This window comes from Pipistrellus hanaki, assembly GCF_964339955.1.
Source record: "Pipistrellus hanaki genome assembly, chromosome: 5".
NCBI lineage: Eukaryota > Metazoa > Chordata > Mammalia > Chiroptera > Vespertilionidae > Pipistrellus > Pipistrellus hanaki.
Genome location: NC_140507.1, coordinates 36,585,838 through 36,657,926, shown reverse-complemented (window position 1 = coordinate 36,657,926; position 72,089 = coordinate 36,585,838). Strand labels below are relative to the sequence as shown.

General features: G+C 39.4%; 1 protein-coding gene across 1 annotated transcript; it reads left to right on the top strand.

The window, feature by feature from the left end:
• Positions 1–24,675: 24,675 nt before the first annotated feature.
• ANKRD50 (ankyrin repeat domain containing 50) lies at positions 24,676–52,755 on the top strand. The gene is made up of 5 exons (XM_084886332.1): positions 24,676–24,946; positions 26,618–27,487; positions 41,508–41,737; positions 44,626–48,176; positions 49,788–52,755. Exons 2-4 carry the CDS (start codon positions 26,943–26,945, stop codon positions 48,171–48,173), a joined length of 4,323 nt encoding a protein of 1,440 aa, XP_084742458.1. The 5' UTR covers positions 24,676–24,946; positions 26,618–26,942; the 3' UTR covers positions 48,174–48,176; positions 49,788–52,755.
• Positions 52,756–72,089: the final 19,334 nt, after the last annotated feature.

The following is a 72,089-nucleotide window of genomic DNA, read 5'->3' as shown; positions in this document are numbered from 1 at the left end:
TGTCTGAGAATGAGTTCCTTCACCCTCATAATGGTGGGTCCATTCTCAGTCTCTCTTTCTGTTCACCCCTGCCCCTTCCTCACAAACACACACCAATGACCTACTAAGGAGATAAATTTAAAATGCAAGAGAGAGACTTTTAAATCAATTTGCCCAGGGTTTATTAAACTTGACTAAAATAAGTATCACTTGAATGTAGGAGACTTGCAAAAGTCCAAATTCTGCACCTATAAACACAATCTTTATGGGAGGACACGGGAAACGTTTATTCTTAAGAAATACCATGCTTTTCCTTTTAGAAGGCAGAAAAGGAAAAAGCCCAAGTGATCCCTGAAAATAACTTTTAAAGAACAGCTTAAAAAACAGCAAGGCATGGATTGTACACTCCACTGCTATCAAAGGAACCAAGAATAATATTTATGTGTTGTCTTAAGCATATCAGTGAAGCAGGTTTACTATTCCAGAGAAAATGTCAGGTTTCCTGGGTCTCATACTTAATGACTTTGTGAAACTGTAGCTTCAAGGACCTGCTTTGTCTAAACTTTGAGAGGGAAATGTAATAGAAAGTTCAAGAAAAAGCAGGTCAATCTGGTATCAGTATTTATTTTACTTTCTTTGACACAAATTAATGCAGGAGAGAACATCCAATTTAAATCAGTGAAGCAATTAATGGAGTTTATTCTCACTATATGCATACCCTGTTTCCCCGAAAATAAGACAGTGTCTTATATTAATTTTTTCTCCCAAAGTTGCGCTAGGTCTTATTTTCAGGGGATGTCTTATCTTTCCATGCACTAGGTCTTATTTTCAGAGGATGTCTTATTTTCGGGGAAACGCGGTAGTTGAGCAGAAGTAGCTGTGCTTTGCAAGGTAATTTATAGTCAACATTTATGAAACACATATCAGATTTCTAAGATCTACCAGATCTTATGCTAATTTGAGAATAAAGAAGTGAATTTATAGTTTCCTTCAACAGAGCTCAACTATCTGATCTGAGAGCAGATTTATTTAAGAAAATTTTAATGTAAGATCATAATACATTTTAGCAAAATTATGTAAAACACTATACAGGATTATTAAGAGTCTAGATCAAAAATGACCAGATGACTGCTTCAGAAGAATGTTCAAGATAAAGAGAAGTCGCCCTAGCTTGTTTGGCTTAGTGGATAGAGTGCCAGCCTGCAGACTGAAGGGTCCAGGGTTCAATTCCAGGTACTGGGGCTCAATCCCCAGTAGGGGGTGTGTAGGAGGCAGACAATCAATGATTTTCTCATAACATTGATGTTTCTGTTTCCTCTCCCTTTCTCTCTGAATCAATAAAAATATATATTTTTAAAAGGTAAAGAGAAGCCCAGTTTAGTTTAAAAACCTAAATGCATAATTTAAAATAAAAGTTTGCAAATTCATTCAGTCTATTAGCATATTTGAATGGCATTGCTAATGAAAAAGTATAAAATCCTAAAGCCACAAAGGTTTTTGTTCTCCATTATGCAGGCAAATGGCTCTCCACTAGGGAGACAATATCTCTTAGTGACACTTTGTTCAGAGCAAACAGCACTCATTAAGCTAGTTGTTTAGCAGCCTTGTTGGCAATATAACTTAAAAAGCACCAGGATGGGTTATAGTGTGGACAATACATAATTTAATGCTTGTGAATTTATGCCGCTGTGCTCATTGCTGTTCTAAAATGTGTGTGTAATTAAGTATCTTTAATGCAGTTAGACATGATCATCTGTCCTCAGAGTAGAATCTTCCTAACTCTGTAAATCATCAACGCTACCTGAATCAGCTCATTAATCTAAACACTTGCAGCTCACCTATGTAAATTATACTTTTAGTCGGTTTTTAGCATACTTAGAACATGTCTATTTCATTAACCTAGACCAGTGTTTTTCAACCTTTTTTGGGCAAAGGCACACTTGTTTCATGAAAAAAATCACGAGGCACACCACCATTAGAAAATGTTAAAAAATTTAACTCTGTGCCTATATTGACTATATATAAAGTAATTCTCTTGAATAGGAATCAAATAAACACAAAGAAAGTATTTTATAATTACTTTATTATGAAATATTAAGTAAACAAAATAGTGAAAAATTATAAAATTCTTGTCTTGTCTGCACCTACGGCACACCAGGCAACATCTCGCGGCACACTAGTGTGCCGCGGAACAGCGGTTGAAAAACGCTGACCTAGACTATGAAAAATATGTTCTATACAACATATTGTTATTTCTTCCACATAATAAATCCTTTTTTACAGAATGCCTATGAATATTGGCTTTGCAGTTTCAGTGAGATAATTACATAGAATGCAATTGTTTCTTAATTAAAATTTATCCCCAACATCCATGCAATTTGTCAAATATTTTAACTTCTCTGACAGAGATTTCTAAACGGCTAATTTTTGCCTTTTTTTTTTTTTTTTTTTTAAGTTATCCAACATAGTTCCAAGTAGCCCTTATCGGTCACAGCTTCAGGAAACTCTCAGAATAACATTCCAAGAACTAATTTAAAAAAGCAGTGCCTTTTGGTGTATTTCAAAGATAAATCTGTGAAGAAACAAGAACACGGTAGAATGAGTAAGCGTTCTCCTGTTTGTATAACTCCCAATGTGTTAGCTAATCTTGTTTTAACAGTGACCAATCGTGGCGCTTTCACTGCTTCCTCTCAGAAACTAGGTCTATACCGCCATCTAAACTAAACGGTTTTGTAAATAGACAGCGAGTTGGAAATAATACGCAGGTTTCAAGCCAGAGGGCGTGTGGGCTCTGTGTCAATATGTGACTGCTGCAATACTCCAAATGGAGCAAGCTTGGGCAGCACTCCGCTTCACTGGCACACAATCTGGCCAAGGCTGCCTTCCAACGGCAAGTGGAGGATGTAGAGTGAAAAGATACAGATACTTGGGCAGAAGCGTATCACTGCTGGGAATAGATGACCAGAGGCAGGTTTCTGAACATGCTTACACCACTATAACTACACAGTGTTAATAAACATTTTCAGCAGAGAGCCACCGAAAACCCATGAGAATTCCTAGCTGATAGGAAGGTTCAGAGGAGAAAGAGGTGGGGCAGGAAGAGATGGTGGGACATTGGGAGATAACTAATAAACATTTTCATGGGTCTGTTGCCAAGTAATTTAGGAATTACTACTGCACTAACAAACTATTTTGGAAAATTTTGACATGAAATTCGTATTTATTTCTGAATTCTGAAGTTGAGTTGGCAAGAAAAGATTCAACTAAGAATTTTTTTTTTTACGTGCCTCAGGCATGAAACAGCTGAGGGTTCCAATATCCTCACATCTCTGCCATCCCTTTGCATTATCCACTTTCTAATGTTTCCAGTCCCATAATGTGCGAGATACCCTTACTGAAACAACTGCTTAACTCTTACCCGGAACTGTGTCTCTTTGTCGTCTGTCTAGCCTATAAAATTGTAGAAGCCATTAAAACCCAAAGCAACTAAAGCATATTGAAAGAATACAGATTTCAATAATGCAAGGCTAACCATGAAAATGGGAATATTACCCAAATTCATTAAACTAGGAACTGGCTGAGGTGACATAGCTGTGACCCAATTCCAATTCTCATCCCATGCTCAGGTCCATATACCAGAAGGCAACATATTCATGCCTCATGTCAAGAATCATTATAAATGTTTTTACATATCCCACTCTTTCGGTGATAGTTATCACCAATACCTCAGGGTCTTTTAGACAGCTCACGAATTCTAACACATTCCTGAAATGCAGAGTTATGCTTTTCACAATAGCATCAATGGGAACAGAAGCCAAGATAAGCAGTTCCGAAGCTGTCTTCCCATCAGTTGGATGAGCCTCTCAGCCTGAGGTTTCAGCCTCAGCTACTCCATCTGGCTCAGCAAGCCCCAGGCACCTGCTCTGGTGCTCCAAGCTTCACAACGTGAGGGCTGAACATCAGCACAGCCTACCACCTCACAGATGTCAAGATCACCCAAGGAATTCTTCATTCTGACCTTTTCAAAGTTGTCATTAATTTACACATTCAAAAAGTACTCCTTGAAGCATTTTGTAATAAATATTTTAGTCCATTTGTCATTGATTTATATCTTGCTCATTTCAAAAGGAATTTTAAGTGGAAAATAGTTTATCACTTTTTATTTCAATGACATATCTAATTTTATATCCTCTTCTTATGAGCTGGACATTCCCCTTCCTAATGTCTATTGTCCCCTCTTAGAGAAAAGGTCATACACATTTCTGTGTGGCTCACAGTGGTTCTCAGTGAGGAGCCCACCATTTTAATTTTATCCTTGGAAGAACTATAGAGAATTCCTCTTACCCTGCAGCCCTGGGTAGCAGAGAATTTCTAAATCTGTGTGGCTGACTAGAATGAAGCAGGGACACAAGGGACCAATAGCTTTGAAAAGCAGAAGCTCTGGGCTTGAGCTATTCTTCTGTGAATTCCACCCAATGATGTGGAGCATCTGACAAAAATTCTTCAATTCCCTCTTCTATAATTTATAGTGCTACACTTGTATTTAAATATAAATGTCCGTTATTATTTATTGAATACACACTTTTCACAGAGCTAACGATGTGGGAGATGATGTTCCTAGTATTTTACTTGTATAAAGTGCTCGCTGCCCCGGTAAATTCTATTAAGCAGGCAGCAACATCACCTCCACTTTACAAGTGAATAAATTAAGGTCCAAAGAGGATAGCTTGTGCAAGTCTACACAGTGTGTCAGTACTGAAACCAGGATTCTAATCCTAGCAGTCTAGCCATAGAGTTAATGGTACAAACATGTTTCTTTTTTTAAAAATATTTTTTTATTTTTTTATTTTTTATTTTTTTTACAGAGAGGAAAGGAGAGGGATAGAGAGTTAGAAACATCCACGAGAGAGAAACATCGATCAGGTGCCTCCTGCAACCAAGGTACATGCCCTTGACTGGAATCGAACCTGGGACCCTGGAGTCCACAGGCCAACACTCTATCCACTGAGCCAAACCAGTTAGGGCAACATGTTTCTCACTAAACATCCTAAGATACAACATTATCATAATAGTTTTCAGTCTAATTCCATAGGACTATTACTATTATATTAAGAGGAAAAGCTTATTCTGTAAAAAAGGAAAAGAGATACCACTCTAAGGAACCTAAGTCATATAATGTGGCTTTCTTTACTTTCCTAATTAAAATTTTGTCAACAATATCTTGAGGATTATAGTGCTACAAGGCAAACTGGACAAATCCCTCACTTCCTTGAAGCCTGTAATTGCCATTGTCACCCAGTCTCTTTGGACAAAAATCATAAAACCACTCCAATTGGATTCAAATCTAATCATCATGCTACCAAAATTTATATATCATTCAGTTAGTGGTATAGAAACCTAAAAGTCACCTTTCCACTATCAATATTTCATATTTTACTTAAAAAGACAATCACATATCATTTACCTTTTCAAGTGAACAAGGACATGCCAATAAACCTTTATAAAACACTCACCATGTGCCAATCATTCTGCTAGGGAATGGGAATGCTGAGATGAATAAGGGAGTACCTGGCCTCTGAAAATATGTATACACAAGACAGAAAAAATAAAACCTGATATAGATTTCAGAAACCTTTAAAGGTAAGCCAAGGTTTATTTTTTTGTTGAGTTTATTTGACTTATAAGTATAGTATGCAGAGCTTAATATATTTTTAATGATAAAATAAACACAAGAACTTATTTTAATTAAGGATGCAAATATATAAAGACTTTCTTTTAGGTTTTATATAAATTAAAATAAAAGGACTTGTAGATTTAGAGGTGAGGTTAAAGACACTTAGAAAAACAACTCCACTAACCAAGTTAACACATTGGAACAATTTATTCAAATGAAAATTCTAAATCATCCCATTTTAGGCTTTTATATGTTGAAAACAATGCATTTTTAAATGTTTTTGATAGATTTATGTTTTGATTTTGTGCTTCTTTAAACTCACCCATTATTCCTCAGTGTAACCACATCTCTAACACAGGAATAATGTAGTGATGTCATGGTAAGAACTGGAAAGACTTTCAAAACAGAGATAACAAACATGTTATCCTGTCTACCCATACATTCACCGATACAGAGTCAAACCTAGCAGGAGGAAAATTTTGGTTAACCTTGTGACCTCAGTCTGCAATGCTCACAGCTGGTTTCTACACAGCTTTACGCTCTCTTTGGGGAGTTTTTCCCTGATCACTTTCTAAAGCAGGCTCTTTACAGGTATTCTCTCACGTAACCCTATGCTTTCCTTGTCTAGTTCTTTATTAATTAGCTCAGGCTGCCATAACAAAGTACCAGAGCCTGCATGGCTTACACAGTTGAAATGTACTCTCACAGTCCTGGAGGCTGAACGCCTGAAATCGGGCTGCCAGCATGATCTAGTTTTGGTGAGAGCTTCCTTCCTGGTTCCCAGGGGGTTGTCTTTTCCCTGTGTCCTCACAGAATGAAGGAAGAGCTGTGGTGTCTCTTTCTCTTCTTGTAAGGACACCAGTCCTATCAGATTAGGGCCCCATCCTTATAACCTTCACTCTAATCACCTCCTGAAAGGCTTTATCTCTAATATAAGTGTGTGTGGGGGCGTTAAAACTTCAACATTGATGAATTTAAGGGGGGGCATTCATAGCACAAATTCAGTTAATAGTAAATACCACGGTTTGTTTTGTTGTTGTTTTTATTACCTAATAAGTTATTTATTTGATGTCATCCTCCCCAACTAAATTATAGGATGTAGGAATCGGGCACCACTGAGTGTCAGCACTCAGCATAACACCTGGTACAATATATTCTCATTGAATATATATATATATTTTAGAGAGAGAAGAAGGGAGGGGGATAGAGAAACAGAAACATCGAGCTCTAAACATGGGCATGTGCCCTGACCCAGAAACAAATCCATGACCTCTTGATTCATGGGTCGATGCTCGTTCACTGAGCCATACCAGCTGGGCCGCAGCTACATCTTAAGTATATACATGAGTTTCTATGGAATATGCTCATTACACGTTTTGGGGCACTGGGTAAATTAGTTTAAGAAAATAACAAAGACAACTAAAATATAAGACATAGTATATTCATCGTTCATTCTCCAGAGCTAGTTGCTATTACTAGTAATACTTACACTTTAAAACAAAGGCTCTATTAGCAAGAGACAAACAAGGACCCAGCAATTCTACGCTGGGTATTTAGCCAAAGAGACTCAAAACAATAAATCAAAAAGACATATACATCCATATATTTATTACAGCCTTATTTACAACAGTCAAGACATGGGAGCAATCTAAGTGCCTATCAAGAGATGAACGGATAAACAAGAAGTATTCCATATATATGATGGAATATGACTCAGCCATAAAAAAATAATGAAATTTTGCCATCTGCAACAACATGGGTGGACCTAGAGAGTTTCATGCTGAGTGAAACAAGTCAGACAGAGGGAGGCAAATGTGATATGATTTCACTCTTATATGTAATCTAAAACAAAAACAAACAAACAAACAAAAAACAACAACAAAGGATCAAGCAGAACAAAAACAAACTCATAAATTCAGAGAACGCTTTTGATGGTTGCCAGATGGGAAGGAGGTTGGGGGAACGGATTGAAAAAGGTGAAGGGATTAAGAAGTACAAAATTAGTAGTTAGAGAATAGTCATGGGGATACAAAGTACAGCATAGGGAACATAGTTAACTAGAGACCCACTCGGGGCAGGGGGGTAGGGTCCCTCAGCTTGGCCTGCGCCTTCTCACAGTCTGGGAACCCTACAGGGAGCAGGCCTAAGTTGGCAATCAGACATCTTAGTGCTGCTGTGGAGGCAGAAGTTCCCATCAGTCGTGAACCCCTGTGGGAGCACACTGACCACCAGGGAGCAGCTCCTGTGTTGAGTGTCTTCCCCCTGGTGGTCAGTGTGCATCACAGAAACCGGTTGTTCTGTCATTTGGTCATTTTACATATTAGCCTTTTATTATATAAGATAATATAATAATAATAATAATAATAATAATAATAATAAAAAGCTAATATGCAAATTGTCCCCTCAGGAGTTCTACCAACTGGGAATTTGACCGCTCACTATGATGTGCACTGACCACCAGGAGGCAGCATGGAAGGAAGGAAGGAAGGAAGGAAGGAAGGAAGGAAGGAAGGAAGGAAGGAAGGAAATAAGAAAGAAAGCAGGCAGGCCCTGATTAGCCCTAACCACTGGCCAAGTTTTGTGCACCAGGCTTCTAATAGAATAACTATGTATGGTGTCAGATAGGTATTAGATTTATTGGGGTGATCACTTAGTAATTTATATAATGTCCAATCACTGGTTTGTACACCTGAAATTAATATAATGTTGAATGTCAATTGCAATTAAAAAATAAAAAGTTATGTAAAGTCAAAAAGTAATTCCTATAAAGAGAAACATGGAAAATTAGCTGCACTGGTTAAATGGATATCTAAAAACAATTATCTTGGTCTATTTAGCCTCAGAACACAGAAATGATCTAAGCAGCATCTGGAGAGGAATTGTGGTGTCAATTACGTCCAGTATGAGTTTTAACAAAACACTCCTGTGTTTTATCTCCCCATTTTACTCTAAAATTTCAATCTAATGTATTTCAAAGTTTTATGGTCACCTTTTATTTAGTTCCACCAATACAATCAAGGCTACTTTTTTAAAATTTACCTCAAACGTCTCCATTACCTGCTCTGATAGAAATGTCTATTTTAAAGATTCTGAGACATCCAGATATAATGGCAGAAGCACTGAGCTTAATTGATATGAATTTTACCTTTAGTATTACCACATCTTATAAACTAGATCTGTTCCTTTAATTTTACCCTTTTTACTCATCTAAAAAATGAGGATAATAATACTTTGATAAAATTAAATGAGGAAATTAACATAAAGAGCTTTTCAACTACAAAGAACTTTACAAAGTTAGGCAATTATTGTCATTATTTTCACCAAAGTACTATGAATTAAGGCACTAGCGTAAAGGATTTATGTTCACAAAATTGCATGAAGCGTTAGTGGTGGAACTATTACTTCCCACTTTTAATATATTCTCCCATTATGACATTCCTGGCCTCTTGCTACTCTCTCACTCAATTTGCTTCAGGCAAATTGGGATCACTAATCAGATTGTTGCATTTAGAGAAAGAAATTTGGTACACATATTTTGGCCCCACCTTCCTCTTTTTTTGTAGTGAGTTCTGTAGAAAGTCGTGCATTTTCTTCTCTACTGCAGTAATTTTCAAGCCTTTTCATTTCATGGCACACATAAACTAATTACTAAAATTCTGTGGCAAACCAAAAACATATTTTGGGCTGACAAAAAAAAAAAATAGGTATGGCTTTGATTCATTCACACTGGACAGCTATTGTTGTGTTGGCTGTTGTCATATTTTTATTTTATTATCTATGAGAAAAGAGGTCAGGTATTGCATCATATATGCCACATCCATTGAAAATCACTGCTCTACTGTGTTCTCCCAGTGGCAAGTTCAGGGACGTACGGAGGAGGCCTGCCCCAGTTCAAGACAGCTAGTGACAGAAGGCTTGGTAGCCAGAACTCAAGGTGGTCATCAGTTATTTATGCACCTTAGTATTCTTGCCGTTGTGTAGTCCTATCCCACACTGAATGAATCTGTCTAACTTGTAAAACCAATAACATAATGCAGAAATGACACTGTGTAACTTTAGGGGCGAAGCCATGAAAGCAACCGTGACTTCTCTCCTGCATTTTCCTGGGTTACTCCCTCTGGGGGAGGCCACCTGGCAATGTCATAAAGACATTCAAATGGCCCAATGGAAAGGAACGGAGGCCCACTGCCAACAGCCAGCGTCTGCGCATCAGAGATATGGCTGAGCTCTCTTGGGAACAGATCCTCTAGGCTCAATCAGGCTTCCCACTGTAGCCCAAGCCAACATTTTGACTGCAACCTCCTCATAGGAGACCCTGAGCAAGCACCAGCCAGCTAAGCCACTTCTGAACTGCTCATGCTTAGAAAAGTGATAGAATAAGGGTTTATTGTTGCTTAAGCTGCAAGTCTTGAGATGTTTGCACAGCAATAGAGAATTAATGTAAGAGATGAAGTGCTCTTACATTTTATATCTGTTAGCAGATATAAACTATATTCTCCAATATCAGCTTGAAATATCAAGGGTGAAATTTTTCCTTCCAAGCACTGAATCTTTTCTGTTTATTGTCATTACCTCAGAACTTGAGCAGGAAAGATTTTTGTGTGTTTTTTTTTATTGTTGTTGTTGTTGTTGTTGTTGTTTTCTTTTTAAGCAGGAAATTTTGATATTAGTTATTGAGCCCTCTCAAACATCTAAATATGATGCCTTGCATTTTATCAGTTATCCATCTATTCAGCAAGCATTCTATTGAACATCTACTAAATTCCAAGTACAGTGCAAAAGCTGTGAATGCCAAAACATTTAGAACTTGAATATGAACTTCCACTGAATCTGAACTTTCCAGAGACTATTAAAAAGGGCAGAACTTCTGTACACTACTAAATAATATCATAGAGAGTCAACTTTTAATCAGTGGAGAATGAGGACAAGAAGAAATTTCAGGAAGTATAAAACTGATTTGCTATATTTAATTTAATTTAAGTTAACTCCTGTATGCATAGATAACATTGTATATGCCTGAAGAACAAAGCACAGTGCTGGAGTCAGACTGTCTCAGTTTCTGTCGTGGCTCTACCTTTTGGGACCTGTGTGACCTTGGCATCAAAGCCAAAAATGTTGAGCAGAGGAGTAATAAGATAACTTTTAATGTAATGTGGTTTTTTCCTTAATATTCATTTTTAGAAATATAATGCATTTATTATTATTTTGGAAAGATAGAGAGGGGAAATATTGATATTTTGTTCCATTTATTTATGCATTCGTTAGTTGAATTCTTATATGTGCCTTGACTGGGAATCAAACCTGCAACCTTGGTGTATCAGGATAACGCTCTAACCAGCAAAGCTACCCAGCCAGGACCCAAGAAAAAGAATTCTTCTAAATAAGTTAAATGTAGGTACAGTCATCACCCTTTACCTTTGTGGAATATGTTCCAAGACCCCCAGTGGATGGCTGGAGCCCTGGATAGTACTGAAGCATATATATATATATATATATATATATATATATATATATATATATATATACACACTATGTTTTTCCTGTACCAGTACATACAAACCTATGATAACGTTTAATTTATAAAGTAGGCACAGTAAAAGATTAACAACATAACTAATAATCAAATAACACAATTATAACAATATACTGTAATAACACTTATGTGAATATGGTTTCTCTCAGAGAATCTCGTATGATTGTACTCAACCTTCTTCTTGTGCCCATGTGAGACGAAAAAAAGCAAAACCCTCGCCCTGAATCTGGGCAGCCACCCCTCGCTTGCAGCAAAGGCTTGGGCTCACCTGAGTCAGGGCTCCCCGCTGACGCCTCTGCACAGGCAGGCTCATCGCTTTCAGGTGCAAAGCGTTGCAGTCCCGCGGAGCACGTCTTCCGTTCATGTCTCCCACCACAAACATAATGCCTTTGCCATTTTAACCAAGCGTGCGTCAGGCACTGTGGCCATGACTTTGGCAGTTTGCGGTGCAACAGCAAAACTATCATGAACTTCTTTTTCCTTAGTCGCAGTTTCATGAATAGAAGATTCGTTCATGCCATAGATCTTAGCAACTTCGGCATAGGACGTTTTTCCTTTCCTTGTCCGGTAGAAAACTTTTTACCTTTCGCTTAAAGCTTCCCCTGGGCGCATCTGAAGCCCAGCATCGCTGCTCTTACACCCTGGGCCATACTGCAGTAAAACAGGGGTCAGTTGGACACAAGCCTTGAGATCCCGACACAGCCAATTTGACAAGGTGGCTGCTGCGCGGCCCGCACCGGCGTGCACGGGAAAATCAGCCGGAGGCGCTGGAAAATGGGTGGGCCACGTCCCCGCAGGTGCTGCGAGGTTTCATCACGCTCCTCAGAAGGGCATGCGACTTAAAACCTGTCTTGTTTATTTCTGGAATATATATTCCATTTCATATTTTCAGACCATGGTTGAAGGCTAGTAACTGAGACTGCGGAAAGCAAAATTGATGCAGGGAGGGGCTACCGTAGTGGTTTTATGTGTATTTTCTCGTTTAGAAAAACTGCAGAGTAAATATTGATTTATAAATCCATTACCTTGGAGTAGGTAACATCTAATCCACCATATATATTACATATATATATATATATATATATATATATATATATATAATTACATATTACATTAGTAAATTATATATATACATTTACTTTAGCAAAAATTAAGACAATGAAGAAATTAGAGATAAATAAATTTTAATGGAAAATGAATTGGAGAGGTGACAAGATGGAAGAGCAGGAAAATAGGTGTTGGAGAAGGTAAGTTTCCCATAAGTGCAGAACGAAGCCAGCAGCAGCTAGATGGGCAGAGGAGCGGACTGGGAAAGAAGTTGCTGAGGAAAACGGGATGAGTCATGAGAAAGAGGTAGGGTGCTGAAGAAGAAAAGCCACCCACATCACAATTTTCCCCGGAGTTCACGCTGGATTTACTTTGATGCTTGAAAGCGTTGCCCGTAACAGCTGTAAAGTGTTAAAATTAATTAAAGCTTCAAGAGCTAATGGTTGTTTTTCAATACAATAGGGAAAGCTCCAGTTAGCTTCAGTGTCACGAGGAGAAAGAAGTTGATGAATCTTAAGAAATCTTTGGCAGAAAACTTGAAAAGTGTATTAATGCAGCTCAACAAACCATGACCATGAACAGCTTCTACAGAAACATCCCCACAAATACTGAGTATAATCTTGATTTTTATTATTTTAATATTTGAATGATATTTTTATTCTGATAATAATAAAAAGCTTACAATAAAAAATAGATGAATTTGACAAAACTCAATCACAGCATCCAGAAATATCACTGTTAACATTTTGATGTATATCTTACCAAATATATATATTTTTTGTATACAGAGTTGAAATCACACCATACAATTACATATCTCTATTTGCCATTTTGCAAATTAAGCAGAGCCCAAGTTTTATTTAAACCCTATAATACCATTTGATAGCACAGTATTTCATCATCTCAATATACTAAGCCTTAACCATTCCCTTATTCTCAACATTTAGGTTGCTTCCAATTTTTCACAATTATAAATTATACAACCTGATAATGAACATCTTTATGCCTGAATCTTTAACAAAATATAAAATTACCTCCTTGGACTAGATTTATGGACGTGTGATTATAAGATAAAAGGCTATGGCCCAGGCCAGGTAATTCAGTGGATTCCAGCATAGTCTGGTATGCTAATGTTTGGGTTTGATTCATGGTCAGGGCACATTCAAGAATCAACCAATAAATGCATAAGTAGGTGAAACAACAAATCAACCTCTTTCTCTTTCTCTTTCTCTTTCTATTCCTCTTTCTCTTCCTCTTTCTCTTTTTCTTTTTCTTTCTCTTTCTCGTTCTCTTTCTCTTCCCTCCCCCACTTCCACCTCCTCAATCTCTAAGTCAATAAATAAAGTTTTAAAAAAGAAAAGAAAGATAAAAGGCTATGGATATTTTTAAGCATTGTGATCCTTTATGCCAAAATGTTTCCCAAAAGAGGTGGATCATCTTACATGATCTCCTCCCAGCAGTGCAGGGGAGTAAATAAGCAGCATTATGATGTGAGTGAAACCAAGTTCAAAAAAGGAAAGACCAAAATCCAATTCACTGGCAAATTTTAGCCTCAAGGGAAAGGTCAGGAAAAGGGAGTGGAGCTTCACCTTTTACAAAAGGGTTATAGAAATAGAGCCTCCCAGGAATTCTTCCAGATGCAATGGAGAAGTTACCACTTTTTCCTCTGCTCACCAACCTGGGACTCCCTATTTTCACTCCTCTTAGGACAGAGGGCTGGTCAATGGCACCAGCCAGCCCCCCTGGGGACAGAGAGCCTCGCCCATTAAGTTCATCCCCCCAAAAGACGGTAGGAAGGGACCTTAAAGATCCTTCAATCCAACCCCTCACTTTATCAGATCAAAGGTTAGGAAAAATCATGGCAAATAAATACAAAAAAGGTCCTCCACATCATATGCCATCAGGGAAATTTAAATGAAAACAACAAAGAGATACCACTGTACATCTATTAGAATGGCCCAAGTCAGAAACACTGACAACACCAAATGCTGAGGAGGAAATGGAGCAACAGGAACTCTCATTCATTGCTGGTGGGGATGCAAAATGGCACAGACATTTTGGAAGATAGTTTAGTACTAAATTAAGCTTACTCTTAACATACAATCCATCAATCACACTCCTTGGTATTTACTCAAAGTAGTTGAAAACATATGGCCACATAAAAACCTTCACATAGATATTCATTGCAGCTTTATTCATATTTGCTAAAACTTGGAAGTAACTGAGAAGTTCTTCCAGAGTGAATGGATAAATAAACCGTGGCATATCAGACAATTAAATATTACTTAGCACTAAAAAATAAATGAGCAATCAGGCCATGAAAAGACATGGAGGAAACTTAAATGCATATCACTATGTGAAAAAAAGCCAAGCTAAAAAGGCTATCTTTATTATTTAAAAAAAAAAAAAATATATATATATATATATATATATATATATATATATATATATATATATATATTATTGATTTTTTTCCAGAGAGGAACGGAGAGGGATAGAGAACTAGAAACATCCGATGATATACCTGCAACCAATGTAAATGCCCTTGACTGGAATCGAACCTGGGACCTTTTAGTCCGCAGACCGACACTCCATCCATTGAGCCAAACCTATTTCGGCAACTGTCTGATTCTTTAAAAGGCAAAAATGTGCAGAAAGTAAAGGATTAGTGGTTGCCAAGGGTTTGGGAGGGGGTAATGAATATGTAGATAGGAGAGAATTTTTAGGTTAGTGAAACTGATCTATATATTGCTATGATAGATACATGTCATTATAATTTGTCCAGACTCATAGAATGTATCACACTCAGAATGAACCCTAACGTAAACTATGGATTTAGGGTAGGCAATGTTGATAATGGGGAGACTATGCATGTTGGAGGAAAGGATTTATGTGAACCTAAAATTGCTGTGAACCTAAAAGTGCTCTAAAATATAGTCTCTTAAAAATAAATTGAAATAAAGCAATAAATCAAATTGCTTACCTGAGACAGGGGTATTATTGCACAGAGGCACTATGATAGACCTTTTTAGGTAATGGTAATGTTTGTTCCATATTTTAATGGCGGTAATGCTTAAATGGGTATATAAATTTGTCAATGTGGTACAATTAAGACTTGTGCATTTTATAATATGCAAATTATACTTTGTTAAAGTTGATTTTTTAAAGTAAAAGATGTAATTGCCAAATGAAGAAAAATTTAATAGCCTTTATGAATACTTTGAGTAAGTAGTAATATATATTAAAAAAGTAGTATATAATAGACATAAAATAAAGTATAGGGGACTGGTTCAAACCATGTTGTCAATATAGTAACTCTCTTCATAGAAATAGTCAATATTACTCAAAATAAATAAGGACTGAGCCTTAGAAGGGGACTGTGCTAAAGGGAAGAATCCTGAAGCTTAAGAATCATAAGCTTCCATCTGGTATTTACATTTCTCATGAGTTGAAATTCTATAAAGTTATATCCTGTGATATATCTGGCTCATTCAGGTTTTTAATTAAAGTATGCTTATTCCCCATGTGCTTTATAATGAGAATAATTCCAAATAATGATATTAAGTTTCATTTTATTTGTAAATAAAATTGGGAGTTAAAGGCAGAGAGAAAGCAAAAGTTTGCTCAGTTAAATTTGCAGTGTTGTAGCCTAGGAAATAAAAGAAGTCAACGGGAACTGGTTTGTGATCTTTGTTTTTTCCCTTTTCCAAACACATTGCATCATTCATTTAACCCCATTACTAATCCTACTTAAAGTGTTTTCTTGATGTGATGTTCAAAGGATTTGGGGTTTCTCTTTTCTAATCTAGAGAATGAAAAATCTCTGACAATGATGTAACTGAAATATTCTCAGTGAAGTTCTAAAGTCTGATAAGATAAATGTAAGTGTTATTTCACACAACAAGATCATCCCAATGTGAAAACATTTCTCTAATAACATGGAAATTGCTTGCAGTAATGTGGGAGCAAGAGGAAATAAGAAAGCACAACCACCATTTTAACCTCTCTGGCCTTTTCTCCACTATGTATTCAAGTCAATTAAAAAAGGGAGCAAAAAGAAGTCTCAATGGCATATCTCTTGTAAACAAGTAAAATTAGCAATTGGAAACCAGGAAATGAGCCTCCCTAGGTTTAAGATGGGAAATGGTGTTTTATAACACAGACCTTGTTAAAAAAAAAAAAAAAAAAAAAAAAAAAGCTAAACTATATTGAATACAACTTGCAACAAAAAATAATTGATTGTATATCTGCATTTAGATCAGTTACCACTAAACTTTAAAGATAAAGTAAACCAGTGGTTCTCTTGGCAAAAGATGGTCATTTACATCATAGTCTTTGAAAATTCTCACCTACCTCACACTGTTTTCCACACTATCTTCCCTGGCTCCCCCAAAACAACCTAGATTACTGGAAAGTCCTGGTGCTGGGTTGATGACATTGATGTGTTTGGCACAGGTTTATCCTCTGTGCCAAACCTCTGTGCCAACGTTTGTTTCATTTTCCCCTTTTGCTTCCAAAAGCCACTATACGAATGGACACAGTGTGCTGGGATCAGAGAGAGATAAACTATGATAACCCTAGAGATGGCCCTCGATTTTTAGCACATTGGCACCAATCGTTTAAATGTTATTCTTACTGTAGACAGGCATCAATTAAAGAAATTAATTATAAAGAAAAATGGTTGACAACACTAATTGAAAAGTATGTCTGGCCTCGAATTGGGAGATAAGACTGTAGACATCAGAGCACCCTAGGAAGTTGCTTGCGCCAAGAGGAAGGAGAGTCATGAAGACCAAATGGGAACACATCATGTCTTTATCTTTGAGTGGCTATGCTGTTTATGATGACGTCACTTCAAAAGTGTTTTTAAATTTCAGTTGTATTTATAGTGTATGGATCATATTTAACATGTTTCTTTAGGAAACAAACATATGCTTGTTGATGGTGTAAGAAAATAGAGTTCAAATGCAAGAATAAGAAAATATTGAATTCCTGTTTTTCCTATTAAGTACACAAAAGTCAAAGAATTTCCGAAGGAAATCAAGAAAAGGTAACCAAGATTTCATTTAATGTTTTTAAAAGTGGCTGTAACTGAAATCACACTAGGCCTTGCTTACATTTTCTTATCCAGAGCCTGTCCTGTGAAGTGTAGCTTTCATTGTTTTATTTTCTAACCCACTGATTTAATTAAATGCATCTGCAAACTAAAGAGAACTTTAAAATTATAAATACACATAATGGGGAAACTCCAATGGTTCATCAAGCACTTTTTGCCATTTCCCCAACGCTGTGAGTTTATGAAAAGAAAACTATATCTGGGTGATTCATCTTCTAAAATTTCTTATTGAGAAATTATCTTTTCTTCTTTTTTCTTCCACAATAGAAATACACATTTCTTAAGATAGCATATTCTTTAGGAATGCACTCTGCAAAACTGTCACAAAAACTTCAGCACCATGGGAACCAGGTCACCAGAATAGTTCCTACAAGCTGTCCTTGCTGTCCTGAGTCCATTAGAATTATGAGATTTTAATTTTTCCTCAGTCAACATAGTTTACTGACTGAAAAACCTTTTGTTAGCTAAATGGGATTTTTAAAAAAAGAATAATTCTTTAAAACAACAACAACCCACTTTATTCATAGAATTAGCAGAGTGATATGCCCAGGAGGCTCTGCCCTGAGCAGGCCAGTCCTGGCCATGGTGTGCCACCATCTCCTGCAGGGGATAGTCTAGCAGGATGGAAACTTTATGCAGAGAAAATTACAAAGTAGTAATCAGAGATCCAGTATTAAATATCACAGAAGAAAAGCAGAATGTGAAATGAACTTACATTTAGCTAATGTGTGGAAATAAAGCTTATAATTTGATGATAGTAAGATGTATGGAGCTTGTTAATACTCTGAAATTACTTAAGAGTATCACTGGTCTATAAGGTGGGAACCACTAATAGGATATTGCCCAATTCAACGGTTGTGGTATAAAATATATTCATTTTTTATTGACTTTTAGTACTTCTTACTATTTGATATATTTTTTGTTAAGAACATAAATTTTGCATATCATACCAAGGACAGACACTTTTCATCCTTTCACTTTAACAGTTGCAGATTTTAAGGGCATTGGGATGAAAAAATGGAGTTACTCATTATTAAAAAAAAGCCAACTTATTTGTCCTCATCATTGAAAACAAACATAAATATGTTTCAAGGTGTCATATTTAGAAACTATAGAATGTTGTGTTGTTTTCTTAATTTAATGAAGTAGTACATTTAGGCAAAATTTAGCATTCTATGTGTGGTGTTAGTTACAAATTTTACTTTTTATTACTAAAGAAAATTGAAAGTCTGGCTTTATTATTGTTAATTTATAGTCATTATTTATGGCTATTTCTTTGCAGTGAACAAAGATAATGTTTTTTATATCCCAATAGATGATTTGGCAATTGAATATATGAGTTAAAATTTTAGAAATAAAGAGGTTCATATCCTATAATTCAAATTAATTTATTCCTCAATTCATTTCCACAAGAATTTATCATGTGCCTATTGAATGACTGTATGAAATACATTCTGCTATAGTGTTTTTAAAAATGTTATATTTTTATTGATTTCAGAGAGGAAGAGAGAGGGAGAGAGGGAGAGAGAAAAATATCAATGATCAGAGAGAATTATTGATTAGCTGCCTCCTGCACTGGGGATGGATCCCACAATCAGGGCATATGTCCTGACCCGGAACTGAACCATTACCCCCTGGTTCATAGGTCAATGCTCAAACACTGAGCTGTGTCAGCAGGCCTCCACCAGATTCTAAAGGCACACATTAAAAAAAAAAAAAAAAAAAAAAAAAAAAAAGTCTAAAGCAAAGTAGATAAACACAATGCAATTGTTTTAATGAGACATACACAGAAGAGCTCAGACTGCTGGAGGAATCAGAAGAGGTTTCACAAATAAACTTAAAGCTGAAATGTAAGAGTTTTTCTGGTGAGTTGAAGATGTGAGAGAAAAGAATTCTACAGAGAATACTTCTGCAGGCATGGAAGTATCAAGAGCTCAAATAATTGAGTGAATACAAAGCATACAAGGGGAAAAAGCCAAAAGATAACGTGGACTACCAGTTAGGTGCCCTAACAGGAAGAGCTATAAATATGTTAGGCTTAGCCAATTAAAAAAAAAAAAATTAACAGAGGAGCAAGATGTCAGCTTTTTGTGTTCCACAGACTATTTGGCAATAGTATGGGAGATGGAATGCATGAGGTTGAGGCTGAAGTAGGAAGACCGGGAGAAATGAGAATCTGAACTAAACAGTAACAATGAGAAGCAGAAGTGAGGACAGATATAAAAGATAAGGAGATGCCAAAACCAGTTTGGCTCTGTGGATGGAGCATCAGCCTGCGGACTCAAGGGTCCTAGGTTTGATTCCCGTCAAGGGCATGGACCTTGGTTGCCGGCACATCCCCAGTAGGGGGTGTGTAGGGGGTGTGCAGGAGGCGGCTGATCGATGTTTCTCTCTCATCACTGTTTTTAACTCTCTATCCCTCTCTTTTCCTCTCTGTAAAAAAATCAATAAAATATATTTTAAAAAAATAAATAAGATAAAACAGCATCCACTTATTATTTCACAATGTCTGCAAAACAGGAGTCCAGGCAGTCTCAAGTGGGTTTATGTATTCAAGGTTGAAATCAAGATGTCTACTGATTTGTGTTTTCATGAGGAATTCAAGGTCCTCTTCCAGGCTCTTTTTTTTTCTTTTTTTCTTTTGTAATGTGTTTTTATTGATTTCAGAGAGGAAAGAGGAGGAGAGAGAGAGAGAAAGAAACGTCCATAATGAGAGAGAATCATGGATTGGCTGCCTCCTGCATGCCCCACACTGGGGATTGAGCCTGCAACCTGGGCATGTGCCCTGGGTCAGGAATTGAACATGGGACCTTTCAGTTTGCAGGCTGATGTTCTATCTACTGAGCCAAACCGGCTAAGGCCAGGCTCATCCTGGTTCTTGGTGGAATTCAGTTCTCTGCAGTTATAGGAACTAAGATCCCCATTTCATCATCTGGGGTCACACTCAGCTCTTTGTGGCCACTATCCAACCCTTGCAAAGGCTCTCTCCATCTTCACAGTCCGCAATGGTGCATCAAATCCTTCAAACCGGAGTGTTTCATTTCAGTGTATAATTTGTGGACTTTGATTCTGATATAACCTCCCTACCATGAACTTTTCAAGAACTGTTTCTGCCTTGATCTGAGAGCATACACTGATTAACATATTTTCCTCTCTCCAGATTCTGGGTCTTGTTATCAAATGGCAGCACCTTGTTGCTCTCAAATTTCAGGAACCCTATGAGGGCTTCCTTTATGAGACCTGTGTACATATTTGAAAGTCTTGCTTTTATCTTATCAATGGCAGATTATAGACTGAAATGCCAGGCACGTACTTATATGGCATTTCTATCTTCTCTGAAAGCAAATAATAAATGTATATAAGCAAATACAAATAATAAAATAAAATAGTCTTTATTCATTTTAATTGGAATTTAGCCAAATTAAACTACCATTTGAAATGTGACCAAGTATCATAATACAATAAATATTCTATTAAATAGATATATATTTCGAGAAGATATTGCAGATGTCAGTTATTAAATGTGAAATTATTTTGAAAATGTTCATGTTGATGTACATTTTAATACACACTAGTTAATTTACTCATTTATTTATTAATAATTAACCAAACTAAGCAAAAACTCTACTTGACTTTCCTGTTCGAAGGAAAAATTCCTTCAACCACCAATGACTAAAGAAGGCAAAATTTTGTTTTTAAACTCTTTAAAATAATTTAATTAGAGATAGAATGATAGGCTAGTTAAAACCAGTACTTTCTTATAGAACTAGAAAAGAGAATATTGTCAAAGTCAAACAAATTATCAATCTCTGTGCAACTATGACATTCAAATTTTCTGAACCTTAACTCTTTAAGGTCCCATTATATTGAATAAAAACAAATTTTGATAAACACAGAACTGATACTGAGAAGAGTTTCAATGTAAATGGATATATATATATATATATATATATATATATCTGGACTTTATTCGTATTTATTCATGTTAAGTCACTCATTGAATTTAAGAGCTGTTTTTTTTTAATGGCTAATGGATTTTATTTTTTTAATTTATTTATTGATTAAGGTATTACATATGTGTCCTTATTCCCCCATTACCTTACACCTCCCACTCATGCCCTCACACCCCTGTTGTCTGTGTCCATTGATTAGGCTTATATGCATGTATATAAATCCTTTGATTGATCTCTCCCCCTTACCCCCACCCTCCCCTACCTTCCCTGAGGTTTGATGTTCTGATTGATGTTTCTCTGTCTCTGGATCTATTTTTGTTCATCAGTTTATGTTGTTCATTATATTCCACAAATGAGTGAGATCACGTGAGAAGCTGTTTCTTAATCTGGAGTTTTGTGGCATAGAAGGGCATTATTCCTTTATAATAACACAGATTATATATTCTTCCTTTTTTTTTTTTTCTGGTGGAAAGTTTAAATTATGTGTCAAATCCTAAAAAATTTCCATTTGTGGCACTTCAAAACATGACCGTAATATTTTGCGCCTCATTCCATCAAAGGTGGAGTTTATTTTGCCCCTTGAGTCTGGCCCGTCCTAGTGAACGGCTGTGACCTACAAACTTGGCAGAAGTGACGCTGGGTGAATTCCAGAACAAGGCCTCCAGAGGCTTTCAGATTCTGCTTGGCGCTCTGAGACCACTTTGCTGTGAAGCAGCCATGGGGAGAAGACACGTACACACATACACCGCCCTCTCTGCAGCCACCCTCCCCACCTGCTCGCTGCCCCCCCCCCCCCCCCCCCCCCCGCAAGCCAGCTGAATGCCAGTGCATGAGGGAGCCCAGGAGACCATCTGCAGCCGCCCAGTCAATCCCCACATTGTGAGAAATGGTAAGTCAGTTTTGTTTTCAGCCACTAAACTTTAGGTTATGATATATGATGTAGCAACAGATAACTGGCACACCAAAAGCCTTATGGCCCGCAAGAGGTTGATTTAGAGGTAAAAAACAAGTTTAACTTCCAATACTACCGAGCCTTTTTTGGCAAATATGCTAGGAAAGACTTTTTGTCAACATTTTAATGATGTTTTCTTCTACTACTAAGTCAAAATGTGGTAATATTGATTTTCAAAAAAAAAAAATTTTTGATTATGAGTTTCGGACTTTAAAAAATATTTTTAAATTAATTTTTGTTTAATGTTTAATTGATTTTACTAAAGATTTTGTTCTGTTTGTATCAAGTCAACATGTCCAGGATCATTTTTTCAACACAAGTTATACTCAGTTTCATCAGATGAGGCCGCCATTTTTACAGATATATTTGCTCCCTCTATTACTGTCCGATAGGCACAGGGGGGTGCCATCCAGGCTTTTTGTTACATAAGAGAAACAAGCCCTTATGTAGCAAACCATGGGAAGTGGGTTCTGTTAAAGGTACTCACACATGAGCTGTGATTTGAGACACTCTGGTCTGTGAAGTGCATCTCAGTCCATTGATTAGTGCCACCTGTGGTTGTGCAGTGCACAGCAGGTGTATGTGGTGACTCTGGCCAAAACCATACTTTCTAAAGCAATACCTCCTAGTATTGCCATGATCCCACCTTACAGACAAGGAAAGGGGGGGGGGGGGGGCGGGGCGCATATATATATGAAATGTAAGATAAGCTTTAAATAAAACAGTCTAAATGAGCCTGAAGATTAATTACAGTTTAGCTACCCCTTATGTTATTTAAGACAGCATTCATGAGGGTTAGCTAGCATTAAGAGAACTGCCCCACTTCTCTATTGGGCAGGAATGATTTTGATCATATTAGCAAATAGTTTTAATGAGAATAATATCATGTAAATATTTCTCATTTAATTGTTTTTCTCTAAACATAATTTAACAGCCATGAACCGGAGGGGGTCAATGATTATAAAGCTGCATGAAAACTAGCTGTATAAACAATTGACTTGGTAATGAAAAGTGCTTCAGTGAATGTAAATAAAAACTGTAGATTTTAAAAATTAATTCGCATCACTCTAATTCTAGAGAATTAGCCTTCTGCCTTTTTTTTTTTTCTTTTTTGCTTGTGTTTTGGAAAACAGCCCCAAAATTCACAGTAAATGAATTACAGTTAAATATTAAGATCAATAGACAATGGGTGGGGAGTAAAGAGCATGGAAAAATAAGCACACCCCGTTTTTTCTAAATATGAAAGCTACACTTTGAAATTCCTAAAACCAGGTGGAAAATAAAGCTTACTATTTGGGAGACAAACACATTCACATTAATGAATTGGAGATAGAGAGAGCGCATGGTTTTAGCAAAATAGCATAGTCCGTTTTCTACTCTGTCAGTTGACAGTAGGTATATTTACTTTCCCAGCAGAAACCTGAAATCTAAATAATCCAGGTCCAGGGGAGTGCTAAGTCTAGTCCTGGACGGCCTGCTTAGGGTCTGACCTCGACCCCGGCCTTTCTCCCCGCAGCGGCCTCTGAGGTCACCCACCTGCCCCGCGGGCGGGGGGTGAGGCCCGGCCGCCGCCCCAGCCTCCCCCCAGGGGGGCCCCTGCCTTTTCCCGCTGCTCTCCTGTGTACTCTTCCCAGTCTCTTCCTTTCTTCCCTGAGCTCCAGGCTAAGAAAGTAAAAGAATAAGAGATCAACAGAAGGACTTGTATGCATGCATGTAAATACAACCAATGGACACAAAACTCTGGGGAGGGAGGGCGTGTATGGGTGGGTGGGTGGGGCCAATGGTAAGATATGTACACAGATAATAATTTAATTAAAAATGGTAAAAAAATAAAATAAAATAAAAAGAATCGCCGGAATTTAATGGATGGAAAGGCAACCCGACGCCTGGAGAGGAGGACGGAGCTGGAGCGGCCCTTTGAGACCCGCGGCCCCGAGGGGCCCTCCCTCGGCCCAGCGGCCCGGCCCCCGGGCGGATGCGGCCCCCAAAGCCGGCCGGTCCGCGGGGCCCGGCAGACAAAGGAAGGCCGGGGCCGAGCGGTGACGGGGGGTGGGCGCAGCGGCTCCGGGAGCCGTCCCCTTCCCCGCCCCATCCCCGGGAAAGGAGGGGCCTCCGGGCCGCCCCGAGGAAGAGCTCCCTGGGCGCAAGCCGATGGTCCCCTGTGGCCACACGCGCCCCGGCAAGGGCGGCGCCAGGCCCGCCGGTGGGGGAGGGGCGGGGCAGGGGCGGGGCCAGCAGCGGCCGGAGGGCGGGGCCGGAGCGGTGGGCGGGGACTGGGCGGGGAGGGGGCGGAGCCTGCGGTGGAGACAGAGGCCGACGGAGGCGGGTCCTGATCGGTGGGCGGGGCCTGGTGGGCAGGGGTGGGGCCTGGGCGGGGAGGGGAGGGGTCTGGGCGGGGATGGGCGGGGCCGGCCGGGCCGGGGCTGCTGGAGACAGTCACTGCCCTGGCGGCGGCGGCGGCGGTTGGCCGTTGGGGGCTGGGAGGAGCGGGACCCTGGCCGGCGGCGCAGCTGGAGGAGCTGGCAGCGGCCGGGGCCAAGCGGAGGATCCGGCGCGGGCGGGGAGCGCGCCCCAGGCCGGGCGGAGCCCGCGGCTGCAGCGGGAGAGCCGGGCGTGCTGGCCTCGGCGGCGTCTCCGAGAAGCAAGTGTCTGAGGCTGAGATTCGGCGGCGGCGGCGGCGGCCGGGGCGGAGGTAACCGAGGGCGGCGGCGGCGGCGGCGGCGGCGGTGCAGGCGAGGCTCCTCCGCGGGTCGGAAGCCGCGGGGGCTGCGGCCGGGGCTCGGATCGGACTCGCCCACGCGCTTTCCAGGCTGGGACCCCGGCCGGCGCGGACCCCCTCGTTGCGCGGAGGGCCGGCCGGGCGGGCGGGCGGGCGGGGGGCGCGATCGGCGCGCGGGTCGGGGGCGCAGAGCGGGGGCGCGGATCCGGAGGCGACCCCTCCTCGGCAGGGATTGACAAGGACGTGGGGCACCCCTCCCCCTTCGAAGAAGACACACCCCAATCTCAGGGCGGGGCGGGCTGCCCAGGATTTCCCAGCCGGTGCGAGGGAAGACCTCCCCGAGGAGGCTGCACCCCGGTCTGCACCCCCCCCCCCATTGCACCCCCCAACCCACCGAGGCGGCCCCCTGGGCTCTCTGGGGCTGCACAGACGGAGGTGGCTCTGTCGCCGGGAATCCCGGAATTCCTTTTGTCTCTCCGCCACCGAAACCAGCGGCCGGAACTGGAGGCAAACACCCACCGCCGGCGCTGGGGCTCTCCACTCCCCGTCCCCTTTCTGCCCGGGAAGGAATCCTCTCCCCGGCAGCCGGTCCTCGTCCGCGGGAGAGCGGGCTGCCCTCCTCGCCCCCATCCGAAACCTTCCTCTTTGGCACGGAGCGAGGAGAGACTCACGTTGTACCTGAGTTTGGATTTATCATTCATGTGAGATCATCCCCCTCCGCCCCTCTTTTTTTTTCTTTCTTCTCTTTAACCCTTTGCCATCCGGCCTCCGCCTTGGTATACATGCCCCAGGATTTTGCAAACTTATCAACAAAGAAGTGTGGCTAGTCGAGTCAACAGAGTCCTTGGCTGGGCTGGGCTGGGCTGGGCTGTGCACGTTCATAGAGCTTCCTTAACCGGTGCCGTTCTGACCGAGCTAGTGGAAAGGTCTTTTTGGCTAAGGCTTAAGGATGTTCCTCTGTGTGCAGTCCTCTTTTTTTTTTTTTCCGCCCCTCTTCTAACCTTTTACAAATCTAGGGTAACGATTAGAATGTAGGTCTTTGGAAAGCATGACCACAGTGGAAGAAAAAAATACAGAAGGAAAACATGTAATCATTTTTTTAGGGTCATTGTCCCAACTTTCTGAAAGTGCCAATCATGAAAATGTGGGTTTTTGGGGATTAACTGGTAAATTGCATCCTTTGATGAGTAAGCTTTGAACCTATATTTTGCACGGAGATATGTTTGTCTTGTTTTATTTCGTTTACTTGTGGAAATTGTCGATTACCCAAACACCTTATAAGAGGAACCCATGAACAAGTTCATTAAGAATTTGTCTTGGAAAATGCATTTTATGAAATGCTTTGAAATCAGAGGGGTTAACAGTGGCTTGTCATTTATGCCATGTAAGAGACCACAGCCTACACAGTTGCGTCCCTGGCAGTGGTCCCTGTGCCTGTAAGTGGCGGGATCTAGCAGTCTTAGGGGGGCTGTTCTTCAACAAGAAGTGTAGCACTACCTACCTGCCGGATAACTATCATCTCTGATGACATTTACTGTAATGGGCACCTTTTCTGACCCGGTTCTCAGATACAGAATTAACAGTTTGAATCTGGAGAACATTCTGTACAAATTGAAAGACTGGGCTTTCTCTTTCGTTTTCCAGATGTATGGTCTCAGGTGCATGCTTGAAGGATCTACCATCACATAAACTCGCTTGTAACCATGGAGCCACGTGACCCATCAAGATATAGAAAAAGCGCTGCTGAGCTTGGGAACCAGGCACGTGTTCAGCAGTTCAACAATTAAACTAGCATATTCTCTGCTGACAATCAAGAATCAAGAGCCAAGTCAAGTCCTGCGCATTCTGTTGACAGATGGACTCTGTGGCTGTTGAATTTTACCGTAACTGGTGACTCTTGTCATTCCAAGTCAGCTCCTCACGCCAGTTGCGTCCTAGGGGATGCAAAGACCTGTGTTGATGTATCCTGATGTTAGCAAAAGTTGAAGATAAGAAGCCTATTATGACTAATCCTTGGGAAGAGAAAGTCTGCAAAATGGCCCAGACGAGTTTACTGCAGGGGAAGCAGTTTTACTGTAGGGAGTGGGTTTTCCACAAGCTTCAGCATTGCCTCCAGGAGAAAACTAACTGCTGCAACAGCACTGTCAACACGCCGCCCCTCCTGGTGAATTCTGGGAGCACTGCTGGTGTTGTTTCTGGAAAAGGCGCTGCCTGGGGTGTGCTATTGGTAGGAGGGCCTGGCAGTGGCAAGACAGCCCTGTGTACTGAGCTCCTGTGGCCAAGTTCACCTACAGGCTTGCAAAGAGGTCTACATCGCCAGGCTCTGGCCTTCCATTTCTGCAAAGCCCAGGACTCGGACACGCTGTGTGTGGGCGGGTTTGTTAGAGGGCTTGTTGCCCAGATTTGCCACAGTGGGCTGCTCCAAGGATATGAGGACAAGCTAAGGGACCCAGCCATCCAGAGCCTCTTGCAGCCCGGGGAATGTGAGAGGAACCCAGCAGAAGCATTTAAAAGGTAACAAGTCAACTTACCATGCCTGTCATGTTCTAGTGGATGTAAAGACCTGTACTGATGTGTTCTGCTGTTAGAATAAGAATGTCATGGTGTTCTAGTTTCTATACAAAAATGAACATTAAATTTTTTAAATTATCCTAATTTTTGTATAAAAAATTTCATGAAGTACCTGTACTTCTGCTAATTTGGGGGTAATCTGTGGTTGTGAGTGAACATGTTTATCTGAATATTGAAGGGAACAAAATTTAGGCTCTGTTTGCACAGGATATGGATTAAAAATGTCTTTTATAACAGAATTCGAAGCACTGAGAAACATTGTTTTTCAAATGTATGCCAAATATTTATTTGCTTTTCTAATATTACTTATCGTTGATAAGGGATATCTGTTCTTATGGTCGTGAAGAACATATAGCTACTGGAAACTGGTAAACTATACCTGGTTCTGAGTTTAAAGGAATTCTCAGCATAGAATCTACTGTCTTCTTTGTTTACAGTATTATCCCTTTAAATAAGAAAAGTTCTCTTAGAAAGAAACCATTGAGAATCTGAAGAAAATTTGCTAATATGTTTTGCAAGTAAACAAAAAGTTGACTGATGAAATATGTGATCTTTATAAAATAATGGAAATTTGTCATCATTTTTAATACTTTTAGTGAGTGATACAAAGAAAACCCCAACACACCCAAAAAACAATTGTAAGTTGTTTTTCAGAGTGATTCCAGATCCAAAATGTTTAAAAACAATGATTACTTGAAAATTTTTTTGCATATCACCCCTCTCCTCATTGTAAAAGAGGCAAATAGTGATCCTGTGCTTGCTATTACTGCCTCCCTGCTGTTTAGTCATTTGGCCATATACTTTTATTACTTACACAATAAGTAGTTCTTAGCTGGCAAAGTTTGTTTCCCAAAGACAGGTATACTCTGCACTGAAAGTTAGTGTGCGTGTGTGTGTGTGTGTGTGTGTGTGTGTGTGTGTGGACTCATTTGAGCAGGCTTTGAATTGCTGTGAAAGTGATTTTGTTCTTTTGATGTCCTCAGATCTAATAGTATGAAATCTATTGAAAATAAGAATAGTAGCAAGTATTTTGTGTGAGTAGCTGTTGAAGTGCTATACCAATATTAAATCCTTCAATATTCATAACAGCCCTGTGAGGTAGATACGGTTATTAGTCCCATTTCATAGATAAGGAAACTGGCACAGCCTAAGTAACTTGTACAAGGTGACAGGCTAGGAAAGGGCTGAGCTGGGATATGAAAGACGTGTGTATGTGTACAGGTTTGTAATCATAGACATCCTTTGGAGGACTTATGGGGAAGAGGAATAGTTTTGAAGTTTGTGGAGAATGGATGTTTGTCACAGTTGTGGTTTGAGTGTAGTTTTCAGATTACCCATATATGTGATCAGTAGTTAGTCTGGAATGATCGTTATGAATAGAGGCACACAGTTCCAACAGGTGAGAGGTTTATGAAATTCAGCCAAAGGGCTGTGTCTTTGAGAAGTGTGATATTCTTGTAGACCTTTTAATGTATAAGTGCTATCCAATCAAATCTATTATCTTTTGCTGCTAGCAATCAAAGTCTGGGTTAAAACTATTATATCATTCATAAATCAATGAGGAAATCGGCTAGCACAAACATGAGATGCCAGGTTTGATGGACAATGTTTAACATGGACTCACTATGTTTATATGGAAGTAATAATCTAGGCTTTATTATAAAACTTTACTTTTTAAGAGACTTCAAGCCTCTGTACATAAACAACTCTTCTCTTGACTTAATGCTTTTTCTGAAGACACTATCACTAGTTGAAGAGGAGCTGAATTTGCATTTCATGTAAGTCATTTCAGAAGCTATTATATTTGGATTTATTGACACCTTAGAAAATCAGTTTTAGAGTATAGTCTAACTAAATTTAACTTAGCCTAACTAAATACCTATAATTTATTTTATTGGAATTCATATTAACCTTCTGATACTTTTAAATATCTGAAATCATGTCTGATAACTGTATATTTTTATATATTCTGATCCTGAGCAGATCTTTATTGTATTACAGATTTTCCTGGAAAACATCCTTCTACTCAGAGTATCCTCTTATTTTTGTTTTCCTGTGTGAATTTTAGTGACTAGCTAATTGGAGAGAAATGAACAGCTGGAGCTGTGTGTAAAATCCACACCAGTACGGACTATCTGATTGGCCGAAGGAGCGAATGAACGCTTTGTATTCCTAGTCTGTATTTTGGTAGAGAAAACCTAGTGTTTCTACTTGGGCCATTGGGATGCTCTAACTTAATCTCCTACTAGATCTTTCAGAAACCTGAGTCACTTTTTTTTTTTTTTTTTATCATTAAAGTAATCAACCATTCAATAAATTAGGTAATTTTAGTATTGGAACAACTGTTTCTGATAATTCATTAGATATATACTTCCTCTATGATTAAGAGGCTGTAATATAATCATAGTCAAATGTAAAAATGAGAACACAATTCAAAGTTAAAAGAAATATTTTTGCATAATCTATGGCAGTGGTCAGCAAACTCATTAGTCAACAGAGCCAAATATCAACAGTACAACGAGAGCCGAAAACTGACTTCTGTGTATGGGTCACGAAGTTTCAATCACACTGTATGTGGGTGTGTGGTATTTTGTGGAAGAGCCACACTAAAGGGGCCGAAGAGCCACATGTGGCTCTCGAGTTTGCCGACCACTGGTCTATGGCATTAGATTACATGTGTCAAACACAAGGCCCGCGGGCCAAATCCGGCCGGCCAGGCCTTGCAATGTGGCCCGCACCGCGCTGTCATCACTGCACTCCGCTGTCAGTTTATGACATTGTCAGATTATGACTGTTCAGTAAACCATTCGGCCCGAGATTTAGGCTGGATTTTAGATTTTGGCCCCTTCTCTGATTGAGTTCGACACCCCTACATTAGATGGTTGCAGGCCTCTACTTTTGGACAGATAGTCAAGGTTTTATTGTAGGTTCCGTTAGTGACTGCAACTGACTTGTTAAATAGGTCCTTCAGAGAATTTTAATCGGAATGCATTTTATTTAGGCCAGAAGTAATTCAACAAGTAGACAATGGGGAGAAGATCATTTGATCATTGTTCTCAAGGAGTTAACAGTATTTTGTGGGAGATGGAGATGCAAGTAGCTAAATATAAGAAGAGGAGAGAGGCACCTGAGTTAGGGAATAAGGGGGTGGAGCAGTGGTTTCAGGTCCTGTACCTGGTTTAGAAGCACAAGTGAAGATGGTTATTTAATTCATTCAACCATGAACTCCTTTTTGAACCTGCTGTCCCTATTGTCATGCCTTGAAGCCAAGGATCTTTTTGGAGATCTAGATGCATGTGTCCTGTTATTTGTTTAACAATCTGCAAGACCAGGTTGAGTTTTCTGTGTATGATGTCAATTTTCCCCATGTTGAGTACAAGATTGTCCTCTGTGTGATATTAGGAATGGCTTGTTAGGATAGGAAACTGGAAGTCTGAACTCTGTTTTTTATCTTAAATAGGAATCTTTAAATGGTGGAATCTTTTCCATTCATCTTCTTCCTGAACACTTATACTTATTCCTGGATACCTCTTTAGGTTTTAAATTCATTTGTAGTTATTTATGCATGTATCTTCTGTTATTTCTTCTATTTGGCAGATGCTTCTTCATCACATTATTCATGACTGATTAATTTTTCATATTTACCATTGTGCTTTGAACAGCACTTTTCATATAGTAATTGCTAAATGATTATCATTTGAATGACTAAATCATGCTACTTACCTGTCTAGAATATGTTTGAATCTAATTGAAGGACCGCTGGAAGCTCTTAAATATGAAAGGAAATTGAAATGTTTTATCACTTAGGTCAGTTTTCAATGCAGACCAGAGTGGTGTAGTGATTATTAATTTATTAACCTGCTGTCTGCTCCTTAGCACGTGTGCATATGGCATCGTTCCAGATAGTTTTAAGTGGCCAGATGTCTATCTTCTGTCTCTACTGGCTCCAGGTATTTTTGGCAAACTCAATAAAGGGTTGAAGAACAGAATGGGACTAGGATGGGTGCTTCCTTCTTAACCTCACTGGTGGGGCATTTTCAAGGCAAAATATTCCCTTTTAATGATCTGCCTTATATTACTAATACTATTTATGATAACTGTTATCCATTCTTAAATAATGTCAGATCAAAAGATCTTGTGAAAGTGTCCTCACTGTTCCCATTTTGAATAAAATAAATGAATAAATATAATTTTCATAATCAAAATCCCACTCTTCCTTTAGTCTAAGTTTGTCACTTTTTAGTGAAATGTCTGTTGTTTCCAACATTTAACTGTTAAACTTATTTTAAGATGGACTTTCATTTATTCAGACTCTTCTTTCTCTTCCTAAAATCTTCCCTTTCTTCACTGGATGGGCTTTCTCGTTTATGCTTCATGTCTAAGTGCTGCTTCCTTTGGTCCCTGGTACTCTATCCTTCACTGAACCAGTCCTCAACCTTTATTAATCATGTCTGCATTATAATGGCACAACATATTGCTCCATACTTACACCGTGTAATGTTAGCCACATTCTTAGTTCTGCTTGGCCATGCTTTTATTTGTGTGCTTTTCAATAACTCAGATTTTTTTTTAGACTAGAGAGAGTAAAGTGGTGCCCTACAGGGTGAGTATGTTTTTCACCCAATTCAGGAAATTTTGACAATATTAGGCTCTAATTTCTTTGGAGCAATAATCTGGTTGAGCTGAGTTAGCTGCTGTCTGTAGATGGGTTTATACACTAATCTGATCCAGTCTTCCCTCACCACCCGTCATTCTATCCAAGGCCATTTCATTTGTTTGCATGTGCCAGCCTGGCTCCAATAGGCGTTTTCAAATAGGAACTTGTTTCCTGTTCCTTTGTAAAAAAGAAACACTATATGTTTATCTCCCCCTAAATTTGCCTTCATTTATCACAAATTTGTATATACAAGTGCTTCTTCCCTATCACCTTGCTTCCTAACTTACTGAGACCTGACTTCTCTCTTAAACATGCACAGAAAGTTGTTTAGGTATAGTGGCTTCTGAACTTACTGCTCTATCTTTAGCCTTAGATGCTACTTTTCATTATTATCTGTACTTGGTTCCTTTCAGAATCCCCTATCCAACTGTGTTCGTTAGTGGTTGTTCCTCTGGATTGTGCCTGGGTGTTTGCCCAGCAAAACTTAGATCTTCTCTCCTCACACTCATTCCTTCAAACATTGTATTTACTTACATGGATACCAATGCTTGTATCTATTAAGATAGCAATCAAAGCTGCATCAGCAGCCTTTATCTTCACTCTGATTAATATATATCTTTCTACTGGAGTGTCCCTCAAGTACCTTCCAGTATTCAAATCAGCATCTCTTTCAGCATTTCTGTTCATTGACTCATTCATTCATTGCTTAAATAAACATGCAGTTCCTTCTATGTGCTCAATATGTGCGGAGTGACAGGGCTAAGGAGGTGAGCCAAACAGGACACTGAATTAAGTGTGTGTTTGGAGGGGGGTGGGGGGGAGACAGGGATTGCACTAAATAAGAAATTACAGATATAAAAATTCAGCTTCAATACATGCTAAGAAGAAAGGATGATTTAAAAACATGTTATGAAGCTTGATCATTCCTGGGAATTCTGGGAAAACTAATTATCAAAGTTGTTTCATAATTATTCTTATTTTTAGACCCTTTCTCCCTAAAAGTGTGATCTTAAGATGAACATGTTGGCAACTCCTGGGAGGTAATAAGAAATGCAGAATCACAGGTCTACTGACTGAACCTGCAGCCTCCGTTTCCAAGTGAACCCTGTGCCCTGACGTTTGAGAAGCATTACCCTGGCCTAGATGTTCGGGTGTTCTCTATTTTCTGTTATATTAAATCATAAAGTATTTAATCTTTTTCCTGGAACGTTTCTTGAATTTTTACCCTAATCTAGAATGTTTATTCATCTCCTCCTACTGGGTCTACTTAACGTTAGCCCCTCTTTATTCTGATTCACTTGGTTCCAGTTGGACAATTAAGCACAGTGAAGCAGTGCTTTCTTTAGGTCATTCCTCCGAGCCTGTGATAATCTGCACAAGTTCAAATTTCTCTGTCTGGCTTTAAAAGCTCTTGATAATTTGGTTCTGCTCCATCTAAAGTGTGTATCATGTTTCCAAACTTCATCAAAGCACATTAAGCTCACTTATTCTTTCAAGAAATATTTCTAAGCATCGGAGATAGTATTAAGTTGATAGGGAGATATGACTAAATAAGGATATTCTTATTTTTCTTACTGGTTAGTAAGACCTTCATATATTGTAAGGATTTGGCCTTTAATTTTGTTACATAGGTTGCAGATTTTTTGGTTTGTTTTTTAGACCTTCACTTTGTTTTTAGCAATTTTGTTTTCTTAAAAGAGTTTTATGAAATAGAATGGTTTTCATACAGTAAAATAATTTGGTTTTATGAAGTAAATACCTAAATACTTACTTTTCTGTCCTTAAAAAATCTTTAAAGTGTATTCTGATTTGTGGCCTGACTTTACCCTCTAGTTGATCTAATGATGTCTCTGACCACATATAATTGTCTTAAATTTCAAACCACTTTCTTTCATGTCCTAATCTCAGAAATACTGCTAGTGTCATTTTTCTATTATATCCATGTATAACTAGTCTTTTATTATAAAATACACTTTGAAAATGTTCATGTAATTGCTTAATTAAGATAAGCATTAGTTAAGAGTACTAATTATGTCTTACTTGTGGTTATCTTGAAAAAGGATTTGGAGCTTTCCAGAAACTGGTGACCTTTTACAATTCTGACTCATTTGCATATGTAGAAACTAGTGCTTGGACTCGTTTTCCTTTGTTTTCATGGGCTCCACGCACCCTTGCTCTTTGCCATGCGCTATTGCTGGTCCTTGTGCAGAGAACTGTGCTGCTCTGGCTTTTTGTTTGGGCTCAGCCATGTGGTTTCCTTTGGCCAGTGGGATGGTAGCAGACAAGACTCAAACAGGTTTAACATGCGAATGTGAGTGGTTGGGCCTGACCTCTGTGTTGCCATCATGTGAGGGGATATGTTCTGGCGAGCTTGTTGGATAAGAAGGAGGAGGAGAGCATGTGGAGCAGACAAGACCCATCCTGCAGCCTGCCTCCAAGTCTAGAGCAGATCAACAACAGACACAGGAGAGAGCACAAATGATTGTTATTTTAAGTTAAGCCTCTGAGTATTGGGATGGTTTGTGATATAACAATAATGTGGAAAAAAATTAACAATACAGAACCTAAGGAAATAATATTTTAAATGGGAAATCATTAATTTTCACAAAAAATGTAGGAGTCCTCATTGATTCCTCAATTTTCCTCACAGCATTGATTCATCAGCTACCTTTGTTCTGTCCTGAGATAAAACAAATACTTCCACTCTTCTCCATCTCCTGTGGCTGCTGCTCCTGTGATCTCTTGCCTAGACTCCTGCAGTGGCTCCCATTTGGTCTTCTTGTTGCTATTGTCCCTCTTCACAGAGCAGCCAGAGGAATAGGTCATGTTACCTCCCAGGCTTACACTTGCCCGCAGCTTCTCACTGCCTTTAGAGCAGTCTGAGCTTCCCGGTGTCCAGGCCTTGCCTAGCCTTTGACCTCAGCTTGTACCCTTCCACCTTGTTCATCGCTGCTCATCCACTCTGCCCTTATTCTGTTCTGAAGTAGATCAAGTTCTGGCTGGCAGATTTTTGTGTGGCTACTTGCTCTGTTATCACTTGGGTGTGTCAACTTTATTATTACCTCCGCAGACAGCTTCCCTGTCCACTGAGTCTTTGGAATACTCCATACCTGGTCATTTTTTTAAATCACATCAGCGCACTTTGTTTTCTTTGTTCCTTAATTTTCAGTGTCTTTCATGATTTGGAATTATTTTCCGCATTTGTTTAATTGGACTTCCTACCTGTTTATGGGAATGAGCAGAATATTTGCCTGTCTGTCCCTTTGTATCTCCAGGGTTTAGAATATGGTAGAGACAAAGTTTAATTTAAAACATGATGATTTGTCCCATTGATAACTTGTATTTTATCATTTAAAATTCATATTCACTTAGAAAGGAGAAAAAACTTTTGTAGCTTCAGTCTCAGTTACTATGTTTGTTAAATTGTTTCTTTAGAGAGAGAAGCAGCTTGCAAATCATGGACTTCGCAGGAATTGAAAGGGTAACACTAATGGCACCAATGGGGAAGAAACGGTTGTAGAAAACTTTAGTTTATGGGACTTAGGAATTGTTCCACCCCAAAGTGTTTCAGTTAGTCAGGAAAGCAAATAAATAGGAAAAACAAACAAACACCATTTTATCACATTTCTTTAAGTCTGGATTTTCTGTTTTGTTTTAAAGAAAAATAATCCACATTACAAGTCCCCAGTCCTCTTACTAATTCTGACCTACTCACTCCTGATATATGGTCCCTGCTGTGGATTTGCGTGTGGTTTGGTAGTCTCTGCAGTTTGAGTACACTGGGAGACCTGTGTGTTGACACACATACTTGTAATCTGCTCCTGTTTTGTATGATTTCATATCAGTAGTTCTCAAACCTTTTTATTATAGGTGCCATTTACACTCTTAAAAGCTATTTAGGATCTCAAAGAACTTTGTTTTGGGAGGTTATATCTATCAATATATGCTTATTTGAAATTTAAACAAATTTAAAATGTGTATTAATACAGTTAATAACTATAAATTTATTACACATTAACATAAATAATATTTAATAAAAGAGAAATATCTTGCCCAAGACAAAAGAACACTTAAGAGTGGTATTGTTTTGCTTTTTTTGGCAAATCTTTTTAATATTAGGCAAAATAAAGACATCTGGAGCATCATAACTACTTCTGCGTGCAGCCTCTGGAAAACTCATTATGTTCTTGAGAGAGAACCGGAGTGAAAAAGGCAGATAACATCTTAGGTTTATTGTGACTCTGAAAGGGTCCAGAGAGTAGGAGACTCCTGGGACCCCCAGCCCACACTTTGAAAACCACTATTCTGTGTGAATGGTGTCTATTCTGCAACATGTTGTGCCTAATACTGTTCCTGTGTATTTACCCATGTTGTTACCTGTGGGTCTGGTAATTCCTGTTAACTGCTACCGTTGTATGTAATTCACTTGTTGTTGTCATATTGATACTCATTTAAGATGTATTTAGCTTTTTTAGCTTTACAACAGTGCTGCTGAGAACATGTTTGGGTGTCCTCATGGTTACATTCTAGGGGCAGTGAAAACTGACTCCAAGTTGCATACTCACAAGTGAAATTTTGGATGATATGGTGGTATGTTTATCTTCAACTCTGAGACAATACCAAATCCCCATTTAAATTATATCAGCTTACATCACTGTAGTAGAGTGTACTTGGATTTACACATTCTACTTAGGTCACCAACACTTGCTCTGTTGTCAAAGTTCTTTATGTTTTGTAAAGTAAGTATGAAATGGTATCTCATTATTTTAAATATTTCTGACCCTGTGGCTGTAAAAATAAGTATAGGCAAGTATATCAGTCTTTTTCTATATAATTTCCTTTATGGATTAGCCTTTTTGGGTCTTAATATTTTAAAACTTGTTTTCTCCTGATCCAGCAACATTTGTTAATTGGCTGGCTCATCTTTCACTATTAATTTGTAATACTACCACAGTAAGACACACACACACACACACACACACACACACACACAAACATATGTATATATGTATGTATTTCTGAGTTTTGAATTCTACTTCGGTTTATTCATTCATTCATTGGTTTACCAAATATAATTACCAGGAATATACCAGATGCTATTAGTACTGGGCTATGTTAGCAAATAAAAGTTGCAAGTGTAATCTGTGTTTGTGAGAATTTTAGGGTTGGTGTGTGTGGTTGGTAGAAAAATGAAAACTTAGCATATCATTGGCAAGCAGTGCTATGTGGAAGACGAAGGTAGAGTAAGGAGGAGAGGCCTGAGGTGCTGGCAAGGCTGGGTAAAAGGGGGTGCCGTTTAAGTAGGAGGGGTCAGGGTGCTTTGAAGGAAGTCCCTGGCAAGAGCATTCCAGTCCTGTGGTTGGGAGTTGGCTTAATATTATCCAGGGCAAACAAGGAGAGCCTGTGTGGCTGAAACAAAGTAAACAGGGCTGAGGAGAGGAGACAGTAGCAAAGTAGTTAGGAGCCATCCAGTGCATGGACTTGGAGGCTGTGGTAAGGACTTCCATTTTTATTTTCACTGAGAAGATGGGAAGGAGGCCATTAAAATTTTTAAACAGAAGAGTGACATAATCTGATTTAAGAATTTAGGGCTCACACTGGGTACTGTGCAGAGACCCATGGTGGGGAAGGTGGAAGCAAGGACACCAGGAGATGGCTGGCTGGTGCTTGAACTTGGGCGAAGAGGTGGAGGTAAGCAGGAGTGTTGTTCTTTTATTTTTTCTGTCTAACAAGTTTTGATTCTATGTGAGCCAGTGTGCAGATGATGGTGGATTTCCAGACAATGTCTTTTCATCAGAAAAGGTTCCCCTTTCTTCCGATGGCAGACAGGCTGAGGGGACGATATAGTCAGGATCAAGCTAGGCCGGTGGTCGGCAAACTGCGGCTTGCGAGCCACATGTGGCTCTTTGGCCCCTAGTATTTTTAGCAAAGGCCAGTTTAGAAGTTCCCTAATTAAGTTAATAACAATGTACCTACCTATATAGTTTAACTTTAAAAAAATTGGCTCTCCAAAGAAATTTCAATCGTTGTACTGTTGATATTTGGCTCTGTTGACTAATGAGTTTGCCGACCACTGAGCTAGGCCAGTGGTGCCTTTGTGGTTTTAGTGAGATCACTGGCTTATTTCTGTCCTTTTGGTGTGGTCCTTCTGAGTTTGAGAGTTCTAAAGAGACTATTGATAATTCATTTCTTCCCCCACAAATATTTGTCCACTGACATTAATCATAAAATTATTATAACAAAATTATTAGGAACATCTACCATCTACTAATTTTCTGGAATTTCAGTATTGAGGCAAGTGACTTTTAGTACAGAATCTGTGGCAAACAGACATGAATGTTCAATGCTCTCAGAAAAGTAAAATTTGAGAAGTATTGTAGTATATTCAGTTAGAAGATCTTAAAATATATAATATTGCTTTTCCTATGAACATATCAATTTAAATGCTAAAAAAAATTAGCCACTTACTAATTTAGTCAGGTTGCTCTAAGAACTTAACTGTTTAATTGGACCTTAAGCTCATAATATATATATAACTTTTTGATATTTTCCTAAGCAGTTTAGCATAATAATTAAGAAGAGGAACTTTGAAACTTATCAAATTCTATTCCCACTCTGCCACTTACTACTTGTTTCACTTTGCAATCTACTTTCCTCTGTACCTTTGTATCTTCATCTGTAAAATAGAAATGGTAATAGTATCTATTATAGGCTTGCTGTGGGAGATAAATTGATAAATCCATAAAGATTAGTTAGCATCATGCTTCATTCTTAGTAAGCACTCAGTAAATGTTAGGCTTACTATGTTTATTTCCCATTTTTGTATTTTAAATATTTGGCTTCCCAAATAAAACAAACATACATTGTATATAAACTAGAGGCCCGATGCATGAATATTTGTGCAAGCACAGGCCTTCCTTCCCCTGGCTGCTGGCACCGCCTTTGCTCTGCCGGAACCGCCTTTTTTGCCTTCCCATGCTGCCCAGAGGCCCGGAGAGGCTGGGGCAATACAGAATGCCTGCGTTGTCGCTATGGCGATGACACTAGCATCCCACCTGGCCCCTTGGCGCCTGTATCTGCAAATTATCCTTCCATATTTATTGGGTTAATTTGCATACTCACTCCTGATTGACTGGTGGGCATCATGAAGGTACGGTCAATTTGCATCTTAATCTTTTATTAGTGTAGATATATATATATTTGGTTCAAAAGACAGATGCAGTCAAAACTGGTTTGGCTTAGTGGGTAGAGCGTTGGCCTGCGGACTGAAAGGTCCCAGGTTCTATTCCAGTCAAGGGCACGTACCTTGGTTGTGGGCACATCCCCAGTAGGGGGTGTACAAGAGGCAGGTGATTGATGATTCTCTCTCATAAATGTTTCTAACTCTCTATCCCTCTCTCTTCCTCTCTGTAAAAAATCAATAAAATATATATTTTAAAAAAAGACAGATGCATTATTACATCCTCTATCATCAAAAAGCCTTGCTGTTTTAACATAGCTAACAGTTCAGTCATTTCCAGACCCGGATCTTAGTTTCTGACTTTGAATGTTAGTACCTGAGAATTTTGGTTACCAACTTCTAGAAGCAAAGCAGCTTGAATTAATATACTGCTTTCAAGTAGATGGGAATCAGTAATTTTGATTGCTGTTGTAGATTTATGAATAAAACTCCTGTAAGCATTCATGTACAGATTGTAGAGTAGCCTTAAGTTTTCACTTCACTTAGGAAAGTACCTAGACCATGGGGGAGGTGGGGGGGTGTAACTTTTTAAGAAACTGAAACTTTTCCAAAGTGGCTGCACCACTAGAAATGGCAGTCTCATTGCTCCTTATCAGTGACAGCACTTGCTATTTTCAGGGGTTTCATTTACTTCACAATTCTAATAGGTGTCTAGTGGTATCTTCCTGTGGTTTTAATTTGTATTTCCCTAATGAGTTAATTGCATGATGAGAGACATGAAGCACATGCCAGCAGAAGAAACTGTAAATGAAAAGGCCTTTGTATAATTGTGTCTGATGAAAGTCATTGAAAGAAGGCCACTGTGACTGGACTGTCATTTTGAAAAGGATACCCCGGCTGCAGCAGGAACTCTGGAGGGCGCACTGGGAACATGTGGCTACTATGGTGGCCCAGGGGACAGATGATGGCAGTTTGGACTATGGCAGGGTTTTCAACCAATATGCTGCAAGAATTTTTAAAACATGCGATACCTGATATTTTAGTCAGGGGCACTGACCTCTTTTATCTTAGATTGTCAAATAAACAAAGACAGTAGCCAACACAACAATGGCTGTCTGGTGTGATTCAATCAAAATAGATCTTTTTTTGTCAGATTGGCAAAAAAAAATAATATTTTTTGCTGGGGTGCTGCAGACTTTTAGTAAATAATTTGTGTGTGCCACAAAATGAAAAAGGTTGAAAATCACTGTTATAGGCTGAAGTGGGCTTGAGAGATTTTTATGAAGAAATATTGTTACGTCATAATGATAAGCTGGATCTTGAATGCTATTGGATTGAAAGGTTAAGAAGACAGTCATGGAAAGGATTATCTAAGTTTATTTATAATTACATGGGTTATGACCTCCGCTGTGTATATTTCAGCACCTCACTCAGCACAAGGCATGTATAAAGTAAATATTTGTTGAAAATGAATGAGCATTGTTTTATGAACAAATTATATTCAACTACAGTATAAATTATGAGGAGGAAATATATTCAGTAGAATTATACCCAATAATTTATCCTTTATATTGAAATTTAAAAATACACTGTACATTCAACGGGACTTAGACTATAGTTTATTTTTGTATAGTTTTTCCTAATTACATTTGTGTGACAAGCTCATATGCAGTACAGTAATTTTATAAGAGAACTTATACTGAATCTTTATTATTTTTCTTATTATTAAAGTGGTTCCCAAATTTGTTCCCCCCATGCAACACATTTTAGCTTTGTCATAAATAATTCTAGTTTTTACCGATTCAAAAAAATTAGAAAGAAAATATTGAAATCTAGTTTCTTCAAGTTCCTTCTGCTGTTCTCCTCAATTATGCTGAATTACTAACACACACACACACACACACTCACACTCACACTTTACTGTGGAAAATGTTATTGGCACTGCAACTATTTTGGACGAGTATTCTCCTTAAAGTAAGGAATTGAAACCTGTACAATATTTTTATTCTAAAACCTTAATTCATTTGGTAAAGCATATTTGTCACCAGTAATATCAATGTTCGAATTCTAAATGTTAACATCACAGGCGACAATGCTCACACTGCTTGTCCGGATGTGCCTTGCAGGTGCGTTCTGCTCCCGCTCTTGGGAATGAAGCCTCCCCAGCAAAGCCTGTACCTGCTTGTGGACTCTGTTGATGAAGGCTGTAACGTCACTGAAGGCGAACAGACTTCCACCAGCTTGTCGGGGACTGTGGCAGAGCTGTTAGCTGGTCACCATGAGTTCTTTCCACCATGGCTATTGCTTCTCTGTTCTGCCCGAAAACAGAGTAAGGCTGTTACTAAAATGTTTACTGGTAAGCATGATTCCTTCCTGCTATCCTTCAGTGATTTTCATTGACAAACTAGTCTCTGTGGCTCCTTACAGTGGAAAATCTGGTGGTTGCTTCCAGCAGCTCTTTGCAACAGGACTTTTTTAAAGTTGTGTTAAAAATAAGCCATGGAATGTTTTAAGATCCTTTAATATTACCTTTTCTAATATTCTTTTCCTAATTTTCTTAGTGAAGATCATGAGTATTTCATGCCATGGTAGCTGCTATAGATCCATAGAGCTTCATTGATTATGCTGTTATGTCACTGTCAGTTGGTGATATTCTAACTAGACTAAGCATCTTGAGAGTTGTGAAAATCAGTGGTAGCCCTGGCCAGTGTGGCTCAGTTGGTTGAGCTGGTTGAGCGTTGTCCCATGCACCAAAAGGTTTCCGGTATCAGATCAGAGCACATGCCCAGGTTTTGAGTTCAATTCCCAGTCAGGAGTGTGCACAGGAGGCAACTGATTGATATTTCTCTCTCTCTTCCTCTCCCCAAAATCATTAAAAACATATTAAAAAAGTAAATCAATGGCAGTTACCAAGAAGGATTTCCTGGTGTGAGAGGAGAGACAGAGGCAACAGCTTTTTTAGGATACCTCTTGAAATAAATCCTTTAAAAAAAATCCTTTCCTCCCCTGCCCCACGGCTGCCTCTCAGACATGGCTGGAAACTTTTGTGGGAACTTGAGGGTCTGCTGAATCAAGTGATGAAGGCTTAGATCTGGATGTGTTGAGTTAGTATAGGGCTGGGGTGTTGATCTGTGAGTGCCTTGGGTGGGGCCTGGATGAGGCTGGTTGACCTATTTGGAAATGTCTTTTGTGTGAAATGTATCATTGGGCATGTGGAGGTATTATTGATAAGAGAAAATGCTAAGTAACTGATTTACTATCTGAAAAGGGATTTACTATCGGGGAAAGGGAGGGAGGAAGAGACTGAACATAAACTGCACCTATGGATGAGGACAATGGGGGATGGGGAGGGGCCAGAGGGTGGGGTGGGAACCTGGTGGAGGGGGGAAGAAATGAGGAACCTTTGTAATAATATGAACAATAAAGATTGATTTAAAAAAAAAAAAAATCCTTTCCTGATATATGAGTAAACAATTGGTATAATGTAAAAAGTACATAATCAGTTGTTTTTTCTTTTTTAACTTTTTTTCTGACTCAACTGTTCTACTTTTCTTACTACCACAATAAAGTTGTGATCCTGTTAGATCATATACAGCATTCTTTGTGCTTTATGAAATAAAAAAGAGTGTAAAACAAGGACCACTCACAGGGTTTATAGTTGGAAAGAAAATAATTAAGTTATTGTTTAAGTAGCTGTGTCAATTTTAAGTAATTCTATACACTTTATAGTATGGTGAAACCTTATTAATTTGTTCAAATTATTTCCTCCCTCTATAGGTTGTCTCTTAGATTTCCTTGCTGCTAATGGCAGTACTTTTAGTTTCTATGTATAGTATTTTTGTTTTTGATAAAAACAGTTGCTAAGTTTGGGGTTAAAATGACAAGAGTGAACATTGATGGAGCATCTTAAACCATCTCATCATGCAGGCATTGTTTCATCTCACATTATCACAAGAAGAGAGAGACCACATTCACATAACTTTCATTACAGTATATTGTTATAATTTTTCTATTTTATTATTAACTATTCATCTTTCTGTGAACTTTATCAGAAATATTTGTGTATAGGAGAAGACCGTGTATATAAGGTTAGGTACTATCCATGGTCAGGCACCACAAGAAGTCTGGGAATGTACCCCCTACACATAAGGGGGGGCTACTGTGATTCTTCTCCATCCTGTTCTAGCAAGCCAGAAATTAAGTTAATGTTGACTCCTCCTCTCTTTCCTTCTCCATACTCGCTCAGCTCTGTGCATCTAGCTCTTACTAATAATTCCCAAACTCACATTTCATTTGTATGTGTTCTGCTGTGGTTGTTCAGGCCCTTAGTGATTCTTATCTAGATGGATCACAGGCTCTTTGCAAAGTCTTGCCTCCATAGTAACAGGTGACCATCTCTAATCTCTGCTCAATTTCTAGAGTTGTTTCTCTTAAGGGAATTAATTTGCTCATTTTTTTTCTTCTGTAAGATGAATACGTGTGTTTAATAAATTCCTATCTGTAAATCAGGATATCATCTCCCTTTAGAAAATGAAATTATGGTTCCCTTTAAAAAAGTTAAAAGTGAATTTCAGATAGCTTTAACTAGTATGTATGTTGGTTTAAATATATTAAGCTCCTTTATTTTTACTATGCTGAAGTTTTTGTAGCAAGTTGCATCATAAGGTTCAAGCTATTTATTGACAACCTGACATTTAATTTGACAACATGTAAAATAATGTTATTTCAAGGCCATGGCAGGTGATATTCTAACTGGATATGAATATTCAGTCCCCTAATTAAAACTAGTATATACTTAGTTATGCAAGTAGAAATATATAAAATTTTTATATGAAAAAGATCTGCTGTAGAAACAAGCAAATCTTATTTGTTGCTTCCTGCACTTTTTTCCCTAATCATTTGAGTGTTCAGAAAATCTTAACATGCCTTTATGGATATGTATGTATGTATGTATGTATGTAAGACTATCTAATGCTTATCACTGAAATTGAGAGGGGCACAGAGCCACTACAATTTGTCCCATTTGTAAACTGGAAAATGAAATTGTTTCTCTGCTATCAGTGTGTTATAGAAGGAAAAGAAAACTGATTTCTATACTAACAGGTATGGATTTTTTAGTATTAGTTCATGTATTATTGATTTATTTGCTTATTGGTTTATTATACACTGAAGACATTTTCTGAGTGTATGGCAACTACTGTAATTGTTTTCAAATGATGACATCTATTTTTTTTGTCTCTGTAGGTTTTCGAAAAATAAGTTTAGATGACCTTCGGAAGGCATATATTGTTAAGGATGTGCAACAGTACATTCTCCATCGTTTAGATCAAGAAGAAGCTTTGCGACAACACCTCACAAAAGAGACTGCGGAGATGTTAAATCAACTGCACATTAAAAGCAGTGGGTGCTTTCTTTATCTAGAGCGGGTTCTAGATGGAGTTGTAGAAAATTTTATTATGTTACGAGAGATCCGGGACATCCCAGGAACTCTAAACGGTCTCTATCTCTGGCTGTGTCAAAGACTTTTTGTGAGAAAGCAGTTTGCAAAGGTTCAACCTATTTTGAATGTGATTCTTGCTGCCTGCCGACCTTTGACCATAACGGAATTATATCATGCAGTTTGGACCAAAAATATGTCATTAACCTTGGAAGACTTTCAACGCAAGTTAGACGTGCTCTCGAAACTCCTTGTTGATGGACTAGGAAATACTAAAATCCTGTTTCACTACAGCTTTGCCGAGTGGCTTCTGGACGTGAAACACTGCACACAGAAGTATTTATGCAATGCAGCAGAAGGACACAGAATGCTGGCTATGAGTTATACCTGCCAAGCCAAGAACCTAACACCATTGGAAGCACAAGAATTTGCATTGCACTTAATTAATTCAAACTTACAGTTGGAGACAGCTGAGTTGGCTCTGTGGATGATATGGAATGGTACACCTGTCAGAGACTCCCTATCAACCTTAATACCCAAGGAGCAAGAAGTGCTACAGCTGTTGGTGAAAGCTGGTGCTCACGTGAACAGCGAAGACGATCGCACGTCATGCATAGTCCGTCAAGCCTTGGAGAGAGAGGATTCCATTCGGACCTTACTAGATAATGGAGCGTCAGTCAATCAGTGTGATTCGAATGGGAGAACACTACTGGCTAATGCTGCATACAGTGGCAACCTTGACGTGGTGAATTTACTTGTCTCTAGGGGAGCAGATTTAGAGATAGAAGATGCTCACGGGCACACACCACTTACCCTGGCTGCTAGACAGGGACATACCAAGGTGGTTAACTGTTTGATTGGGTGTGGAGCAAACATCAATCACACAGATCAAGATGGCTGGACAGCACTGAGATCTGCCGCTTGGGGTGGTCACACGGAGGTGGTTTCTGCGCTGCTCTATGCCGGTGTGAAAGTGGACTGCGCGGATGCCGACAGCCGGACAGCTTTGAGAGCGGCGGCTTGGGGAGGACACGAGGACATTGTGCTGAACTTGCTACAACATGGTGCTGAAGTCAACAAAGCTGACAACGAAGGTAGGACTGCTCTGATAGCGGCGGCATACATGGGACACAGAGAGATTGTGGAACACCTTCTGGACCACGGGGCAGAGGTGAATCACGAGGATGTCGATGGCAGGACCGCACTCTCTGTGGCTGCACTTTGTGTGCCTGCGAGTAAAGGACACGCATCCGTTGTCAGCCTTTTAATTGACCGAGGTGCTGAAGTCGATCATTGTGACAAAGACGGCATGACCCCGCTGCTGGTGGCTGCCTACGAAGGACACGTTGACGTGGTTGACTTGCTCCTAGAGGGGGGAGCAGATGTGGATCACACAGATAACAACGGGCGTACACCCCTCTTGGCAGCTGCTTCCATGGGCCACGCCTCCGTCGTGAACACACTGTTGTTTTGGGGTGCGGCTGTGGACAGCATTGACAGTGAAGGCAGGACAGTCCTCAGCATAGCTTCAGCCCAAGGCAATGTTGAAGTGGTGCGCACCCTCCTGGACAGAGGGCTCGATGAAAACCACAGGGATGATGCTGGGTGGACCCCTTTGCACATGGCAGCGTTCGAAGGCCACAGGTTAATATGTGAAGCACTTATTGAACAAGGTGCTAGAACAAATGAGATTGATAACGATGGACGAATCCCTTTCATATTAGCTGCGCAAGAGGGTCATTATGACTGTGTGCAGATATTACTGGAAAATAAATCCAACATGGATCAGAGAGGTTACGATGGTAGAAACGCGCTGCGGGTGGCTGCCCTGGAAGGCCACAGGGACATTGTGGAGCTGCTTTTCAGCCACGGAGCCGACGTTAATTACAAAGATGCCGACGGGAGGCCCACCCTTTACATTCTGGCCTTAGAAAACCAACTTACCATGGCCGAGTATTTTTTAGAAAACGGTGCCAACGTAGAAGCGAGCGATGCGGAAGGAAGGACAGCGCTCCACGTTTCCTGCTGGCAGGGCCATCTGGACATGGTGCAGGTTCTGATGACCTACCACGCCGACGTCAACGCCGCGGACAACGAGAAGCGGTCCGCCTTGCAGTCTGCGGCGTGGCAGGGCCACGTCAAAGTGGTGCAGCTTCTGATCGAGCACGGGGCCGTGGTTGACCACACCTGTAATCAGGGTGCCACTGCCCTCTGCATCGCAGCCCAGGAGGGGCACATCGACGTGGTGCAGGTCCTCCTGGAGCACGGCGCTGACCCCAACCACGCCGATCAGTTCGGGCGCACCGCCATGCGCGTGGCAGCCAAAAACGGACACTCCCAGATCATTAAATTATTAGAGAAATACGGTGCATCCACTTTGAACGGCTGTTCCCCCTCTCCTGTTCACACCATGGAGCAGAAGCCTCTGCAATCAGCGTCTTCAAAAATGCAGTCGTTGACAATTAAATCGAACAGCTCCGGCAGCACTGGCGGCGGGGACATGCAGCCCTCCCTGCGCGGTTTACCGAACGGGCCAGCGCACGCGTTCAGCTCTCCTTCCGAATCTCCAGACTCTACTGTCGATCGGCAGAAGTCATCCTTGTCAAATAATTCCCTGAAAAGCTCCAAAAATTCATCTTTGAGAACGACGTCGTCCACAGCCACGGCTCAAACCGTGCCGATGGACAGCTTTCACAGCCTGTCGTTCACGGAGCAGATCCAGCAGCACTCGCTGCCCCGCAGCAGGAGCCGGCAGTCCGTCGTGTCCCCGTCCTCCACCACCCAGTCCCTGGGGCCGGGCCACCCCTCCCCCTCCAGCGAATTCGAGTGGAGTCAGGTCAAGCCCAGTTTGAAGTCAACTAAAACAAACAAAGGGGGGAAATCAGAGAATTCCAGCAAATCTGGGTCAGCGGGGAAGAAAGCTAAACAAAATAATTCCTCACAGCCAAAGGTTTTAGAATATGAAATGACCCAGTTTGATTCCAGAGGGCCTGCTGCCAAACCCGGGTCCAGCACCCCCCCTACACAAATCCCCGCGGAATCGCACTGCAAGATCATGATACCGGCCGCTCAGCAAGAGGTCGGGCGATCGCAGCAGCAGTTTCTCATTCACCAACAAAGTGGGGAGCAGAAGAAGAGAAATGGAATAATGACAAACCCGAATTACCATCTTCAGAGCAACCAGGTGTTTCTCGGGAGGGTTTCCGTGCCAAGAACAATACAAGACAGAGGGCATCAGGAAGTGCTGGAAGGGTACCCCTCGTCAGAGACGGAATTAAGCCTTAAACAAGCCCTGAAGCTTCAGATTGACGGCTCTGACCCTAGTTTCAACTATAAGAAGGAGACACCGTTATAACAGGTAACATTTCATCAACATTAAGAATAAAATGCAAAAGTCTGGTTCCCTTCACTTAGGAATTTGAACTTTCCCAGCCCGAGCACTCCCTTTCCTCCTTTTATTGTCCCAAGAACATACTATTTCACATACTTTATATGTTTTATTTATTCTTGTTTATCATTTGTCTCCTTCCACCTTAAGTGTAACCTTTGTGAGGGTAGGGATTGTTACCTGTTTCACTGCTGGATTCTATGCATTGGGGATACTGCTTGGATTTACAGTAGTTTCTCAGTAAAAAGGTGTTGAGTAAGTGAATAAATGAATGAATGTACTATTTATGGATCTCAGATTAAGAATTCCTTTAAAAAAAAAAATATATATATATATATATATATATATTCATTTTTTTACAGAGAGGGATAGATAGTTAGAAACATCGATCAGCTGCCTCCTGCACACCCCCTGCTGGGGATGTGCCTGCAACCAAGGTACATGCCGTTGACCAGAATCAAACCTGGGACCTTTCAGTCCTCAGACCGACGCTCTATCCCCCGAGCCAAACTGGTTTCGGCAAGAATTCCTTATACAGTCATTTTCCTTCTTAAAATTTCTTTGATGGTAACGGGGAGAGGGGCTATTTCTATAATACTCCTTGGTTTGAATAAAATAGTGTATGTAGTGCTTTGTAGATAGATAGTAAATATTAATTCCTAACTTTTCATTCAAGGAGTCCAAGATTTAATCAGCAAAAGGTAATTTTTAGTAGGACAGATTGTTAAGACTCTTCGAGTAAAGTTTGCACACACCAGGAATGGGGGTGGAAAGATTAATGGCTATATTGGCAAGCGAGTGTTTAGGTCCCACTATAATTAGACATAAGAATTAAATGTTTAAACCTTGAAAATAAATTCATATTTATTAAATAAAAACATCTTTTTCTTCTTCCCACCTCAGTGGATGATTCATTAATTATATAAGGGAAGTTAATGGGAAAATAGATAACATGATTTTTTATTATCGATACTTTTTAAAAAGCACATTTCTGATATTAGAGATAGATCAAAGATTTCATTAGGAATATTTTCCTACTTTTATTACAGGTATGTTTTCCCAGTTTGCTTAATTATTTTTATCCTCTATTGTACTTTTTCCTTTTAGCAAATGGAAATCTCTTTCTTATGCTTCTTTTGTCTTTGGAGATATAGTATTAGGTGACAAATTATCATAAATTTTGCTATATCTTCTAATAGTAAACATTTCCATGTGAATCTAGGAACAACTGGTCAAAGCTCATTAAAAAATAATATGTATAAAGTACTTAATTCATTCCCCATTGTTGTTTTTTTTAAAAAAAATACTTAAGTTCTGATAGTATCCGGTCTCCCACTCTCATGATATCTTTTGTAAAGGCAAAGTATAAATATGTATATTAAACAGGAAAACACATGAATTAAGGTAAACGTTTTGTGGAATCTTTAAAAGTGGTTTATAAGTTAAATAATGAACCTCAGATAATCTACTTTGTTCTTTACATGGTAAGCTTATATAGTCTTATAGGGTTTTAAAATTATATGTAGTTAAAATAATAAGTATAATGTAGAAATTAATCTATTTTTTTAACTTTTGCATTAGTTTCCTGTTCTGTGAGACAGAAGACATTGTGATTGGAGTGGTTCTTCAACTACTGGATGGAAACATAACATGCCTGTTGATTGCTGGAAAAAAAGAAGAATGTGATATTTGCAGTTCAGTTACCTTAATTACTGTAATGTGCCTAAATAGCAAGGCTGCCTTCTCAGTGTAACCCTTTGTGCTTAAAAATTTCATTTAGTGTGCTTTGTATTCACTACACAAGAATAAGCACTTTTTTTAAAATGCAGGTATATACTGCAGTTCCCTGATAAAAGCTGAAAAATTTTTGAGTATTTTAAGTTAAGATTTGATAAATGTGCATGTGCCATGATCAAATATATATGAAAGGCAGTGTTCCTTGTATTTATTATTTTTTTTCTTTTTGTGGCAAACAAAAGTTAAGCCTACTGTTTCAGTCACATTTGTATTGCTGTAGTGTGTGGCTTGTTTCCTATATCTTTAAAAATGTCACTCATTAAAATAAATCATGCAACTATTTATACTCACTACACCTTCAGCATTGGTTGAAAATGAGTTTCTATTTAATGCCATTGAGGTAAAGGAAAATGGTTTCTTCATAGATGTAAAAATAATTTCTAGTATTTTAGGGAGCTGCTCTAAGTAGTTTAAATTTGGATTTCCCAGTAGAATCCTCCTAATCTCTGGCTAAATGTGTCAAAAAGAAAAAGACTATAGGCAGAACAAAGTTCTGTTTCATTTCAATGAGGTACAATTTCACCTTCCATTCTCTCATCATTCCACCTTCAAAAAGACTGTCATTCTCGAGGCATGGAAGTCTCAGGACAGACACACTGCAGCCGCACGTGTATGTGGGAGGAGCCATGCCTGTCTCTGGGGGTAGATTTTTGATCCCTGAACAATTCATTGACTACCCTTATCTCTACCGTCCAGTTGAATCAAATACAATTTACCAGTGTGAATTTTAATGCTGGTTTCTTTCTCAGTTGCCTCTATTTTGTAAATCACTGCATGATGGAAATAGCCCCCACTCAAAATCAGTTGGATCAATTTTAGTGGTTAGTTTGATGAATATTCTTGAATGTAGTAAGTGTTGTCCTTCACAGATGATACCACTAACCTGTCAGTCATAACACGTGTATTTTTTTATTGGTATTTGATAAACAGTAATTTTTTGTCCACATACTCTTTCCTGCTTTCTTCTTTGAACAATTGTCTGTGGGATGATTGAATGCTATAGTTAAGGGTGAGGTCTATGTCCAAGGAAAACAAAGTTGACCAGCTCAGGAGCATGTGACCCACAGCCTTGGCCTCCTAGAGGGACTCTAACCCAGGGGGACAGTTGAGTGAGTATGTCTGGAAAGGTTAGAATGTACTTAGAAGCCAAGGGTGTGGGTTTGATATTTAAATAAGCCCTGAAAAATCTCACAAAATCCAGAAGTTCTGTTCTTTCCATATATTGTTGATAAGAAGGAGGAATGAGGAAAGAGAATTTGGAGATTTAGCACAAAACTTACTATTGGAAGAGAATATTTAGAAAATGTCTTGGGAACAGAGGTCAGTAATGTCATCTTAAATGAAGGATACACATGTAGTGCATTGTTCACAGAAACAAACGTGGAATTGGTTGTGATAAATGTTTCACTTGGATCTTTATGTAAGGCTTTTCATTTTGCTTTTGTTTTTTAAAGTCAGCAGCACTCTTTTTATGTCATCAAGTCATAATCAGGAGTAGGAAATGCATTAATAAGTTCACTCGCTATTAAGGTGACATGGCAATATGGATAACTCGAATGTGAATGTTTCAAGTATTGAATTTTTTGTCCCTATGGGACATTTATTAAATACACTTAATAGGACTCTTGCAAAATAGCCTTAGAAGTGTTAATGATTCTATTAATAAATATGAATATACACTATTAAGAGAACCAATCTTACTCATATCTCAAATACAGTACATTTACATTACTGTAGAAGATGAAGCTCTAATGTTTTATTAGGTGTATTTTTTTTAGAAAGAGAACCCTGAAAGCTGCCAGTTTTTCTATTAACCTTGAATTATTGGAATTGTATTTATTTAATTTTATTGTTTGTTTTTTGTTTTACAAAAAAATGCACCTTGTGGCCAAAGGGCAAAGATATGACTCATTACATAAGGGATTTATGTTTTTCAAAGAGCTAAATGTTTTCATGTTCACATTATAGTACCACTTGAGACAGTTGGTAGGAAGAGAACCTATTGGGGAAAAAAAGATTTTCGATATGATGTTTTTATATTATGTTTGGAACAGGACAAACACGGCCTTTGGTCAGGCTGAGGGTGAGAGGGTGCCAAGATGCCCGACTGCTGACTTCTTCCTGTACTGACTTAATACTATGATGGAAAATGGCTTTTCATCCTTAACAAGAGTAAAAATAGTCCCCCAACTATAACTCCTAAATAGCTATTTTAAGAATTAAAATGTTTAAATTTTGTAAATCACTTGATGCCACTACACACCTATGATGCCATGTGCTTATAACGTTTTTATAATATCTCATCCGTGTCCATCCCTAAAAGTCATGAGGTGGTAAAAGGGGAGTGATAAAGAGCACAGTTCTGAAGAATGGAAATCTGAATGCCTGTAGGAAAGGTCTGACCAGAACTCTGTACTGTGTGGCACACAGTATCTTTTATCCCTCAGCCCTTGCCCCTCTCCTACTGGAACCTTCACCAAAAACAATTCCTACTTAAAAAAACAGGAGTAAATATTTTTCTTAATATTGTCTGGCTATGCAAATGTTTGTTTTGCTTCATGTCTCCATTTACATGTCTCAGCAAATGTAGTTACAAATACTTTTTTTTTCTCCGTTGGTTTGAGGTATGTAAATAGCCTAAAATGTACATTGAACTTCACAATGTAAAAGTTTTATTTTATTCCTTGTATTATATTAAGCAAAAATCCCTATGTATATGAAAGTGCATAATAAATATATTTGCTTTACAGAGGATATCTTGTTTTAATTTTATTTTTGAGCCAATAGAACATGCATGACATGTTTACAATAAAACAACTGTTACTTGTTTTACATTATTAACTTAGTTTAAATAAATACTGAGCAAATGAATTTGGAACTATTTTTTTAAAAATGAGACACGATTACTTTCCAAAGGAAGGAAGAGAAAAAGATCTAGCCTATAAGTCTTCCTAAAGCTTCTGCAAGGACATACTGTTTGTTTCTCCTGGCTTACACAATGTCTCCCCATGTTAGGTGTCGTGTCTGCGAGATTGCAGTAATCCAATAAATTGTGTGCATGTATGCTCCTTGACCGTCAGAATATTATGGCCATCTTGCATTTGATATTTGGGAGTTTTATTGCGAACATGGTCATTCATTTTCCAAATAAATTTCTGTGTATTCTTCACTCAGTAAACTTGAGTCACTTCTTCACGGCCTTCTGCTCCCCAAACCAGAGCACAGTGTGTGTGTGTGTGTGTGTGTGTGTGTGTGTGTGTGTGTGTTCTATTACTCCAAAGAGAGGTTTCTAAAAAGGCCAGCAAGGTCTTTTTTTGTTAGGTAATTTTACAGTAATTACAGGGTTCAGTAATTACCTTATATTCTTTATAAGTTTTGTTGAATTAATAGAAACCTTATTTTAAATGATTTAATGTTTAAACACAAATGGTTGATTTACATAGAAAAATTTAAAACAGACTGGTTGACTAAATAAACATTGAATTTTCTAGCTGGTGGTCCAAAAAAATACACTGAGAACTTGGCAATGACTAATGTTTTCACTCCTTTGCTCTAGTACTTGGAAGGATTCCAACTAATAGTACTGAGATACACACTGAAGGCTTAGATTCCTGAATTTCTGGGAAAATTTCAGTCATCATGAAAATATATGCCACTAATCTTATTTTCAGGAGAAGGCCCCTGCTTGCCTATTTTGCTGTTATAATAAAATTAAAATCATCCAAATTAAAATGGAGCCATTTGAAATTTATTGTATATTTATGTTTCCACTCTTATTTTTACTTCTATTTTTCAATTACAATTGATATTCACTATTATTTTGTATTAGTTTCAGGTGTACAGCATAGCAGTTAGACAATCATCTACTTTACAAAGTGACCCCACCAATATTTTAAGTACACATTTGACACTATAGTTATTACAATACTAGAGGCCTGGTGTATGAAATTAATTTGAGCATGGGTAGGATCCCTAGGCCTGGCTGATCAGGGCCTTTCAGCTGCCAGCCAGGGCCTTCCTTTGTTCTGCACCACCCTCTGGTAGCCAGTGCACATCATAGCAAGTGATCAAACTCCCAGTAGAACTCCTGAGAAAACACTGCATATTAATCTTTTATATAGAGACTAGAAGCCTAGTACATGAAATTTGTGCATGGGGGGAGAAAGTAGGGGGGGAGTTCTCAGCCCAACCTGCACCGTCTCCAAACTGGGTCCCCTTGGGCCTAAACCGGTAGTCGGACATCCCTCTCACACTCAGGACTGATGGCTCCTAAATGCTCACCTTCATGCCTGCCTGATCACTTCTAACTGCTCCCCCTGCCAGCCTGGTCACCCCCAACTTCCCCTCCCCAACCCCTGCCAACCGACCGACCTTGTCACTCCTCACTGCCCCTCCTGCCGACCTGGTCATTCTCAATTGTTCCCCCCTGCCAGCCTGGAGGTGGGTAAAAATTGTGGTATGTACCGTGTTTCCCCGAAAATAAGACATCCTCCAAAAATAAGACCTACTTACAGGTTTCCTACTGAGTGAAATATAAGGCATCCCCCGAAAATAAGGCCCCCCTAGGCTAAACATGAGAGATTTGGTCCACTGATTCTGAAAGAAATGGAGTCACAAGAAATTCACCCGGAAATTCAGGAATTGGATTGTTATGATGATGTTCCAGAAGATGATGACATGATTGTCATTGAATAAATGAGTAAATTCTTGATACTGTAGGATTCACAGTTTGTCTGGTTTGTGTCGACAACTACTGTACTACCATACCGTATACAGGTAATAAATTTCCTTTATTTTCATTTAACAATAAATGTGTACCATATTCTTCTTCATGGAAAAATAAGACATCCCCTGAAGATAAGACCTAGCGCATTTTTGGGAGCAAAAATTAATATAAGACATTGTCTTATTTTCGGGGAAACAGAGTATATTCAATGAAATATTACTCGGCATAAAAAAGAATGAAATCTTATTCATATTTTTAAAGGACAGTTTGATGAGTTTTGACAAGTCTATACAACAGAAACCCCACTGCCGTTGAGATACACAATATCTCTATCACTTCACAAGATTTCTTTACGCATGCCCCTTAAAATCGATTCCCTCCTCTCACCCCAGCCTCTGGCAACCACTGGTCTTGATTTCTGATAATTTTGCCTTTTCAGAATTGTCTCTAAGTAAAGTCAGATAGGCACTCTTGTGACTGGCTGATCTCACTTAGCCTAGTGTTTTGAGAGTCACCCATGTTGCAGCACATGTGGGTGGTATGGCTTTTCCTGCTGAGTGGCAGCCAGTTAGTTTTCCACTCTAATGCTGTACCACCATGTCTGTCATTCACATGCTGATAGATACTTGAGTTGTTTCCCATTGTTGGTGATTATGAATAATGCTCTTATGAGCATGTGTGTTTAGATATTTGTTAGCATATGGTTTCATCCGTTTTGGGTGGGATTAGTGGGTTGCTGTACATGTATGTTTACATTTATAAGGAACTGACCAAACACTTTAAAAGGTGGTGGTACCATTTTGTATTCTCAACAATGGATGAAATTTCCAGTTTCTCAACATTGTCACCCACACTTGGTACTGTCAGTCTTCTTGATGGGAATTTTTATTGAAACGACTGTAGACACATATGCAGACAAGAGAAATGGTACAGAGATCCTAAGTACCCGTCCTGTAGTTTCCTCCATTGGTCACATCTTGTGAAACTGCAGAACAATATCACAGGCAGGATACTGACAGTGACACCATCCGAGTGTTACTCGGATTTCCCATTTTACTTGTACTCATTTCTGTGTGTGAACATGCACACATAGTTTCATTCCATGTCAGTACATGCATACGTTCCTGTATCCACTAGCACAGTCACAGTACATAACAGCTCCATGTCTACCAGGAGCCCTCCTGCTGCCCTTTTATAACCATGCTCTCCTGCTTCCTGCCCAGCCCCTCCATTCCTACCTCCCGGCAACCACTAATCTAGTCTCCATTTCCATAATTCTGTTATTTCAAACTTGTTATGTAAATGAAATCATAGAGTCCATATCCTTTATAAGCGGGCTTTTTCACCCAGCTGCATTCCCTTGAAGTTTATCCAGTCCTTTGTATCATTGGCTTTTCTTTTAATTGCTGAGTAGCATTCATGGTATGTATGTACACAGTTTATTTAATTGTTTACCTATTAATGGACACGCAGACTGTTTCCAGTTTTGAGCTATTCTGAATAAAGTTGCTATCAATATCCGTGTGTAGGTTTTTGTTGAACATAAGGTGTAATGTCTCCAGGATAAATGTCCAGGAGTGCAATTGTTGGGTCACATGTCAATTGCATGTTTAGTTTCATAAGAAACCACCAAACTTTTCCAGAGTGATGTGCCATTTTATATTTCATCAACAATGCATGTGTACTCTGATTTCTTCCCATCCTTGCCAACAATCAGCATTGTCACTTTTTATAGCCACTCGGACAAATGTGTAGTAGTTCTCCCGGAACCCCCTTAACCAAGACTCGTTTCCTCTGTGCTGTGCCTTCTTCAACCCTACAGATCAATGGTAGATGCATTCTCTTAAAGCACGGCTGTGATCACAGTGCAGACTCCAGCTGGCCTTCAGTCTGTCTCCTTTGTGGTCTGTCCTTCATGGAGCCACCAATTATCTTTTCAGAACATGACTTCGATGACGGTATGCATCTCCCTCTCTACCTGCAATAGCTGTCATTCCTTACAGAACGGCACTGTGATTGCACAGCACGGAAAGCCCTTCACAGGCTGCTTCTCTCCTGTCTTTCCAGCTGCTGCTGCTTCTATTTCCTTTCCCCATCCAGTCCACTGGATGTGCACCCCACCCCCTGCTCCCATTTCCTTCCCACAGACCACTTGCTATTGCTAGAATGTTCCGTGCTCCTTCACAGCTATATTTTGCTGCTCACGTTGATTTCTGTCCCAGTCTCCAAGCCAGAGAGCACTTCTCTTTAATTACTATTGTATTTCATATTGTCATTTATGGTTCTTTTTCAGCCTTGTGCTAAACACATTATTTTCTTTTCTCCTGAGTTAGTCTTGGTGTAGGCAGTAATCGAATCTTACTCATGATTGTATCTTTTAAATTGTGTTGTTCATAAGTGTTCAAGACTATTCTTTTTATTGCACTTCCTTTTCATTCAAAAGGAGTTGTGTAGTGAGAAACATTTAAATTCTGCTATGTTAGGCCACTTGTTAAAACATATTCTTGGCTTATCCAAGCTCAAAGAGGGATCAAACTCAGTACAAAATAGTATATATTTTCTTATCACTGATTCCTCTACCATCTGTTCTATTGACTCAATTTGTGTTGAATAAAGGAGAAAAACAGGCAAATTAGCCATTGCTTATTAGTGTAAACATATGTGGTTGACTGCTTGATTGCTCTTGCTGATAACCTAACCTGACCTCTTTGTCTTAGAAACAATTAAGTTGAATTCAGTTGATACTTTTAAGACAAACTTGGTAGCTGTCACTAAAGTCAAGAAAATATATCCATTTGTCCTTTAATTATCCAGCAAGCATGGACAACCAGCAGTTCTCAGGGATGCGAAAGGAGAACCTCTGGGCTGTCAGCCCCATTCCACATCACAGATACATCCCTGCTTGATCAACCCTTTCTCTGAGAATCCACCATGAATTCTTTTGGGGCAATAACAATAGGCATTTGATCAGAGGCCTAGGAATAATTCATTTGATATAAATTTTAACAGAAGTTGAAATGGAAACTTTTGGATCTGTAGCTCACTATAAATGAAATAAACATGATGATATAAAAGTATACCAGGATGAAAAATAAAATAAAATGTGATTTTTAAAACAAAAAAAAAAGAAAGAGTCTAAAAGAAAAAGAACCCAGTTGAGATGACAAAAATTAATCAAGACTATGATTTTGCCTTGTTTTAAAGTTATGGGTTATATCTCATTAGATTTGTACAAAAAAAAATCATTAAACTATTAAACTATTAAATCACTAAATCATTAAACTATTCCTATATATTTTTTTTAATTTGTATTTTTCACATTTATTAATTTTTCTACTTAATTGTAATCGCATTTACTTTCTAGCTAAATTCTTATTTATTTATTTTTAAAATATTTTATTGATTTTTTATAGAGAGGAAGGAAGAGGGATAGAAAGCTAGAAACATCAACCAGCTGCCTCCTGCACAACCCCTACCGGGGATGTGCCCACAACCAATGTACATGCCCTTGACTGGAATCGAACCTGGGACCTTTCAGCCCACAGACCGACGCTCTATCCACTGAGCCAAACCGGTTTTGGCTAAATTCTTATTTAATAAGGAATGATTTTCAGAGTTCATTGACCACTGAGAACTATTAGACTTGCTTCACATAAATGCAAAGAGAACTTATATCTTCATCCCCTTGGGTTCAAATGATTTTAATTTCTATATTGGACAATTGTTTGTGGTCAATAATGCAGATATTCAGTGGCAGAAACTTCTCATTGAAAGTAAGATCATTTATTTAGCCAATAATTTTTTTTGAATATTTAATATCTGCTAGTTACCATAATCAAAAATAATAAACAAGAAAAACAAAGTTTTTGCCCACGAAGGATTTATATTTTAGCTTTGTGCGGTGATAGAACTAGACTGGCTGTTTATGTTGGAACTAGAGGCCCAGTGAATGCAATCGTGCATGGGTAAGGTCTCTAGGCCTGGCCAGCGATCAGGGCTGATCAGGTTCCCTGCATTTCCCCTTCCCTTGACAACTGCGTGCTGCCATGGCACAGTTGGCCCACCTCCCTGCCTCCTTTTTCCCTCACTCCCTTAGTGCCCCTCCTCTGCTTGTTTTGCCATGTTTCGCACTGCCCCCTGGTGGTCAGCACACATCATAGTGAGTGATTGTACTCCTGTTCTCCCCGTCAAACTCCTGAAGGGACACTTTGCATATTAACCATACACACACACACACACACACACACACACACACACACGGTGTATATATATATTTTAGAGGCCCAATGCACAAAGATTCATGTAAGAATGGACCTTCCTTCTCCTGGCTGCCAGCACCACCTTCGCTCTGGCTGGAGCCGACTTTCTGCTCTGGCCCGGAACTGCCTTTCCACCTTCCCACACTGCCCAGAGGCCCAAAGCCGCTGGAGTGGTGTGGAATGCCTGTGTCATCACCATGGTGTCCCTCCCCACCCCTGGCCACTAGGTGCCTATGTATGCAAATTAACCTGCCTTCTTTGTTGGGTTAATTTGCATATCCACTCCTGATTGGCTGATGGACATCATAAAGGTATGGTCAATTAGCATGTTACTCTTTTATTAATATATATACACCACCCCCTTTGGTTAAGGCAAACAGCAATCGACTCCCAACTCAAGCTAAAGGAAATGTATTCTGAGGATATTAAAAGTTCACAAAATTCATGGGAAATGGTTGGAACCTGGTCTGGTCACAGGTAGAGTTCAATTAAAGTATAGATTCTAGATAAAGGATGGGCAGAAATAGTGGGAAATATTTGTTTAAGGGATTCAGATTCACCCACGTTATAGCATGTGTGAGTGGCAGGGCTTTTCCAACCAAGTGGCAAGCAGTTTTCCACTCTTTGTGTCACTCTGTTTAAGTTCCAGCGAGGTTAGCTCAGATCATGCCCCCATCTCTTACCTAGGAAAGGACAGAATACCTAATTACATTCATGAGATAGTATCCAATAGGGAATACAGAATTCTCATGAGGGAATCGGGTGCAATTTGGAAAGGGAAATAAACACTAGAAAATGTCAGCTATACTGCTTATGTCAGCTGAGGCATATCAAGAATTGTGATGACACTGCTTTTACCTCACTCACAAGCTCACAAGTCAGCCTGTCAGTTTCATAGATGCCAGCAGAAGACACGAGACTTGGGTCAGAAAGAAAAAACTGTATCACTCAGAGCAGGTAGCATCATGACCTTCCTGTTTGCATTCGATTTGTTCACAAGCTCTACAGCGATGATGCAGAGGCAGGCCCAGAAAGATGCTTCATGCTCCACAGTGATTCTGCATCACACCTAAGGAACTCTGAGCCTTGGAGATTCTCAGTTGTAGAAAAGGACTGCTAGCAAACTTGCCCAATCTTAATCTTTGCCTTAAAGAGAGCCATTGTCTTTATTATCTCGGATGGTGGGGGGAAAAAGTCTTCCCTTGGCACTGAAAGAGGATACCATATTTCTAAGGTTATTTGCTACAAAAAAAAAAAAAAAAAAAAAAAAAAAAAGATGTCACAAGATAGGCAGAAACATGAGACCTCCATGGAGAATTGTCTGCCAATAAGGTCAGAGGATGAGTTGGGAGGGACAAAGAGACATTGACAGAGGAATGTCTGATACAAATCAAAAATGAAGAAAAGGGTCAATGTCCAAAACATTAGAACTCAAGTTCAAAGGGACTAGCAGATAAGATAAGATTAGGGACCCAGAGCTGAGAGAGTTGAGTTTTATAGGTTGAGAGAGAACACGTGGTCATGATGGTGCTGGTGTAAGAGGAGATCTCAAACCCTGATTGTCGTTTGTTGCTGGTGCGGGTCAGGCAGGCTTGTGGTACCAATGACAGGGTGAGAACTGTGTCAGTCTGTGCCTCCATCTCTTTGGCAGAACTGGAAGAACTACATAGATGTACTAATGAGAGAAGATGCAGGAACATGTGCAAATCAGGCAGCGCTCAGTTTGGAATTCAACCAAGAGACCAGCTTCATGCCATCGCTTTAGTGGCAGAATGGTCACTGCACATAGTGGGCTATTCTTTGGAATGAATCCCCATAACCACCACGCCTGGGCCTTTCACTGCTTCCTAAGATGGAAGAAAACGGGCCATCATGCTTTGAAATATTTTCCCCATCAAACCTCATTATGTTTAATATAGGCACCTTTTTCTGTCCAAGCTCACAGGTACTTCCTGGGAGAAAAGAAGCCAATCTTTGTCCTTGTCAGCCTGGCCCCTCCCACAGGACAGTGACGGAAGTGCTGTCAGTATGGGACTTGAGCCAAGAGCGACACCCTAGAACTTTAATGGGAGAAGATGGGCAAGTGCGTGAGTGTCCCTAGATCTATTTCTCCTGTAAAGTGCCTCTCAGGAATATCCAAAGGAATGGTCCTTGGTTTCTGCTTTAAAACCATATCAGTTGGTATAAGGGTAAAAGTAAGTATTATAGAAAATAAAAAACAATCTGAAGGTAAACTTGTTTATTAACTGAAGCTTATGTTAATATAGACTAAAGTGCAAGTCAGGTCCTCAAGCAGTTAGCCCATGTAAATGGATGCTTCTACATAAATAATTTAAAACCTTCTATCCAAGGAATTTAAAATAGATATTTTAAGGGAAAGAAAGATTACTCATTATTTTTGAAAATTAAGCAATGAAAACTCAACAAGAAAATAAAACTTTATGTTAAGCAAGATATGTGTTATCACTTATAAAGTCATATAGAATCTTTGTCTAAAGGATTTCCTCAATTTTTTTATAGTGGCCCTATTCAAATCTTAAACAATGAATTATTTCAGACTAATGAAATTCTTCACAATATAGCAAAGAAAATTTTAACTTCTTGCATGAAGGGTTACAATTCAGGATATATTTCAGTAAAATACACTCTTAAGGGAATGCTTAAGAACAAAAATTTAAAGGTGATCCAGAATTTCCAATGGATAAAGAGCAATCATAATAATAATAAAAAAACAAAAAACCTCTCTCTAAAGTCTGGAAATGTATATATAGGTTGGTTAAAGAGCTCTGACTTTTCCAGTGGATTGTTAGCTGGAAATAGCATTTATATCTGCAATGGATGTTGTTACAGTCCTGCTTAAAACAATAATTTTGCTGTAGAATTTACCTTGGTTCAGTGGATTTCCAAACCCAGATGGCCATCATATCACTTCCTGGCAGTTTTGAAAATCCACCCTGGTTGTGACACATAGCTTTGTGTCATCTAGCTCAACTTCCTTCTTTAATAGAGTGACTCAGTACATTTAATCTCAGTCATAGGACAGATCTTAATCCAAGCTAAAGGATTTCTATCCCTGCCTCAACCGCTAAGATTTTACATTCTACTTTTCCCATGGATTATTCTAACATTCTTCCTTTCCCACAAGGGAATCCACAGTGAAGTTTGATTATTTCAAAGGGAAGTGGATCATATTTTTTTCTCCAACCTGTCACACTACCAAAGGAAGATACCTGTTTTCCCATCAGAGATCAGTACAGGAAACAGTAGCGTATATCCCTATCATGAGCAGTTTTTATCAAATTTTTCAAATGGAGATAAAAATAGAACCACAACAGGTATGAAACAGACATGAACCTTGAATGTATACAGACAAAACAATATTATTGAATTTCCTTTTATTCATAAGCATATCTTAATATCTAAAAGGTCTGTTTCTATATGAAGAAGTAAGTCCTATATAATCAAAGACTAATATGCTAAGTGTCCAGTCAGACCGGTTGGCCGATCAATCAATCAAAGTGTAATATGCTAATAATATGCTAAGGCCACTCAATGGCTTGCTATGACATGCACTGACAGCCAGGGGGCAGATGCTTCAACTGGTAGGTTAGCTTGCTGCTGGAGTCTGGCTGATTGGGACTGAGCAAGATGGGCCAGACAAGCCCTAGAGCCCTGCTGTGGTCCCTCCCCGGCTGGCCAACCTCCCACATCTCTCCCCGGCCCTGATCATGCACCAGTGGGGGTCCCTTGGCCTGGCCTGTGCCCTCTCACAATCCGGGATCCCTCGGGGGATGTCAGAGAGACAGTTTCAACCCAATCCCACAGGGGGAGCACAACTCAGCCAGAAGCCAGGCTCACGGCTGGCAAGCACAGCAGTGGTGCTAAGGATATCCGACTGCTGGGCCTAAGTCATCAGTCGGATATCCTCCAAGGGCTCTCAGACTGTGAGAGGGTACAGGCTAGGCTAAGAAACTCCCCCACCAGAGTGCACAAATTTTGTGCACCAGGCCTCTTGTCTAAGAATAATCAATCTCAGGGCGAGTTTTCTCAAATATAAGCAAACTTTTCATTTTAGTTATAATGGTGTTGAGTTCTCATTTATTCTTTATCTGGACTCATTCTATTTAAAAGACAATAGACTCTTTGTGTTTTCCAAGTTTTTACACACACTGTTTTTCCATTTTTTTTTTTATATAATAGTTCTGTGAAAACTTCACTGCTCTCCCTTCAGTCTATAAATCTCCAAGCACATACAGCTATATATGATGATCATCATGTCACCTCACTCAGGGCCTGTTGGTGATGGTCACTGAGTACCTGTGATTTATTTCACCCACAAACAACAGAACATGTCATTGTACTGTTTCCTTGTCTCCCAGTGACAAATCCTTGTGACATTTTACAAAAATGGATGATTAGATGCGGAATGCTTAATGAAGAAATATGAGCTACATCCCATGAAAGTCAAGAATTAGTCAAGAAGGTTCACTGTCACCACTATTATTTAATATTGTTCTAAAGTCAGTAGCCACCATAATTAGAAAAAAAAGAAAAGGTTGAGTGTGTAAAGAAGGTAAAGTTATCACTTTGTGCAGACACTGTCATCACCTACTTGGAAAAGTCTAAGTAAATTAACTGAAAACCACCATAAGCAATGACACATTTCAATGAAGCGGTAAGGTACACAGTAATATGTTATTTACAGTGGTTTCCACATATATAACCCATAACCAAGTACCACATATACTGGAAGAAATACACCATCAGCATTTTTTGTGCTCTATCAGAATGGCAAAATTTCCCAAATTTGATTTTTTTTTTTTTAAAAAAAAAGCCTCTTTTTTGAAAGTCCCTGAGAAAATCGCATGCTCACACACTGCAGGTGGACCTACAAGCAGCTCCAGCCCCTAAGGAAAGCCATTTAGTTATTAGGTAAGAAAACTGCAAATTCATTTACTCTTTGATTCAGAAATCCCTCTTTGATATAGTTTACCTACAGATATGCCTAAACATGTTGGAAATGATGAAGGAACTAGTTTATTCATTGAAAGAGAGAGTTACCCAACAAAATGTGACTGTACTGCAAAGAAACAAAAATTGAAATGGCAAGAAATTGGAAAAACGTGTCTGTTGGTAGGAGACTGATCTAAACAATTTATTCACAATAAAAGATCTCCAAGACATTCTGTCATGTGAGATAAAAAGCCTGGTGCTGAACAACGTGTATCTTGTTACCTTTTGTAAGAATGACATCGAGGTCTGCATGAAACAAGGGTTTACATCTGAGAGGAGGAGGAGGATACCTCTTATTTATTTACTAAGGGCATTTATTCCCGATTCAAAAAGAAAACCAATGAAACACATTCATTCGATTTTTTGAACTTATTTTCCAACTCAGTATTTTAAAATATCATTTATTCACGGGGGCCCATTTAATCTTTTTCCTGCATGTAAGTAGACCTCACCTGTCAATGTGTACACTGGCTGGAGCGAGGCCACGGTGACTCATCATAACATCACTGTAGGTACCCTGGGTGCAACCCCACGAATTAGCTAAGGATGCGAAACTGCTTCCTGCCTAAGCGGCAGGCCACAGGGAAGCTATGAGCTTTTTAGTCAGGCTTAATCTCAAATCCAGTATCTACCATTTCCTAGCATTATGCCCTTTGGCAAATTACTTAACCTCTCTCAGCTTAAGCTTCCCTTCTGCAAATTGAAGATAATAATACCTTCCCTGCGAGGTTGTGGAGATGAAAGGAGTTAACATGCGAAACACCTGTTGAGGCACTAAACAAATGTTCATTGCGTTTTTCTTCTCTCCCCCCCGCCCCCCCCCCGCATGACTTGCTAAGTTTAGCAAATTATATTCTAAATTAAGTGACTTGCACCAAATAAACGCTCCTTATTCACTCATTAATCATTTCTGTCGTCATCGATGATCTGAGTGTGAACAGTTTTTATTTAACTTTTTAGTCTGAAGGGGACCAAGTTTTGCCCCCTTAAAACCGTCTTTTGAGATATTGATGTTAAGCTGCTTACTAAACTCCAAAAGACTTGAACCTCCCCCTTTCCTGACCAAGAGATTCACATGGAAAAACCTGCTCCATGAAGGAAATCTTAGCTTATTCACCTTTGCCTAATTGAAATTAACTAGACGGGGCCCTGACTGGTTTGGCTCAGTGGATGGAGTGTCATTAGATGGGAAAGGCTCCGGGGGGGGGGGGGGGGGGGGCGGGGCTTTTGACTGGATCACCTGCAGGTTCTATGGTTTCTGAGTTGCTTTGTAAAGATTTACCTGCAGGTAAGTTTTGCTCTTCCTCAGCTACTTACTGCCTATTCCCTGTTGCCTATTCCCTTTGGAATCTTAGACCCCTGACTCCTCTCCTCCTCCTTCTCTTTCAACCAAAATGACATACCGGTCGGTATATGCCCATTTTTACCTCACTATCTTTGGAATGTTCATGCTTATGTGAATTCCGTGTACCTATGTATTCAAACTTGATTTTCTTCTGTTAATCTGCTCTATGTCTTTTGAATTATTAACCCAACTACATAAAACTTAGATGGCGGGAAGAAAAGTATTTTTTTAGCTCTCCAAGTTTATACACATTGTATAGCCTTTTCTGGTATCTTGACCCAGCCTATGTATGTTCAGTCTATATTCAGTTTAACCGATAGCAAATTCCTTCATAAAATGCAGACTGATTGATAATTAATGGATTTCTTAGGACAGTTAATTCCATCAAACAGCTAAATGGATTTTTGTGTGCAGACAACTTTTCCCCCCCTGACTAAGCAGAATCAATTGTAGTGCATACAGCTATACAATTTTATACCTGATGGGCGACATGCTAGTGAAAGGAATTTTAGGGATAACGTAGGCAGGTATAGGAAGTTTTAGGAAGGAAGAGGGAGCTTGGGGGAGGAAGGCATAGGTGAGGGCTTGGAGCTGCTAGAAGGCATATATTTGCAGAGAATAAAAAAGGTGCCACAGTGTAAGGGGAGAGGAAGACATCCATTCACAGAAGATAAGGAAAAGCCATAGAGTATGGGGAGAAAGGGAACAAACTTTCACAGAAGTTAGAGAAATGCTGACAAATGGCAGAAAGAGGAAAACAGATGTTCACAGGAGATAGAGAAATGCTACAAGACAAGGGGGAGAGAAAAAGGGAGCACCACCGTGGGGTTTAGGCTTGAAGCTGATATTCTGCAAAAAGAGTGGCCAATTAGAAGAGTATAGGATACTAAAGTGAGGAAGGGGTCCAATTAAAAGGGTGTTTAAAGAGACAAAGAACAACAGCATTTATAAACCTTAGAAAAGGGGTCTTTGTAGGTTACCCCCTTGGGACCTTCTCCCTACATGGGAGTTTGTATTAGCTTCCAATAAGTTTCCAACCTTTCCACCTATCACCTTCTGTCTGTGGCTTCATTCTTCGAATCCATCTGGACAAGAACTAGAGAAAGAGATCACCCTTGCATTCTGCTCAGGAAAACAACCTGAATCACTAGTAATGCAGGTAAAGCAGAGACAAATAAGAAAGAGGAAAAAGCCAAATGAGCATTAGCAATAAGGTTTCTCTTCAAAGACTAATAGATATTCTGAAATATTCTATTTAGAAAAATGAAACTGCAGGTTTGGTCCTGCAGTGGGAGATGTGATTTATTGGGGATTTCTCATGAAGAGATTGCTGAGACTTGTGGAAACAAATAATGAACCTCACAGTTGAAAGTCAAGATTTCCAGTTGAGACACATATACATACTTCTTCAAGTGATAGCATTGGGTCCCCCAAATAAATTTCAGAAGAAACGTTCTGAAATTTCATGTCATAAACAAAATAGTTATCTTTGAGAACAATCTATAATGGAAATAGCATTGCAAGATTTGCAGTGGTGTCTGATTTATTACAATATTACAATCTGAAAGAGAGCCAAAGGACAACAAGAATTGTACCATGGACCAAATGTATAAAATTAACTTTATCTTCTCGCCTTGCCGTTGGATGAAGGCACACCAAGTTCTGAGAAAAAAAAGATGTCTTTAGGTCCACATTGACCAATAATAACATCACAAATGACCACTCCCGTTGTCCCTAAAACATTTATTTAAAAAATAGAATGTATGGAAAAGGAAAAGAACCAGGCTATTATTTTAGTTTTATTTGTCGTAAAAGCTTTAATTCTTCTTTTTTCATGAGAAGAGTCTTTCCTTGGTATACATATAAAATGCCGCTGGCCTTTTATAAGGGACAGGTGCCTGCACTGAAGGTGAATTCTTTAAATCAAATTATAGACAGAAAGGTCCTACGGAAAAGAAGAAACCTGGCATGGAGCTTCCTACAGGTTGAAAGTGTAACCTGTCCTTGTGTATTCTTTCAATCCACAGGCAAAAACTTCCACCCACCTTCTGAGATTCAAGTTTCAGCTCTTTGGAATTACTGGGAGGAAAATTAAACCATACCTATCTATCAGTTTCCTACAACAAGGAATTGAGAATGTTCCTTTTTTCTTGTTCATCTTAAATGTTAATATTTTTCCCAATGAAAGGAGACTTTTAGGACACAGAATTAGTTATATGGGGATTCTGAGGAGAGGATCAGCAGGAGATGGCACCCTCCCTGCTTCCATGTTTGTAGGAAGTGAGCACTATAATATGCCTTTAGGGGCCTGAGCCATGTGGCTTTACAGTTCATTACCCTTTCGGTCTCAGGAGCAACACCTTCTATAAGGAGTTGCTCTTTGCTCGCTGAGCAGTTTAGAATAAAGTAACAATGGGATTAAATTCATCCTGCTGCCCTGCAGGTTTCTGTCCGCAGGGAGCCCTCAATTTGAAGGATAGTAACATCAGCTCAGGAGTCGGGGAAATGAGAACAGCAGGCAGAACACATGGGTGTAAAGCAATCAGAGGACACGTTTGCAAAGAAATAGGCTAATTAGGGCAGGCCAATAGGCAAAGCCAGACACAGAGTCATCACACCAGCACATGGGCAGTTAAAGGACAGGCAGCACTTGTAAATTGGCCAGAGTGGGAAGAAAATCCCTGCATTTTGGTAAAAGGCTAATTTACCGAAAGGCCATGTGGTTTTCTTTTTGTTTTTAAAGACAAATATCTTGTAATATTTGAGACCCACAGGTACTCTTTCTCCTCAGCCTAGGGATCATGAGAGTACACTGCTTACCAAGTGCTTCTGTGCCAGGTACTGTGCATTGTATACAATTCTCTTATATGTATCCTTATAACAGTTTAATGGATTAAGAAAAATAATTTTAGAGAAATTGAGCAAACTAGGTAAAAGGAGAGAGCCAAGATTCTGTATTTATTATCAGTAAATATTAAGTTAAAGGAAAAGCTGAAGATATAGGTCATAATTTAGGGTCTATGGACAAGAGTCAAGCAAACCGAGATCACCTATGGAAGACTACGTTATCATTTGGACTCCTACAGTTCACCTGTCACTTCTATCTTTTCTTTCAGCTTAAGATCAAGGTCCACACTCACCCTTCACATTGTACTAGGCACCAACAATTTCAAAACTTTCCCTAATTTTGATAATATAAGGTTCTCCTTCCTCCCAACTGGTGGGCAGAGTTATGACATTACTGGCATCTGTCACAGAGACATCCCCAAGACATTGAACCACCAATCAGCACGTACCAAAGTGTCCTGGAGCCCACCTCTTCCTGTTCTGTCCTGGGTCCAACCCTGTCCTGTTCCTCCCCTTAAAAAGACCCCCAGACCAGCCACATGTTGCTTGTCCTCTATGTCCAGGCGGCAGCCGGACTGGGTCCATCTCCCCTCCCAACTCCTTCAATTCTGATTTCTCTACCTCAGTAATGAGTCCTGCTCATTACTGGGAATAAACTTTACTTTAAAATGTCTTGGTGGTCAGTTTCCTGCACCTCAAACCTTACAGATAAGACAGGAAAAGGCCTACGTTCCCTAAGAAGTTCAGTCAAAATTGGAATTGTTGGGATCTGTAAACATTCTCCTTTTCCCCTCAAACATGCTAGAATATATAAAGGATTCCCGTCCCCCCTAACCACCCCCTCCCCCCGCCCCCAGAAATGTATACACACACTTTGAGTAATTATAAAGGCAGTGTTTATTAAAATAAATTTCATTTTCAAAATTGAGCCATCAGCTCTTAAAGTGTGTGTACACTTTATTGAGACACCCTGTACTTTGGTCACCAACTAACACAGGATTCAAGAACCTGGTGCCCAAAAGAAGTTTCCAATGACATTTTCAACACATGCATAAAGAGAGGAGAGGAAAGCTGAATTTATAGAACCACACAGCCTGGTCTTTAATCCCCCAAATAAGCTTTCTCATATCGGTTAGTTTCTCTTTATAGTAAATACATTACTGTCAACTCAAGAGGAAAAAAGTCCATGGAAGGAAGAGACAGCATCTTGCCCAGGGCACTTTAATTGATCTAAACAAAGGCTGGGCTCCAAGCAAGTTTAACGTTGGAGATCAGAAGATTGCAGCTGTTGGCAAATAAGCAGGTTTTGGGAGTCACCCATGGGGAGGCCTGCTGGAGGCCTGCTGGGACTGTTCCAGCCCTTGCATTGCGTCTGTGGATATTGAGCAATCCAACATTCGGGATTTGCATGGAAATTTGCTGCAAGCAGGTGTGAACATACTGACTAGAGGTGTCGCCCTGGGATTTTTGGCCTACTTTGGGATTACCTTTAATGGGAACAAAGAACACAAAGGATTTTCTGAGCGTGTACAGAGCTGTATTTCTCATGAGCTATCTGAACTGTTTCCTTACATCAGCATGAGGCTAGAGCTCGGGGAAATGAGCTGCTGAAAGTCCCTGGTTGTAGACTCATTACAAGCTTCACATTCTGATTTACTTTTATAAAGCGTGTTCACAGAACTGTTTACTTTTATAAAGTGCTGTTCTCTGCCCTATCGCTCACAGATATGTGCTTATTACAAAATTAATAACAAAACCAAAACAGCTCCTGTGTCTCACAACCACTCCTCTCCTACAGCCCAGAACTCATCACATTAAGAATGTTCTCCTGTCTTTACACCTAATGTATTGAGCTAATCTGAATATAAGTCCACTTTGATCAGAAGCCAAGTTCAGGTGAACTCCAAGGGGCCTGGAAGAAGATGAGAAACATGCCCACTCATACAAAACCTCTGTGAAATTTCTGTTTTGACCTAAAGAACAAGATAGTGTACACAGACCCTTCATCAGAAAACGTGAGTACAGACAGATATAAGGTCTTCTAAACTGCATGACGAAGGGCCAATTTTTAAAAAAGATATGTATATATTATTGATTTCTTAGAGAAGAATGGAGAGAGATAGAGAACTAGAAACATCGATGAGGGAGAAACATCGACCAGCTGACTCCTGCACACCTCCTAACCAGGGATGTGCCTGCAACCAATGTGCATGCCCTTGACCGGAATCGAACCTGGGACCTTTCAGTCCGAAGACAGACACTCTATCCACTGAGCCAAATTTGTTTTGGCAGAAGGGCCAATTTTAGTTACAAATATCTTCTGAAAGGAAAAATGAAGTCTTGCAATGTCTTTGAAAATCTATTTCCTAGGAGACGTTTTCACAGGACAACAGGAATCTATTTGCTTCAGAGAAAATTACAAAGTAGTAATCAGAGGTCCAGGATTAAATATCACAGAAGAAAAGGAGAATGTGAAATGAACTTAAATTTAGCTATTGTGAAGAAATAAAGCTTATAATTGGATGACAGTAAGATGTATGGAGTTTAATACTCTGAAATTACTTAAGAGTATTACTGGTCTAATCGTAAAGCCTTGTGGGAAGATCACACTAGCTAGGCAAGGAGACACTCAGGCCCGACCAGGCCAGATTTTGGATCTCATGAAAAGGAAGGTGATGCAATAGTGACAGGTGACAAACATATTAATTTTGTGTGTTCTGGTATGCAAAGGCATCCATTCAAATGACTTCTGGCAACGTGGGGATTGAGAGGCTGGATTGCCCAACTATAGAATGTCAGAGCCAGTTTAGCCTAAGGATCCTGACACCCTTTGATTGTATCTCTTCTGTTTGTAGATCTTTCATAGGATTGGGATCTTCAAATATATATCATAAAACTGCCACTTGAGTGGGACTTCCTCTCTCCCTAGGGAAAAATTCAGATTGGCTCATCCTTGGATGAATCAACTCTGACAAAAACTGTAGGGTGCTATTATTCTCAAAAGTCATTAGAAATTCAAGTATAAGTGGAAAAAAAGAATAGCTTCAAAAATAGAAGGGGGGCAGTTCCCAGAAAAAAGACAAGTACGTGCAGTAATTAAACAGGCGGCAGATAATACACCTAGAATGAGAAAAGAAATGATCAATTCTACTCAAAAGAGAACCTTGGTAAGAGGGACTGAGGACAAGGAAGCCCAAGCGGAGATGAGAATGTGGGAAGAAGGCTGGGACTGACTTTTAAGGCAGAGAAGAATCAGTCAGTGTCCTGTTCAAGTGGCTGTAACCAAGCCTAAGAGATTATCAGACTGGTGAGGTAAAGAGCAACAAAGAGGGCTTTTTAAAAATAAAGTTGAAAGCAAGAGAATGATTCAAGCTTTGAAGTTCAGGTGACTCATGACTTCCAGGAAATCCCTAGTGATCTTCTAAAGATCACAACCTCAGGGTTAGTGAGGCCCTCTGCTGGTCCTCGAGTACTCAGGGCTGAGGTATTAGTACCTACTGCTTCTCCATCTCTAACCCATTCCTAGGCAACCTGAATTTCCTCATCAAATCAAACCAAGGTCAGGCTTTTATTTCCAGCAAATTCAATGGAATGAGCAATGAACCACTCTTTCTTTTCTCTTACTACCCAGCTAGGTCTGAAAACAAACTACAGGCAAACCAAAACAAAATTTGCTGAGAAGTATCTTTTATTCTGATAATAAACCTTGTTAACTCTGATTTTTTTAAAAAAAGAACTCTTCTGTCTTTTGTTTAGAAAATGTAGTGCATATATGAGGCTGGTGAAAAGATTATCTTAAAGCAAATCATCTTTCTCCAAAGATGACATACAAATGGCCCACAAGCTTGTGAAAAAGATGCTCAATATCACTAATCATTAAGGAAATACAAAAATCA

What these genes read in the sequence shown, in the direction of transcription:
- ANKRD50 (XM_084886332.1), top strand. Translation starts at nt 26,943, where the DNA reads ATGTTAGCAAAAGTTGAAGATAAGAAGCCTATTATGACTAATCCTTGG. An exon ending in CCAGCAGAAGCATTTAAAAG is followed by an intron (nt 27,488 to 41,507) that starts GTAACAAGTCAA and finishes TGTGCCTTGCAG; the next exon opens with GTGCGTTCTGCTCCCGCTCT. An exon ending in TGTTACTAAAATGTTTACTG is followed by an intron (nt 41,738 to 44,625) that starts GTAAGCATGATT and finishes TTGTCTCTGTAG; the next exon opens with GTTTTCGAAAAATAAGTTTA.